General features: G+C 40.8%; 3 protein-coding genes across 4 annotated transcripts; 2 read left to right on the top strand and 1 right to left on the bottom strand.

Moving 5' to 3' along the window:
• Nucleotides 1–33,996: 33,996 nt before the first annotated feature.
• On the bottom strand, nucleotides 33,997–46,451 carry TACC3 (transforming acidic coiled-coil containing protein 3). The gene is made up of 16 exons (XM_053458181.1): nucleotides 46,340–46,451; nucleotides 44,098–44,260; nucleotides 43,754–43,896; nucleotides 41,907–43,010; nucleotides 40,876–40,957; nucleotides 40,204–40,420; nucleotides 38,723–38,793; nucleotides 38,440–38,561; nucleotides 38,250–38,358; nucleotides 37,804–37,944; nucleotides 37,373–37,449; nucleotides 37,058–37,101; nucleotides 35,691–35,851; nucleotides 35,505–35,611; nucleotides 35,156–35,276; nucleotides 33,997–34,167 (listed from the first exon to the last, which is right to left on the bottom strand). Exons 2-16 carry the CDS (start codon nucleotides 44,257–44,259, stop codon nucleotides 34,102–34,104), a joined length of 2,727 nt encoding a protein of 908 aa, XP_053314156.1. The 5' UTR covers nucleotide 44,260; nucleotides 46,340–46,451; the 3' UTR covers nucleotides 33,997–34,101.
• A 472-nt stretch (nucleotides 46,452–46,923) lies between these two features.
• Nucleotides 46,924–50,491, top strand: TMEM129 (transmembrane protein 129, E3 ubiquitin ligase). Its single transcript, XM_053461506.1, has 4 exons — nucleotides 46,924–47,168; nucleotides 48,437–48,911; nucleotides 49,196–49,355; nucleotides 50,108–50,491. Exons 1-4 carry the CDS (start codon nucleotides 46,964–46,966, stop codon nucleotides 50,354–50,356), a joined length of 1,089 nt encoding a protein of 362 aa, XP_053317481.1. The 5' UTR covers nucleotides 46,924–46,963; the 3' UTR covers nucleotides 50,357–50,491.
• Nucleotides 50,492–54,911: 4,420 nt separating this feature from the next.
• SLBP (stem-loop binding protein) lies at nucleotides 54,912–60,045 on the top strand. 2 transcript variants are annotated; one of them, XM_053460460.1, is made up of 8 exons: nucleotides 54,912–55,019; nucleotides 55,902–56,033; nucleotides 56,474–56,614; nucleotides 57,054–57,116; nucleotides 57,837–57,968; nucleotides 58,371–58,520; nucleotides 58,947–58,998; nucleotides 59,486–60,045. In XM_053460460.1, the coding sequence occupies exons 1-8, from the start codon at nucleotides 54,976–54,978 to the stop codon at nucleotides 59,588–59,590; spliced, it is 819 nt and encodes a 272-aa protein (XP_053316435.1). In that variant the 5' UTR covers nucleotides 54,912–54,975; the 3' UTR covers nucleotides 59,591–60,045. The 2 variants fall into 2 exon arrangements, with proteins under 2 accessions (XP_053316435.1, XP_053317198.1); XM_053461223.1 differs by having other exon boundaries at nucleotides 54,913–55,019; nucleotides 56,504–56,614.
• The last annotated feature ends 12,044 nt before the right edge of the window (nucleotides 60,046–72,089 follow it).

Below are 72,089 nucleotides of genomic sequence, written 5' to 3'. Positions count from 1 at the left end.
TCTATATATATATATATACTCACAGATCAGTGCTTTTTGCAAGATAATTACTAAACAAGTCATGAGACACCAGAATAGAATCTTGATGTACTTAATTTAGCTCCGCCGTGGATTTTCCATTAAAAAAAAAACCTTTCCGAAAGTTTTTACGAAAAAGAAGAGGTTTAGGATTAAAAATAATAGGTATTTAATTTCAGCAACTAGATAAACTGCTTCATAGTCTATGTATTTATGTGGGATCTGGAAGACTTTAAAAGCCGTGTATGTGGTGTGGGAATGCAGTCCACAGCCTATATTTAACAATACAGCTCATTATGTCCATAAGCCAATGTTCTTCGTATATTATAGTCTAGTGGGGAAGAAAGTTGTAATTATTGGTAATGTGGTAGAAAAATGAATGTACACATCTAAGATAAGCCAGAATGTCATCATTTGTGGATAAACCAACTTGTCTGTGCCAATATTCCACGAATGATATTATTGTTATATGATTCTACCCACTTGTAGCATCACCATCCACACAACAAGGTTCCATTGCATCTATACTGCCCTGCTGTTTCCCCTGGTTTTTACTCAGTGAGGATGTAAACTGTACCAGCACTGTTTCAATGCAATTTATGTTTAAATGACCAAGAATATATAGGCAATGATGATGTTAAAGATATTCACCAGAGGTATTTAGAGAAAGCGACCATCACAATCATGCTAATCCTACAATACCTGAGTGACAGGTCCTGTACCATCATTACAGCCAAAATCATCACCTAATTTTGTGAAAAATCACTCCTTTCTCCAATGCCTATCAAATTTGGCCATCAGATACATACAGAAGACCAATCCGTGTGGTTTTATGGTTAATGTACGCTATTTTAGCTTTGCAATTGTATAGAAGTACAAACAACAAATAATTTTCTTGCGTTGGAAGACCAAAACCACAGAAGGGTCCACAGTTGGGGATGTCACTGATTGGATCCATTTGAGGGAATGCTGAAGGTAATATTAGGGATTTAGAATAGTTTGGGTTGAGGATTATTGGGACACCATTTATTTATTTACCTATCAATAGTTATGTTATCGGAACATGGAGACTCAAGAGAGTGGTGTCCGGGTGGGACATTCAAGTCACTACAGATTTGTCAAGCAAAGTTAGTAGTGGAACACCTTGAGTACCTAAATTCATACTCTTGGAGATATTTTGCACGCAGGTATTTGAGTTAATCATATAACAAGGCCTTCAGACTATTGGATTTATGCGTTCTTTAGGAAAAACAATGGCTAAACTCTTCTCATAGCGCTAAAAGAGGTGAGATGATCCTGAACATTCTAGGTTCATTGAACAAACTGCGTGTAGAATTGTAGCAATTAATGTCCAGGTAAGTATCTTGACTTCTTTATACGCAAAGGGGAGTCAAAGAGCTATAAAAGGGATAAAAGATTTGTCTCTGTGAATGGCAAGGGGATATACAAACACGTGGTTTTCACCCTTTTGCTACTCAGGGGACATACCAAAAAAAAGTTAATTTGATCAAAGAGTAAGTTTGGATTATTAAATACGAGGATGAAACTGGAAGAGTGATTTTAATAAACACATAATCTTCTAGTGATGAAATTTAAGGTAGATTATTACCTTTCCTATTCACAAACCCCATGCCCTAGGTGTGGGAGAGAGGCAAATGTATAACATGATTTATTACAGACAGTGGTTTATGATGACTCCTTATTTTAGGTAACCTCAACCTTCAATTTCTGTGTGCGTTTCTTCACAGATTATCATAAAATAATAGTATTTCCAAGAAGATTTGGATGGTAACGTAATAATTTGACACAACCAAAGTTTCAGCACTCAACCTCTGTCACTGGATCAACTTCGTTTCCAATCGTCATAGAGTGTGGAATTTTGGCACCCACGTAAAGCCGCTAGCAGCTCTAGTAAAATATTGTAGGAACATATTTGTAGTAAACATCTTTCAGAAACCAGTGGGATGAGGTTGAGGTTTTTGGCAGGACTTCTTCGCTCCTCTCATTGGATTTTGTGGGCTTCGCTGTGGGATCTATGATAGGGAGGAGAAAGTAATGGATGGAAAACAAAAGAAAATTGGAAAGTACTACTGAAAATGAAAAAATATCACTTTCCACCAAATCCATATTGCAGTTATTATTTTTTTTCAGTAGGCTTTGAGATTCGCATTGTCCTAGCAGGAATTTGTGGAACCAGAACCTTAATATTTTCTCTATCTCTTAATGCATACTGGAGTCCCTTTTGGTTTGACTCTTATGAATTTTACTGAATGCAAATCAAGGAATTCTTAAGACATCTCTCTCATTTTTCTCCTATTTCAAGGGGTGTCCAACCTGCGGCCCTCCTGCTGCTGCAGGACTACATCTCCCATAATGCTCTTTCCGCTAAGGACCTGGCAGAGGAGTTTGGGAGATGTAGTCCTGCAGCAGCTGAAGGGCCGCAGGTTGGACACCCCTGTCCTATTTGCTCCTAATGACTTCATTATGACTGCCACACAGTATGTGTAGCAGCAGCCAGGGAAAGGAAGAAAACGAGACAGAAAACTCTTATTTATTGAATCTGGTAACTAAATGATGCAATGGTAATTGTCATGCACAGATAATTGTTCATAAAATATCATTAATTAGCAGGCTTTTAGAAGTAGCCAATCTCCTGCCCTTTTTTTTGCTGTTTTACAGCATAATTTTGTGGCAGAAATAGCTGCCTTTGCTTTAAATTATAAGGAACAATACCCTAAATTCAGTATTTCGTATTTAAAAATTAAATTGAGACGATTGTATTATTTGGGGTGTGTTATTTTAATTGTTTAGGATTTAAAAAAGCCTTAAATAACTAAAATGAAGCAGCACATTAATGAAAAAATATTTAGACTGTAAGCTCTGCGCTGCGTAAACTGTTGGCGCTATATAAATAAAGGATAATAATACCCTTACAAAAAATTACTGCAGTTTTTCTGCAGTTTTTTGGACATGAAAAAACTGCAATACTGTACTTTTACTGCAGTATTACTGCACGTTTACTGCAGTTTTACTGCATTTGTACTTCACTGTACTGCATTATTACTGCACATTTACTGCGCTTTTTTTTTTTACTGCAATTATACTGCATTGTACTTCAATGTACTGCAGCTTTATTGCATTTGTACTTCCGTACAAAAATAACTGCAGTACAACTGCAGTACAGTGAAGTACAAATGCAGTAAAACTGCAGTAAATGTGCAGTAATACTGCAGTAAAAGTGCAGTATTGCAGTTTTTTCATGTCCAAAAAACTGCAGTATTACTTCAGAAAAACTGCAGTAATTTTTTCGTAAGGGTAATAATACAGGGCAAGGATAAATAGAGAGTGCAATTAATGTTCACCATTTAACATAACACTTCAAAAATCAGATCTATTCCCAGATTCTAAACTACTTCAGATTGAAAAAACTTTTCTGTTTTTTACATCTTACCACGATTTAACTCTGGATGGATGGGAAAGTATATTACCTTCAGAAGAAATAATAATATTAACGAAACGGTTAAGTAAAGTCGTGTCAGAGGCCTGAGTCTTATTACATATTTATTTCCATTAAGTTCCGTCCCCCAGAACAGAAGTTTATATAGAGAAGTAATTAACTGTCGCAAAGCCCTCATGTTCTGTCTCCTCACTTATCTCCCCTGCTGAAAATCCCACATGTTTTCACTTTGTTACCAGTTTCCAAAACATGTTACTTGATATTTTACACGGGCTAAGATGTCACTGTTCATACAGAGCTTCATTGTATAGAATGGGTCTCTCTACGTGAGGCAGCTCGTATTAGCAGCGTTAGGTATTCACAAATAAATCCCCTATTGATCTCTATCTCTACAAATGCTATAAAGGAGAATGATGTGAGCTTTAATGGGGACAATGTTTCCTTACCACGTCCAGTGCAGATATGATTAGGCCAACTATATCATTCCTTCTTCTCTATAATGATCATTCATTCACTGCTGGTCCCAAGCCGTCCTGGCTACCATAGAAAAGGGCATTGGGTGAGGGACATTGGGTTCGTTTCTGGTCACGGGGAGAGTGAATGAGTTCAGAATGTGCATGAATTAGTAATAGCGTGTGAGGCGGTCAATATGTGACACAAGGACCACGCATGATCCAAGCTGGACCAGAATTTTCAGGAGCCAAAACGTAGTGGAGTGAGTATTTTTTGGTTCTTTGTTTAAATAAGGTTACATAAGTTAAATTTAAGGGGTAGTAGAAGTATTATTAAACACTCATCTACAGACACCAGACAAGCCAGAAGGCTTGTTTTTCCCTCAGAAATCTCATGATGCTGCCACAACCACAAGGGATTCTGGGTAGGCACATGGTAGGGATCCATGTATAAAGTGGATATAGAGGCAAAGGTGAATTGTTAACCATCCTTAAATAAGGTAAAATAATGCAATAATAGCTTCTACTGAAATCGTACAAAGCAGAAGGACAACACAAAATATGAATACGTTGCCTACCTCTTTTCTCACTATATCCATATTTATTCACTAAATTGAATTAAAAAAAAAAAAGGAAATCAATGTATTACTAGGAAAACAAAAATGCCTGTGTATCATCATGTTCCAAATCTCAAGCATTTGAATAACTCATTACCTGGCATATCTAGAAAATTCCTGTGCTTCTGACTGAGGACCCCAGCATTTATTTCCTAAAACATGCAAAATTTTCTTTTTTTTGTTTGTGTTACACAAAAAAGATTACTATTAACAGAATTATTTCATCCGCTACTTATCGCTGCGTTGGGTGACATTCCGATTTATACCCAAAACTTCCAAAATATTCTTGTATAGAGCCATACTTATTTTTAACCTTGTCTGATCCTCACATTCTGACCGGGATAAGGAATATGAAAACTTTGACCAAAGTTCAAGATGAGATCACTGATAAATATAATGATTTCCCCGTAACTCTCACAGTAGCGGCTCCGATTACATTGTAACTGTTGATTTAATATCATTCAGTAGCCACAAAGACTGAACAGAACGGCATTTATTACGTCAAAGGCATCCAGTAGCTCTGCAGACAATACATGTTTAGTATGTGTCTAACCAAACCTTGGCTGCTGTTCTAGCTGCATGTGGCCAACGGTTAATCCCGCGAATAATTTCTCACCGCTTCTCCCGTTCTTTGAATTAACGCCTTAGCATTATTTGATTATAGTCTGTGATCTCCAGACATTCAGTAAACGGCGGCACATAATCTCCCCGGAACAAAGACACTGTAGAAAAAAAAATGGAAGATAAATGAGATTTGACATAGCCTAGCTTGGATTCAAGCCCCTACACGTCAGATTCGGTTTGATAGCATCTTCGCTGGATTGAATCTGTTCGCGGGTGTAGCACTCCAATAATAAAATGCGAAATTCTGATGTGCGAGGTTGTCAGCTGTTGAGATAAAGTTAGATGTAAGAATCTGTGTTTCACCTCTAATAAATTGCTTTATAATTCTAATTCACTTGTAACCCGTGTATCAAGGAGGTCCCATCTTATCTAGTTCTTGCTGGAAATGTGGACAGAAGGGGAACCTGACATGAATATGGAGTGTGGGTATTAACTGAAATAAGCTCTACACAATTTGCAGTTTTTACAGCCTAGAAGTGATTGTGCCCCCTTACTATCTGAATTTCTAGCTTGGCGAGACTTAGCCTGTGTCCTCCTAATTGAGCTTCTGAGCCAAGATCCCATGGATGTCTATGGCTACACATTTTTTTTTTTTAAATAATCACGTCGTCTGCGTATAACAATATTTTAAATTCCTCGTTATCTATCTTAATGCCCGTTATATCGTGGTTGTTGCGTACATTCCTAGCGAAGGGTTCCAAAGTAAGGATATAAAGGATAGGTGATAAGGGGCAACCCTGTCTGGTGCCATTTTGCCCTCTGCAAAAGAGAACTCTGATGGAGAAAGTGCTTTTTATCCAAGTAGGATCCAGGTGAACATAAGACGCAATACATTGTTCCAAAGTTCTTGGGATCCAACTCAGCTTTACTGTTAAAAAAGTTGGTCCAAGTTTTTTTATGTTCTTGTTATACATATTTTATATGCTGGATCTTCTCATTAATGTAGGCATCATGCCTGGCCACAAGTCCTACAGGGCTTACTTTATTTATGGCTAGCATTTTTTAGTCCTTTCTTGGTTTGTCTGCACCTGACCTCCAGTCTTTACTGCCAACGAAGCAAGATAACATCTGGTTGTTTTATCGCCCAAATTCTGCTAGTTTCACAAATAAAGCAAATGTGGAAGAGCCAGAAACAGTCTATTTCATTAAAAACCTAGTGCTTTGAGATACTGTACGAGTATGTTTCTGAAAATTAAATATATATATATTCCCTTTTAATTAGAATTCCGGGATTGACGCTTAGCAGATATCCACGGCAAGGCCAGGGTTGTTTTTTTTAACACACGAATGCTTGTCGCATCTACTGTTTATAAATAACAAAAATCGAGCTTAGTTATACGAATGCTTACGTGCTTAACGACAATAACTGTATAACTTTTTCACAAAGTTCACACCAGCATGTAACAGTCGGGACAAAGTGTGTATTGGACTCGCAAAGTCAAATGTACTCTGTTTATTTAAATCTCAGATTCCCATGACTGCAGCGTTCAGTGCAAAAATACACACGGCGAGTCCGTTCTGTTATTCCAAGATTTCATTTACAAAGAATCATGCTTTTCACCATCCTCAGATCCTCGCTCGCTAACTTTTTAATCCAGGGACTCCGAGACTTTTTTTAAAATCTCAAGTTTCTAGAAGAAAAAAAAAAATAGCTGAGGAAATCATTTAGACTTCTTCTCAAAATGTTAAAAATAGTTTAATACAAAATTCTGAATACATTTTTATTTGATTAGGTTCAGGAGCAAGTTGAACAAGAACACAATGAAGGTGGCTGAGGGAGATAATTTGTAGCGGGAACCTAACCTATATTAGTTCAAAAGGTAATGCTTAATGAAAACCCAACCCTTGCTTGATGTTTGGAATGGGTTCCATATAGTCGCTATTTACCGTATTGGCTCGGATATAGGCCGCACCCGCATATAGGCAGCACCCTAAAAGTTAGGTGCTTTTTTAATGAAAAAGGTTTCTGCCCCCCCACGAGATATACTGCCACTCTGTCCCGAAGATGTACCCCCCCCCGAGGTATGCTGCCACTCTACCCCCCGAGATATGCTGCCACTCTGTCCCCAAGATGTCCCCCCCACACCAGACTTACCGGTGTAGACTCCACGGGGTCTTGCGGGGCCGGCGGGGGACATCTACACATAACACTTCAACTTCCGGTGCCGGTACTAAGGAAGATTGTTCACGCAGACGTTCACCGGCAGCGGCGATGCGAGCAGAAACAACCTCCGCTGCCGGCACGTCTGCAAGATGTGCTTTAAAAATCTCCCTTGCCGGGACTCCCCCCGTGGGAATTCCCGGCAAGGGAGATTGTTAAAGCACATCGAGCAGACGTGCCGGCAGCAGAGGTCGTTCACGCTCATCGCCGCTGCCAGTGAACGTCTGCGCGATGTGCTTGGACAATCTCCCGTGCCGGCACTCCTCCCGTGGGAAGTGCTGGCAGGGGAGGCTGTCTGAGCGTATCCGAGAGTAGGATACAGGTCCCCTGCACCGCTGCGGGGGATCTGTATCCTAACCCCGCTGCCTGCCCTGCGTCGGGCGCTAGACCCCGAATATAGGCGGCACCCCCACTTTAAAGACTTAAAGTGGGGGGAAAAAGTGCGGCCTATATTCAAGCCAATACTGTATGTCTGAGGAGCAAGAACCTAACTCTACCCCTAATACCATAAACCCTGGAGTTGTACCTGGACCAGCAACCTAACCCTGCGAACACTCAGAGAAGCATCCCCTTTCAATTTCCTTTCTCTTCCTAAATGAATGATCATGTCCGTTCACGGACACTTACTTGTCTTAGCCCCACCATTTAGCATATAGCAGAGCATAGAACCTGGGACAGCGGGACACTGCCTGAAAATCGGGATCGTCCCATGGAAACTGGAACTGGTCAGCGTAAAAAAGTACAACTTATGGACCAATAGTAGAGTATAGCATTTTGTGTTTATTATTATTATCTTTTACTTACATAGCGCCAACAATTTACGCAGCGCTTACTCGGGTTATCTTTGTTTTATATTATAATGAGTTTGGTGATCTGAAACATTTAAATGTTTGTCGTGAAATCGTAAGGAAAGCAGACACTTTTTCACAGCGCTGCAGGTGTGATGGTCAGGTGTCCAAATACTTTTGTTCATGTAGTGTAGGTAGTGTGACAGAACCCTCCATCACTGGGGTCCCAGGTAGCACTGGAAGAATATTTAGGTGTGGTGTCAGAAACTATGAGAACGTGGGAATTACGTCTTCCTTAGGAAATTGTTCTCTTCAAATACGTATCTTACCCTTCTCCCTCTGTTTCCCTAAATCTTGGTGGGTACGCATGTTGGTCTTTTTTTGTTTTTTTTAAGGCTTTCTTAAAGACACCATACAGTGTGCTGAAAACACATATATTTTAATAATGTTAATAATATTTTAATAATTATTTATTGATTCATTTAATGGCTATGGGGATTTAAAAAAAAAAAATACATATTTTGTCAACGTAGCCCAGAAAATGTAGTCTCATGTTCACAAAAAATTGCCTCAAAAACATAAATTACCTGACTTAAACCAATAGGGTATACTGTCAACTGTAAACGTTTATGATTCAAATTTGCAAGATCCTTAAATAAAATCCTGAAACCTTGGCTGTGTGAATTGAAGCTGTCATTAATCTGAAATAAATGCTACAATTATCTCAAGTGAAAAAAAACTCCAGTGAAAAGCTGTTAATTGAATCTTTTCCCCCCAGTTACACAATCACAAAGAGCGAGTCTGCAGGCGGCTAAATGCATTAACTTTACCCAGATCAAACTGTACAGAGATAATCAGGGACACATTTACTTTGGGTGTTAGATAGATAGATAGATAGATAGATAGATAGATAGATAGATAGATAGATAGATAATGGCTAGATATATATATAGATAGATAATAGATAGATAATGGATAGATAGATAATGGATAGATAATGGATAGATATATAGATAGATAGATAGATAGATAGATAGATAGATAGATAGATAGATAGATAGATAGATAGATAGATAGATAATAGATAGATAGATAATGGATAGATAGATAGATAGATAGATAGATAGATAGATAGATAGATAATAGATAGATAGATAATGGATAGATAGATAGATAGATAGATAGATAGATAGATAGATAGATAGATAGATAATGGATAGATAATGGATAGATAGATAGATAGATAGATAGATAGATAGATAGATAGATAGATAGATAGATAGATAATGGATAGATAGATAGATAGATAGATAGATAGATAGATAGATAATGGATAGATAGATAGATAGATAGATAGATAATGGATAGATAGATAGATAGATAGATAGATAATGGATAGATAGATAGATAGATAGATAGATAGATAATGGATAGATAGATAGATAGATAGATAATGGATAGATAGATAGATAGATAGATAGATAGATAGATAGATAGATAGATAATGGATAGATAGATAGATAGATAGATAGATAGATAGATAGATAATGGATAGATAGATAGATAGATAGATAGATAGATAGATAGATAGATAGATAATGGATAGATAGATAGATAGATAGATAGATAGATAGATAGATAGATAGATAGGTAATGGATAGATAGATAGATAGATAGATAGATAGATAGATAATGGATAGATAGATAGATAGATAGATAGATAGATAGATAGATAGATAGATAATGGATAGATAGATAGATAGATAATAGATAGATAGATAGATAGATAGATAGATAGGTAATGGGTAGATAGATAGATAGATAGATAGATAATAGATAAATAGATAGATAGATAGATAGATAGATAGATAAATAGATAGATAGATAGATAGATAGATAGATAGATGGATAGATAGATAGATAGATAGATAATGGATAGATATATAGATAGATAGATCGATAATAGATAGATAATGGATAGATATATAGATAGATGGATCGATAATAGATAGATAGATAGATAGATAGATAATAGATAGATAGATAGATAGATAGATAGATGGATCGATAATAGATAGATAGATAGATAGATAGATAGATAATAGATAGATAGATAGATAGATAGATAATAGATAGATAGATAGATAGATAGATAGATAGATAGATAGATAGATAGGTAATGGATAGATAGATAGGTAATGGATAGATAGATAGATAGATAGATAGATAGATAGATAGATAGATAATAGATAGATAGATAGATAATAGATAGATAGATAGATAGATAGATAGATAGGTAATGGATAGATAGATAGATAGATAACTAGATAGATAATGGATAGATATATAGATAGATAGATAGATAGATAGATAGATGATAGATAGATAGATAATGGATAGATAGATAATGGATAGATATATAGATAGATAGATAATGGATGGATGGATAGATAGATAATGGATGGATGGATAGATAGATAGATAGATAGATAGATAGATAGATAGATAGATAGATAGATAGATAGATAGATAATAGATCGATAGATAAATAATGGATAGATAGATAGATAGATAATTGATAGATATATAGAATGATAGATAATAGATAGACAGATAGATAGATAGATAGATAGATAGATAGATAGATAGATAGGTAGATAGATAGATAGATAGATAGATAGATAGATAGATAGATAGTGACATTCTTTTGAAAGATAATCCATAAATCCCAGGCTACCAAAACATGATAAATGGAGAGTGGGATGGAGGTTAAGTGGGAAATAGAAGGGAAGCGGGAGCGACAAAGCATCATCCCCTGTCTGGAGAAGGAGGAAACTGACCCGGAGACCTGGGGAAGCAGAGCTTCAACTGGAGACTCCGGGGCAAACTAGAGAAGTTCCCAGCTATGCACTTGAAGTGGTATTCTTATACATGTATTGCTAATTTTAATCTGAATAGCAAAATTGATATTACCCTATTAGCCCAAGAGAAGATTGAGTGTTTAGTTTAAGTTGATACCTTTTATTGGGCTACCATAGAAAACTATATAATGTTTCATAAGCTTTCAGTTTATTTATTACAATGAACTATAAATGATTGGATTTGGGAAGAGCGAAAGACCCACCTTGAGGCTGTCAGTGTTATTAGGTCTGTTAGGTTCCATCACAATTCTCTCTGGTCGCCCAACAGTAAATGCTGTCAGTAAGATAGACTCACAGGTATTAAAGAAACGTGTTACATTTCTGCTCGTTCAGCAGTCAATTCCACAACTTTACTTTATTTCAGATTATAAACTCACAAGCGTATGTTCCTCTCCTCTTTCTGTATGCATTTTAACGTGTGTTAATGGTATTGTCCATTTTCTACGTTTTATTGTTAAACTATAATAATATGACAGGAGCTCTTTAAAAAATAAAATGTAATGTAATGTTACAAAAATACAGTAAATGCTTCCATTCTGTTTTTTTTTTTTAATACAAATCTAAATTATATTTTGCTTACATTTAATAATACTAATAATAATAATAATTACAGGTATGTGTTAACTAAATGCTGTTGCGCTCTTATATAAAACAGAAGGTGGTTTAGCACTAATTGGTTTATATATATATATATATATATATATATATCAATCATGTGATATAATGCTGAGATTACCATAAAATTAGCATCTATGAATAGCTTTAATTTTCCTAAGAAATATAATATGTTTCCCTGTTTAAAGTAAGTTGTGTATAAAATTGCCACCTGAATGAAAATTGGCCCTATCCCCGGCACGCAAAGGGTTAAGCAGCGATTTCTGATTAATCCAACAATGCGAGTTATTGCGTTTACACCACGGCTAACGAAGAGTTGAGGGCCCTTGTTGACTGTCCATGTTAATGTCTGCACGTTATCAATAATAACATAAAATGATAAATAATATTCTGCCTGTGGATGAGCTTCCGAGGCTGAGCTGCATGTGGGTGCTGGGCATTATATGACGTTCATACCGCATTATATATATTTCTACCTAGTAAGAGCCAACAGAAAGCTCCTGTAGCCCGTATTATATGTTGAAGATTAGTGTGAAGACAGGAAACACACCATCTGGTTGAAAGGGTTTCACTAAAATCCACTCACAGTTCATGCCCAGTTCATCCCGGATTATTGTCTTAACCTCACAAGGAGACCTCTCTCCAGTCAGACTCCGTAATCAATCCATTAAGAGCCCATATCGTTGCTGGAGACTTCAACTCATATTGCGCAAAAGCACTTCCCCAACTGCTGTCTGTCGCACTGTTAAAAATATTAGCGTTTTAATACTAACCCATAAAACAGACAACGGTCCATTCTTTTGGAATTCCTAAGTAGTAATATGTTTCTAATTACAAAGTGATTATTTGTCCGAAGACGGCCACTCTCCAAGATTTTTGTTCAATGTGCACTTATGACATGAAAAATAGGATCAATTCCAAATATTCAATAACGTTGCTATTTGTTGATTTAGGCTTAACCCAACCAGTGGCCAATTTGTGTTAATCGATACTCATCCAAGTCTACGTATAAATGATGACATAATTTACATCTGGGTCTAGCTCAGTCCAAGGGGACTAAGTGGGTACCTTAACATCTCAGGTAAAATACAAATATGTAACATACATAAAAACACTTAGAGCCCCCAGTATGGTTTATTATTCCCCGCCAACATACTGTAAGAAGCAGAAAGGAAATGGCTCATTTGTTCAATACATTAAATGAGTGGGAAAGGAGTAAGGAGAATTTCCCATGGCAACCACTTGTTTTTAAGTATTTATTTTAACATGGGATATGTATTTTTTTTAATTTCACATGCATTTGGATCAAAGTCACCGTTCTGGTGCCAGGACAACCCTTGGCTGACTTATCAGCCTTGAAGACCTCAGTAATGTCCTTCAACTTTTCCCTGAAATCAAAAAAGGTTTGGCTCAGCTTAAACCCATGCATAGCCAATGGCCAGGGCCGTCCATGTATCCAAATCACATCTAAAGCCTCCTTTTATGCTTTCGTTTAATAAAACAACACATTACTGCCCATTGGCAGTGGCCTTTGTTGCCAATCCAGAGGGGCCTGTTTGTCATTTGGCCTGTGTGCACCAGTTATGACCAGTGTTCATTCGATAGAGATTATTTTTATATTTTCTCTCTGTTTGTATTGTGTGTTTATAATCTGTAATCCCATTACACAAATTCATCTACTGTATAGTAAAATGTGATATTTTTTGGGAAAACTAACCCATATAATGAAAAACATTCCATTTAGTCAACTATTTTTTACTCTTTGGGCCTCAGGGGTACCGTTGCACTTATGGTCATATTTAAAACATTCCATAATGTACTACAAATATATATTCACATGGAAAAAAATACATGCATTGATATCCCAGACTTCTTGGTATATAACGTATGAAGATTACAATATTTAAATGGGATAAGTCATGTTTGTAAGGATTGCTGTGAGATACTCGGGGGGAACAGCTGCTCCGTAGGATAAACCCCTAAATGTTCATAAAATCTTTCTTCCTGTTTGTAACAAGCCAAGTGACTTGATAAGACATGAACTGTGACCAATTACAGGATTTACCTTGTAAGGTATACTAGATGTTTCTACTCTCAAAGCCTGAGTGCCGCTCGAGGCTACGCTCTCATTCATTTTCCGCATATCAACATTGCCACCTATGGGTGGCGTTTAGAACTTACAATTTTTTGTATTTATTATTATTCTAGTTTATTTTATTTTGAAAGTTATTTTTGAGCATATTGGTTACTTTGACAGTTATCCAACTTCATTATAAAGGTACTTCATAAAGTAGTACAGTAGTATAACAAGAGCAAAAAGTACTAAAGCACTGGTGACTTGTAGATATAATTCAGTAATGTTAAAATTAAAGAATTAACCCATTGTGTTTCTGCCATGTGGCTTGTGATGGCATTCAATGACGTTAGTGTGGTTGCCTGATTTAATATTAATAAATCGTGGCACTTAAATTATGTTTTAAAATTCACTTCATTATTGCACCATCCCCTTGGTAGCCGCTGTGACAAATATACATGGGAAATTCAAAATAAGATGGTTAAATGTATTAACAAAGGCTGGACAATGATTCTTCTTACAGTAGATAATTGCGTTCAGGGACGGATTAAGCTGTTAGACGCTCAGTCAGGGACCGAGGGTCCAGCGGCGAGGGAGCCCAGGCTGTCCAAATGTGACCAGAGAGCTGCAATATTTTTAGTAGACGTGGCCAGCCGCGTAATAGCCTCCGAGATTCTACATGTACTGAACGCTGGCCTAAGCAGGCATACCCTGTACATGTCCAGGCCAGTGTTTTTTTACATATAATAATAAGTGGGGGTTTGCCTGGGGGTCCTAGATGTCAGCCTTTCCCTGTTGGAATATATATCACTACAAAAAAGTACCGTATTTGCTCGATTATAAGACGATCCTGATTATAAGACGACTTTAAAATGAGTTTTATGGAATGACAATTGCAAATAATGTTTGACTGTTTCCAGTTTAAACTTTTCCTTATCTAATTACAGCGTAAATCCCTGCTTTTCTAAATATTAAACATGCGGGGTACTTTAATATGGTGTAGCACGTCAACTTGTCTTATAAAGCTTGTGTTTGATCGATCCTATGAATGCCATTGAGGAGAAGGGCCTGATTCTTCAAGGACGTTCCTCTCATAAAGAACGTTATCAAAAACAGCAAAAGGTTCTTTTACAAACCGACATCCAAATGACGCCGTGTTTGTGTTATCTACAGTAATCCAAAGGTATGCCTTTCAGCGCTATACGTTCATGCGTTTAGCCAACCATTAAGTACTTAAATCTGTTGCCCCAGGACAAAAAACACTTTCCACGGAGATATCACCCTCATCATCTCAAATATGCACTTCTCTGAATGATAAGTAATTTTTATGTTCCTGTCCCTCATAGCCTATTCTAAGAAAATCCATGATAATAATTATATTTCTTTTCTGGTTTAAGTCATCATTTTTAATGAATGTGTTTTTTTTATGTGTCACGGCTCGGCTTTTTTTATTTTATTTATTTTTTTTCAGAAATCCGTGCTTGTTTACTATAAAATCACAATTTTTAGGGTTGTTAGAATAGAATTATGAGTAGGAATGTGTTTCAACACATCTCTGTTAGGTTTGCTAATAAATTATACCGATAGAAGGACTCAAAAATTCTCAAAATGTGTTTTATTCAGAGATATAGAGGCAATACCACATCTGAAGAAAATTAGTTCTGCCAGGGGCAAATTCACTGAGTATGGACTTTATCATAAGTGGGTTCAAGTTACACGGCTTCTAGATGAAGTGAATATAGGACTTAACTGAGTTTCCTGAATTTCAGCTCAGAACCAACTGGTTCCATTGAAACCTCAAATCAGGATCTCATTTGGTCGCGCTAGAGAATCTGTAAGAAAGCCACCCATGTCCATGGAGATAATCACTTTTACTGGGCAATCAGCATACCTGGGAACTTCTTAGCTCCGGCTACCAGGAGCCTTCACTTGCGGAACGCGGCCGGGTCAGCAGGAAAACCCCCCGTTTAAAGGGCATGTCAAGACCCCACTCCGGCGACCCGGAGGATTCCGGTGTTGACCCTGAGAACAGGAGAAGCGGTGCTTCACCCAGAGATCTCCAGGAGTCAAACCAGGAGAACTCCCAGGTATAGCAATCAGGCTCCCTGAGTCGGTTCAAAGGCTTTCTTTAAAAACCATCATCTTGTATGGATCTAGATTGGTTTCCACCAGGGAGGTGGGTTTTTTTTGTGTTTTTTTAAGTGTTTTTCTTTTTTTTTCTGTAGCAGATCTTGTGTTGGATTATTTCCACTGTCTACAAGAAAATTGTTTGATGTGTTAAAGAGTTTACAGAAAGTGTAGAAAGCGCCTTTTGCATTTGTTCTGCCTAATTATTCTCTGGAATTTACATATCCTTCCCATGTTTGCCATAAATAGCCCACTCGGAGCTGTGATATAAATTTACGGAGGTCGACCGTGCTTTTCATTTTGTAATTATTAAAATATTCTTTATTCTCCAAGGATATTTTTGTCATCAAATACGTTAAACTAACACGGATTTGATAGATGAGACTTACAATTAGGGTCACAGTATGTGTCTATTCTCCGCTGCCTCAAATTATTCTACTTTTTTAGACGTTTTTAGACGTTTCCCAATGTGTACAAGAATATCTTTGACACATTTAGCTTTCCTATACGTCATTTGTGGTTGTCTAGGAAGAAAATGACATAGATGTCTGCCTGATTTTGTAAATATATTGTGGATTTGTTTGTTTGAGGGGAGTTTGGGAGGTCTGAGCACAATGAGGTACATTTGGAAAGTTGGTATTTTCTGGACAATTTACTGGTGCTGATGGCATTATGTTACATGCTTAACAAAGTCAAATATGTTTTATTAACCTATAATTAAGTAGTCATGCAGTACAAGTCAGAATTTATAGATTTCATATTTAGTCTAGAGAAAATAGACAAATAGTGTATTCTAACTACATGTTCTTCTGCTTAATTTATTTATATATGTATACACACACCAGACCATCAAACCTATTCATTTTTGGACATCTCATTCCAAAACCATGGACAAGAAAAAGAAACCCTCATAGGCTATTACAGCCTCAACTCTTCAATATTTTGGAATTCGTCCCCATTCATCCAGTAGAGAGTTTGTGAGGTCAGGCACTGATGTTGGACAAGAAGGCCCGGCTCACAATCTCCATTCAGGTTCATCCCAAAAGTGTTCAATGGGGTTGAGGTCAGGGCTCTGCACGGCCGGTCAATTTCTTCTGCACCAAACTCATTCAGTCATGTATTTATGGAGCTTGCTCTGTGCGCTGGGACGCCGTCATGCTGGAATATAGAAGTGTCTTCCCCAAACTGTTGCCACAAAGTTGGAAGCAGAGCGTTGGCCAAAATGTCTTGGTATGCTGAAGCAGATTCGTCCATCAGACTTCCAGATTGTGCGGTGTGAGTTATCATTCCAGAGAACACGTTTCCACTGCTCCGAAAAACCACTCCAGCCAAGCCATGGCTTTGCCTATAGAGATTTCTGGCCATGGAAACCTATTTCATGACGCACAGTGCTTGAGCTGATTTTGCTGCTGAGTGATACTATTTCCATCCTGCGGCCCTCCAGCTGCTGCAGGACTACATCTCCCAAAATGCTCTTTCAGCTCAATGGCTGGCAGAGGAGTATGGGAGATGTAGTCCTGCACCAGCTGGAGGGCCGCCGGTTGGACACCCTTGCTATAGAGGATAGGTGGACATGAGTTCCAGCACTCAGCAACCTCGCTCTATTGCTTCATAGCTGAAATGTTGTTACTCCTAGATTGAAGACCACGGGGGTCAGAATGGGCCTGAGTGGGCAGTTGACTGGGTGCCGAGCAGGGATAGGCCTTGGCGGCATTTTTTGAATGTTGGGGGAGGGGTTAACGGTAGGGGTACTTAAGGGATTGGCGCCACTGGGGCAAGCACCATTTTCTGTCACCTACCATTCCTGTTTGTTCCACCCTCCCTCCCTTCTTTTGTTGTTTTGTTTGTCTTGGTATGTTTGTTCTGTATACAAGAAACAAAAACTGTCTGCGCTTCTTACCCTAATAAAGTTGGCAACAAATATATAAACATAATATAAATGAGAGGTTTTGGTTATATGAATTGGCCAAAGCATAATTAAGCTCACCCGCCACGTCAAGGCACACTCTCAATAGGGTGAGAACCGACTCTCACCTCCTACATAGTGGGCACACAAAGCAGTTTATACGGCTACCAAAACCTTATTAATGTGTTGGGGGAGGTGCAATTAAACCTCCTCCCTATTAACCCCTGGACAGCAAGCTGCAACCAGACTAATGAGGAGCCAACAACCTCAAATATGTGCAAACAGGGAAAAGAAGAAGTGTCGGTGCGCTAAGCTAGTCACAGGCTCAAATAATACAAATGTGTAATACGAGGCCTACCAAACAGGTGTAAGCATGCTGCAAGAAACAGTGTATTGGCTGTACAATGTATACAAAAAACAAAAACTGTCTGCGCTTCTTACCCTAATAAAATAAATATGTTTGTTCTGTCACAGTCATGTGTATGCTTACCAGGTATTCTAAGGGGTTTATGCTGATAGGAGAGCATTGGTGGTGGGAGGTTTTCCGGCCAGGTGGAGCTGGGAACCTCAGGTTTTGGGTTGGGCATCTCGGTATGTCCTTCCCTGTGTGTTACCTGGATAACCTGGTAAGCTGGGGGTGGTTTTGCATTAAATGGTTAATGTTTAACTATGTTAATTTATGTTATTTATTGTTCAGTGTGTTGGTCATTGTCCTGTTAACGCACCTATTTTGGTTTTAGGTCTGCGTGGCAATGTCCTGCATTTAAATAAAATCGGCTGTGGCCTTTTCTACCCAAATTCATGTTGTTGTGTTTTTATTGGGTGGTGGGGTTATGTGTGTTTTATGGATGCCTAGCACGAAAGTCGAGGCTACTACAGTCAATTTGCACTTCACAATAATATGGCAACGTTTGTCTATGGAGAAGGCTGAATATGTGCTGGATTTTATGGGCTGAAACACCTAAACTCATTAATTAGAAGGGATGTCCATATACTTTTAGTTTTATATATATAGTTTTAATGTTGTTATATGTAATTTAAAAAAAAAAGTCGCAGGTTCCAAGAACGTTTCTGCGACGTTAAGTAAAGACTGACCGTGTCATATACGGACTAAATTGTCACAGGTTTCTGTCTGGTGATCATTTATTATTTATTATAATACAATGTATTTATTCAAATGTGTAGAAAAATGTCATTGTAGTAAATAATAGTTTATTCAAAATTAGCTTTTTCCTATCGGGAATGCATCTGACGATCTCTGACTGTGGCTTTAAGTCTGTACTGCGTGTGAGATTTATCTTCTGTCCTGGCTTTCCTTCAATATGTTTGAAATTGTGTTGTGTTTTTAGCACTCTTGGGGGGGGGGGACGCTGTTCTGTTTACTTCCCGCTGTGTCCTCCAGCGTTCCCAGCCAGGAAAATGATCAAATATGGGGATATTTACATAACGATTTGTAAAGGTTTTAGGATGTTCCTTCATGTGTGAAAAATAAGTAACAAGTCGCTATGTAATACAACAAGAACTGAGCTAAAATTGCCTTTACAGACAATTCTTCTACCGATATTACAAAAAAATATGGCAATGGCAATGTTAGCTTCATAGTTTCATGACTGATGTGCCCTCAATATCTGGGCCAGGCCCACCCAACTAATTTAACTACCCGATAATTAACACGACACCAAAAGTAGGGTTGAAAAGGCCACGGGCGATTTATTTATTTAACCACCCAATTGCCACACAACCTGAACTAAAACTAGGTGCGTTAACAGTATTGACTACCAAACCGAACACAATAAATAATTACCAGGCTATCCAGGTACCGCCACCACAGGGAGACCCGGATGCCCAACCCCAGACCCGAGGTTCCAAGCACCACCAGCCAGAGACCTCCCACCGAAATACCACCAAGTGCCATCACACCCAGTATCACCCAGATAGGAAACTGGGTCTTCCATCCTACTGGACCATATGGACCACTCGTTGTGGAAGACGATGGAATACTCATGCTGAGTGCTCTACAGTTAGCATATTTGCGCAAGGCCTGCTCTTTAAAACATACCACTATATGACCAGTGACGCCGCGTGCCTTTACCATAAAGAGCCCCAGGATACACCATCATAAGCCGACGTCCATCAGTAACGACAGGCGCTGGTGGCACTACATTGGGATAAAACTTGGGAAACACCAAAGATAAAGACGGTAAGTCACTGAGTTTAGCGTAGATTATTTTGGTCTTTTCTCTGGTCATGATTTGTATCAACTTATAATAATAATAATTATATTATTGCCAAGGAAAAGGAAATTCTGAGAATCAGATCCGTTCAGTAGCGAAAGTTAAACCCATGTGCCAGTAGGGAGAGCCACAATCGATAAATCACATTTATCTTGCTCACTGAAATTAAGGGTTAAAAATTTGTTTATTAAACCGAACATATCCTTTGATTCCATAAGCAGCCTATGACGCCAATGACCACATGCGTACACAAACACGTCTTACACAGTTGATGTCCATTAAAACCATACATATGGTCTGAGAGCGAAGTGTGGGATAAGTTCTATGTAAACAGAGGATTTTTGTATACATTCACTCCAGGTTATTTTATTGAAATATTGAATACCAGATATTTTTTTTTTTGTTTAACTCTAATTAACTGTGACTGCCATATAAATATTCTTTAGAATATGCATAAATCAGTTTTTATACAGGAGAAACTGTTGTATGCAGTGACATTCAATACTATATTTAGGTTTTAATGAGCTGACTCGTGAGCAGTCTATAAAGCACAGCTGTCGTCATGAAATTTGGCTTCGGAACTTGACAGGGCGCCTTTATTCAAGACCCCATCGCCGCTGAACAAGATGCGGCTTAGAACTTCGGGAGCCCCAGATACAGGAGGTCCTACGGAGTTAGTGAAGGCCAAGGATGGGATTACTAGCAATCGGTTAGCAACCCAATGACCGGTATTTATATCCTGCAAATGCAATTCAACAAAGAAACACACAAAGTTCCAACGTTGTATATGTTGATAGGAATGCCCCAACCATACAGATTTATCACGTTAGGAGGAGACATGTGTAAATGGGTCAAAAACAATTCAGACACATATTTCTGTTTTTGGCTCATTCATTTTCAGGCAACAAATTTCATTCCCTGCTCATTCGGTTCGGGCATTTTTGATACGGGAATGAAATTCGTTACCCAACATTCACTCTCACTCTCCAAACGTTTCCCTACCTTCTCTTTTGCCTACTTCTGCTTCTGCCAAACACTTTTGCTTCTGCCAAACACTTCTGCATCCTCTTCTTCCTCATCATCTTCTGTCTTCTATCTTTTCCCTACTTTTCCCTCGTTATCTTATATCATATATGAAGCATTAATGATTCAACAACAAATGATACTGCTTCCCCACTCACACGCTCCATTGGCATCTCATGATTCTCTATAATTTACAGAGACCTACAAAGCCCTTAACTACTCCGCACCCTCTAAATATCGTTCTTATCTCCCCATCCTCTCCTCTCTGCCCTCCTCACTCTGCCAGCAACTCGCATCTCTCTTCTACTCTTATCACCTCTTCCTACTCATGTATCCAGGATTTTACCGATACTTATTTTCTGGAATTACTTATGCTGTATTCTCCTAAATTTTCTCCTACTTATTCTAATGTTAAGTGATCACAAAAACGCACCCATTCAGAGAGGCGTACAACCTTCCCTCATCATAGCCTTCACCCTTCATCCTAAAGAAACCATCCATCCAAATCATTCTCACCCAAATAGTCTTCTTCCCACCCAAACTCCTGACATACTGTATGTACGACGATGTGTTACTGTTATTACTAGTCCCATACATTGTCAACTTTAACGTTATTGTTAAATATTTTAATGTTCCTATTGTAATAGCGCTACCAAATATATAAATAAATGTATTGTGCTTGAATCTGTTCAGCTTATTTGGCAGCAGGTGAAAGCAGGATCGGCTGGGGACAAAAAATGGTATCGGGAGATTATGGTTTGAATGTAGACAAGAAATTTACTACAAAATCAGCAAAATAAATGATTTCACTTCACTTTCTCTCTGTAATTGAAAAAAAAAAAGACTGGGACCAGCAGCCCACTGGGTATTTGCCCCAAATGCCCTATGGTTGGTAAACAGATTGCCAAAGCTGAAAGACACCAGTTGCTGCCAGCTACAGACCGTCTATTAATAAGATTCACAAACAAACCAGTAAAGGAACAACAACAAAAAAAAACAGAAGCTGGTAATATGTTCTGGAACAGCCATGCGATTGAGAACAAAATTGGAAAGCACCGCATTCCGTGTCAAATTCCTGCTCACCGCAGAACTTACTATTTCGTTTTATTGAGACTATAATCTAGTTTCTGTCTCTCAGCCCAGCATTATGAAATAATCTAACTTTATTTTTCCTCTAGTACAGGACTAAGTGTATTCTACCTCAACACTGATTCAGTTATTTTGCTGTGGATATATTCTTGGACTCTTGGTATAAATAAAAAAAAACTACTTTTTTTATTTTACAGACTTCATGTTGGCAGACTGAATAATATTTAGCTTTCACAGCAAATCTATAATACTCACACCCGGGGAGGCTCCAGGTTCAGCACGGAGTCTCGGGGTGAAGCCCTGCTTCTTGGGGTCTCCGAGTCCGCTTCTTCTTTTAGCCCCTGATCTTTATGATCCATTGCTTAATGCCTAAAATTCATAATAAAAAAACAACTACAGGATAAAAAGTGTTTTTATGAAGCTTTAAATTATAGAGTTATGTTTTTTTAAGAAAATGTGTTAATTAATACAGATACCAATATTTAAAGCTATACTGGCGTTAATCTGAATTGAACATGGCTTGTTTTTAATAAGTGGAATATTTATGTTAATCCATTTTATATGTAGGATCACATAGGATTTTTTTCTTCTACTCAACAAAGGATTCCAAGTCTTGCGGGGGTCATTGGCACCCATGGTGGGCTTAATGAAATGTTTGCTGCTGCCTGTTCGCTATACTCTGTTCAACCTCCATCTGAGCTGAAAAAAGTAAAATTCTTAGTTTGTTTTATAGTTACATGGGTTCATTGAGTTAAACCTTTAAAAGTTCTATTAGTGAAAAGACGTGATCCTTTAAATTGTCCTTAACTCCTTCACGACTATATGGCGTATATGTACGTCCTGAAAAGCTGTGCTAAGAAGCCCTATAAGACGTACCGGTACAGGACGACTTTGTTGCAGCAGCAGGCACATCTCCCTGCCGCTACATGGGAGATCAGGCCGTCTAACGGAGCTTGGCACGAGCGCTGGTACGCCAATGGCGCCATTGGGCATTCCCTCCCAGTAGACCACAGTGATGATGCCCACTGAACGGTCACAGGATTGCTCCCACGCTGGCTGATCGAGATCAGCAATTCAAGTCTATGGAGCCTTGCGGGCTGATCACAGTGTGATCAGCGAGGGAAAGATTGGATGGAAGAGAGTGAGAAACAACGTATATCCCTTTTCCCATTAAGGGAAAAGTAAAAAGATAAACTGGATATAAATATAAAATGAGCAATAAAAAAGATAAACTGTAGTTCATGCAAAATAGACTTCTGTGTGCCCCATTAACTCAATAAGGTAATACAACATGACTAATGGGTTTTTTCACAAGATGTTCTTGTGTGTCACTTGTTGGACAGTAATGCCATGTTTGATACCTTTCAAGCTTATTACATACTGTGTGTTCTGCATTTATATAAATCTGATACAACGTATATTTTTAAACAGCCTTAAGCTCCTAAGCACATATGGTTCCAATGATCCATGGTGATTATGATGAAACCCTCTTCTTCAGGAAGAAATATAGCCCATAAACCAGAGCGTTTACGTGGGCTTATAAACAAAATAGAACGGCATCGAATAAAATGGGATATTGTATATGCAACGACCAAGGGAAACATAACATGTTTCTAAACACACTAGTAATTACTTCTAATTCATAATTTATTGGCAACTTATAAATGACATTTTTAAGTCCTATCTAAATCCAACCATAAGCAAAAATGTCTTGGAAAAAAAAAGCAACAGCTGTCCTAGAATTACTGCACCTGTTTTTAATTTCTCAGAACTCGAGTCAAACCGCAGGCTGACCATCACTGGTCTGCAAACCATTGCCTAGAATGTCATTGGATGTTGGTCCTTTAGATGTCTCCTTGCCCAAAAGAAGTTCTACAAGCTCCTTACCTGGGTTTGCCAAAAGAATCTCAATATTAGGTGCTTGATGCCAGATTTGAACCCCCCGTTCTAGGTATTTATAGGAGAAATTAAGCTTAATGCAGTGAATTCAGAAATGGCTGTAAGTTTCTCAGGGTCTTAAACAATAAGCTATAGAACAGCAGTAAACAGAAAAATAAAAAAAAATTAAAAATATATAAAAACATTACTTATGTGTAAAAATAAAGAATTTACAGCATTAAATCCATGTTTCCATATTATTTATAATATTATACTATACTGATCAAAAATGGTATGGTTTGCCAATAAGAGTATCTGTAGTTTAATGGATAAACAGGCAAAATGGGCAACATGGTCCTGGGTGCCCCTGAAGCAGTTTACTCTAAATTGGTGTTGGTTGGACACTGAAACTGGTCTGGTTTATGCTGTAATTTTAATAAAGAAAATGAGTATTGGTTTTTGGGCCAAGAGACTATGCTTTTGGGACCGTAGCTGTAATTTTCAAAAAAAAAAACCTCACAAATAACAAAACACTCTAATCCCATTGAAAATTGCCAGTTTTTAATTTTATCAAACAAGTATTTGAATAAAATTTTAATTTTAATTGAGATGTCTGAGCTCAAGCTGGGATATCCACCATCCACCATGTGGCCATTCAGTTAGACGTTCAGTTAGACCACCAGGGTCCCTAAGCAACTTGATACGCTGATGCGGATGCACTGCCTCCCAGTTAATAACATTGATTGGGAGCCCAATGATGTCACCATGGCATAAAAAAATGTATGAGCGATCCCCAAAGGAATCTTGAGCCATACTGCACTTGGAACAGTGCAATAACCAACAAAATGAAAATAATAAAATAAATATTTTTTTTCTATCCTTTCCACTAAAAGTAAAAAAAAAAAAAAATCCAAAAATGACTACACCCAAATAGTATTAAAAAATATGTGTAATATGTAAAGCATGGATGTGGCCCTCTGGAAGCAAGATTGCAAAAATTGGATTTCTTTTCAATTTTAGGATAGTTTTTTTTTTTTTAAATCTATTATCACTAGTTATTATTACGTTTTATTTATTTCTAGGATTTTTAAAGAAGACTCTACAAAATTATGTATAATTTGTGCAGGTTCATGGAATATGGAAAAGGAGGATCATGGTTTATCAAACATATGGTAAAAATGACAAAAAATATTTTGGCCCTTTGGTTATGAAAAGATACACCCCCCCCCCGACTGGAGGGGTTAAAAAGAACTGCAGCCATATCATGGGATTCTGTCTGCATATATCCTCCCCTTTAAGACTATATGTTTTGGGGGGATTAATACCGCAATATCAATTTTCATGATTAACAAATATTGCATTTATTATTTATCCTCTTGGAGCACTTAGCGGTTAACGTTTTGCTGTTGATCCTTTCCACCCAGGTATTTTTGTGATACTGCCCACGCCGTGCTGCATCGTGAAATTAAAGGTAACCGCAGTGAAAGATATCTTTATTTCTTTATAAAAAAATCAGACTTCCGGGAAGCTAACATGATGTATGATGCTTATGATGTAAGCACGAGGACAAACCTATACTCTGCATCATAATGTTTTAAGCAATTCCTTACAATGAAACATTATTTTTGTTGTCGGCTGCGCACATCCTTGGCAACGGAGATCGTGTATTTGTTGTTGATTACCATGCAGATGCAGATTGTAAAATGACTTATGACATGTTGATACATCTATAAATGACTTGTTTTCTTTACACGGAATGGTCCATGAGAACATTAACTGCCATGTTGCACAGTGTAACGGGGTGCTCCGAGGTCACAGAACGTTATTATGAGATATCCTGCTTAAAAGCATTAGCTTTTAAAAATTATAAATGAATAATAACTGGGGAAAAAAACTTTTTTTTAATACCGTATTTGCTCGATTATAAGACGACCCCGATTATAAGACGACCCCCCAAAATCTGAATATTAATTTAGGAAAAAAAGAAAAAGCCTGATTATAAGACGACCCCACAGGAAAAAAGTTTTACTAGTAAATAAATAATAATTCATGTAAACTATTTGTTTGTTTTTAATTTCCTTTTATTTACCAACCTGCCCTCCAGTTATGCACATCTGCCCCCAGGCATGCCTTATACCCTCCTATATGCCACTCTGTCCCATGATATGCCTTTTAACCCCCTATATGCCACTCTGGCATATAGGGGGTTAAAAGGCATATCATGGAACAGAGTGGCATATAGGGGGACACTTACATACTCAGACACTACCCACCCAGACACTTACCTACCCACCCAGACACTTACCTACCCACTGAGACACTTACACTTCCCTACCCACCCAGACACTTACCTACCCACTGAGACACTTACACTTCCCTACCCACCCAGACACTTACCTACCCACTGAGACACTTACACTTACCTACCCACCCAGACACTTACACTTACCTACCCACCCAGACACTTACACTTACCTACCCACCCAGACACTTACACTTACCTACCCACCCAGACACTTACCTACTCACTCAGGCACTTCACTCACTGCGATGCCTCAGCGCTTGCTGCAGCTCCCGCGGGATTACAGCATGACGCTGTGTGACCCCGCTAGGCCCCGCCTCCTCCAGAAAATTGAAGAGGTCTGTGCAGGGACAGCGCAGTACCGCCGGGTTCCGGTCTTCTGGAAGAATCTCCCCAACCGGCTCTGCTTCCCCACAGTGGGCGGGCTATCCCGGGAAGGTATGCGCTTATGCAACCTCGGCTGCTGCCGGCACTTTCGCCGGCGCTCGGTGATAGACGCCGGCAGCAGCTGAGGTTACCATACAGGAGGATCCAGGTCCCCTGCAGCGATGCGGGGGATCTGGATCTTAGTCTAATAGTCAGACCTCATTTGAGGTCTGATTAGAAGACGACCCCGATTACAAGACGAGGGTTATTTTTCAGAGCATTTGAAAAATAGAGTTTGTTTTGTATTGTTTCGATGTATTCTGAATTTTGGGTTAATTAATGAGATTTTAACCATACAGTAGGTTCAATCTAGTTTGGCGCCATTCAATTCCTTATGGAACGACTGTTTATTCGTTTTTCTTGTGTTTTTTTTTTTATTTTATTTTTTTTCCTTGTTTTCTATATTTATGTAGTATTTGTTATCTTTTTGTTTGTTTCAATTTATAAAAGAAGTAAAGATGTATTTAAAAAAAAATGTTAAAACTGCTTTTATCTTCAAGCATAAAATAGCCAGCGTCCTTAAGAGATTGAGTTGTCCTCTGTAGACAACAGCATCAATATCTAGCACAGGCGGTATAGTGGAAGTAACCAAAGTTCAAGGTATCAGAGGACAGTACAAAAGGGAAAAGCATGACCAACCGGTCAGAGCAGGCAGCATGCAATTCATCGTCGATCCATTAACATGGGTCTGAAAACCAAATTAGAAAGGATACACCAACAAGAGCAGAACATCTGCTTGGTAGAATGGGCAAAGTAAGACTGAATTAAAGGAAATACATGTACAGTGGCAAGAAAAAGTAAGTGAACCCTTTGGAATTTGCCAGCAGTTATGTAGATAATTATCACAAAATATGATGTGATCATAATCAATGTTACAATAATGAACAAGCACAAATTATTTTACTGTTTTTGCCCATTCTGAAGACATCATTCAAACATTCGCAGTGTGGGATGGAAAAAGTAGGCGAATCGCTAGGCTAATCACTTCAACAAAAGCTAATTGGAGTCAGGAGTTAGCAAACCTGAAGTCTATCAGTAAAACAGGATTTGAGGTGTGTTTTAAAGCTACTAAAAAACACTCAAACATTTTGAGTTTGCTATTCTCATGAAGCATTTACTGATGTGAACCATGTCTCACAAGAAAATAAATTTCAGAAGAGCACAATGCAGAATCTTCAATGAGGTAAAAGAAATAAACCCTAGACTAACCGCTAACGGCTTGAAGGAATCATTAGAAACAATTAACATCTCTGTTCATGAGTCTACCACACGCAAAACACTGAACAGGTATGGCAGGACACTGTGAAAGAACGCATCTGCTCCCCAAAAAAACACTGCTGCACGTCTGAAGTGTGCCAAAGAGCAAAGAGAGAGAGAGAGAGCGAGAGAGAATAGAATGAGAAGAAAGAGTTGCGAGAAAAAGCAGAGAAGATAAAAAGGGGGCAGAAAATGGGAGAGAAAAGAAAGATATGGGAAAATAGAGAAAATAGGTGGAGAAAAGAAAGACAGGAAGAGAACAGAAAGAAGAGAGGAGAAAGAGAATGAAAGAAGAAAGGGTGAGAAAGAGCAGATCAAGGAGGGAAATCAGAAAGTGGGGGAAAAGGAAGGGAGGTGGGGAGAAGAAAGAGGGCTAGAGAAAATGACAGCAAGGTGAGAGGGGGAAATAAGAAAGAGAAGCAGAAAGAGGTGGAGGGAAGATAGAGAAAAGGGTGAAAGAAGAAGGAGAGGCGAGGGAGAAGAAAGTGGGGACAGAGAAAAAAAAAGTGCAAGTGATTTTTGTGATGGTCACATAGGCTAGTGGAATAATAGTGAGGACCCCATCAACACAGCTTGCAAGAGTGTCCCCTCATCTTTTTATCTTACACCACAGGACACAGTGTTGAATCGCAAACCACGCACACTCATTAAGACAAATGAAGACTTAATTGAATCAAGCCCATGATATCTGTCCTCATGTGTTATCTCTAAATACCAAATTATGAGATATCTAACCACAGAGTTCCTAAAGCAACCACAGAGTCCCTAAAGAGTCCAAGAGGAAAGAAGAATTTGCTATCCGGTGCTACAGCTTCAAGATCTGGAAGGTAGAGTATTATCTTTGGACGTGATTTTCCATTGAATGGTATATTTGGGTCGTAAAACCTTCCTCCTTCCCTGCGGAGTGTTTCTAATGTCTAACATCCCTTAGCAGGTGAAATCAGAGTCCTTCTAAATGCAGAAACCCTGGAAAAAGCAAATCCAAACCATGCCAAACCATGAGTGTGCTTTCAGCTTCATGAGAACATGGGCAGAAGATCCAGCAGGACAGAAGACGGGAAGCAGCCATCATGACAACCAAGTGGTGTATCTACGTGAAAAGCCATATGTTTAGTGGGGAGATATGGATCATTGTTGATTTGACAGCTAGTTTTAAAGCTCACATGATCTGTTCAATCACACATCACTCTATATCTAAACATGCTTCATTTCATACACGTAATTTATTCTACAGACAGGCAGGACCTTAAATCATCTGAAATGTTTTGGAACAGAAACTCCTTCCCCAAAATTAACATATGCATTTTGAAATAAACAATATGTATGTATATTAATTTATAAATATAACAATGTCTGTCAAATGACCTTCTATACAGACGCATCCCATCCGGCTCTTGGATGTTGCCATAACAAACAATGTTGGTGTGCAACCAGAGGCTACGAAAGAACATGTTACAGGAAAAGAGAATTAATGGCAAAGAAAACATAATAAATAATAGTACATTTATACATTTCCTAAAGCCCCTCGAAAAGTTTATTCCGACGCTACTAACTAATATTACCAAAATATAACTAATTCAGGGTTATCTGATACACGATGACGATCTATTTTCGCCATTGAGCAAAGATGAAATGTATGTCAATGAAGCAATAAAATGTGATTAAAAATATGATAATAAAATAATAATAAAATAATAATAATCATATAAAATCTTCTCTAGAAAAAAAAACTTTCAGGAAACCTGAACTTTGTTTTGGACCTCTCGCTGAACAATACTGGACCATCACAACTGAGGGAAGGTAGGCACGCGTCCATACACTCACTACATTTAGCGACTGCACACACATCCCGGCCACACGAAGTCCACGGATAGATTATATCCTCCTTGCTGACCAGCTTCTTCTTCACAATGTGATATAATGAAACTGCACCCACTGAGAATATCCCTTTAAGATAAATAATTGGCCCAAAATGGGACACCTTTAGCTAAGTTAACAGAAGAACCACTGTGGCACTCAGTGAGTGGCCACCTGGGAGTTGCCATAGAACACAGACCTCTTTTGAATTTATAGCTCCTTGGGCTGGTCAGTGGAGATCAGATGATGGGGCAGTTTCCCCGGGACAGTGCATTAAACCTTGTCCCACAATAAATGGAACAGTTGGAAGGTGTGTGATACTCATAAGGAGTTTCATGTAGACTTGAGACAAATATTGGCTTCCTTAAAGCTGGAGACTTGGCTGCCCCTGTCTAAGCTCCTTCTATATTGCGACTCCCAGCGTGTAACTTGTAAAGTTATAACATTATAACCATAAAAGCACACATTATACAATTATAACGTCACATTGGGACAGACCGTCTACCCACGTGCATTTCTATACACTTAGCACTTGTAGTTCGAGCCCAGCTCTTCATTCAGACATGTTTGTGATCTAATTACTTTTGAGCAAATACGTCCGGAGTTGCCAAATCTGTTTGTTGAAATGAGCTGTTTGCCGAAGCTTGTTTTGTGTACGTTTTCTCAGGATGCAGGAAATATCAACCATCCTGGAACCACTCATGTTTCTCAATGGACGGCCAGCAATTATGTCCTGTTGATGGAATCAGATAGAGCTCTCTATATTTCAGGGAACCTGGAATATTACATTACCTGTCACTTGTGGAAAGTTTTGTGACGTTACTTTTTAGGCATTTTATGTGTATTTTTTTTTTATGTGAGTCAGTGGACGAGAGAGGCTCATAATTCCATGCCTTCCAAGTGTTCAAGACCATGGCCACTCTTCACTTACGGTACTTTTCTCCCAACCCATTAAAGGGCACAAGAAAGGAGAGCTCCAGGAGGGCGATAACGCGTCCATTTAGTTCTAGGAATCTCCTGTATGTTTAGGGGACAGGGAAGCATTTCAGCCGGCAGGAACCCCCCAGACACCAACTGTTGTTAGAACCTACAGGACCATTGAAGCAGGGGAAACACATAGAAGGTGGTTTTGTTGCCGTAGGGATGATCCCAACTTTTTATCAATAAGCAATCTTGTCTTTCAATTCTTGTCTTGTCATACCTCTTGAATATATGTATTGTAAGAAGCGCTGCGCAAGTTGTTGGCAATATATAAATAAAAGACAATAAGAAGCAGCAGCAAGAATAGTCATTTGCAACATAGTGACATCATATCAATATCTGTGTATGAATTCTCAGGGTCGATTTAGAAAAAAAATCAAAGACCAAATAATGTGGAAAAATAACATAATAAGAACTATGTTAATATAGAATATCGACCAGATGAAGAACAAATGTAGCTGTCTACAGATCAGATCAATATCAATGTCTGGACCTTGAGGGGACATCTGTTTTCATTTATATATATATACAATAAATATGTCTCCTTCCTTATTCAATAAACACTTTACCGTCACACTTTATGTCTTACCTTCTGATAGCAAACCCAAATAGCCTTTTATTACCTGCTATAAAGCACCTAGATCTTATGATATTATGTCTTAGGAAGCAAAATAACATATACTTATGCCAATAAGGACATGTCTAAGACCAAGACATGGACACAAAGTCACTTGCATTTGCCTAATTATGTCGATTCACGTGTCTGGGCTTCTTGCAGCCGGAATTCTTCATTGGTGAAATAATTTATTTAAACAAAATCCCTTTATGTAAATTTAATCTATATTACCTCACCTCTGCCTTACCTTTCCTATGCTCACTCCTGTGTGCAACCGGCCGACTCTACTTCCATTTATTATTATGATTACTTTTGATTTATTAAGCGCTAACCAATTACGCAGCGCTGTACAATTTAAATAGGGAGGTTACTATATAAATAAGAAATATACATTAATGCAGACAGACACATCAGGATTTGAGAGCCCTGCCCGTTAGCTGCCATCCAGCCTTACGGTACTTTTACACAAAGTTCCGATATGCATAATATTTTTTTTAAATTAAATAATAAAATAATTTATGGGATACGAGACTGTCATCTTGTTTACAGATCCTTTTCTACAAAATAAAAGCATTAGTAACTCAAAACCAGACATCGGGTGTAGATAGAACTCCGAGAAGAGTAAAGATTAGACAATGGGTTTTACACATGGTGCAGAAGTGCCATCTAATGGAAAATGGGGGTACAACAAGTACAATTTTCCTAAAACACTTAAGTATTAAAGCCTTTGACATGCTTGTATGTATGAATATATGTTCATTTGTAGATTTTTCATATTTTATAAAATACTACATTTTATTTTTAGAGCACTAATATTGGTTCAGAAATCATTAACAAAATAAACAAAAGTAGGAACAAAGGAAAGACCATTGACCTTGAAGCTCATTCTATTAAGAGTTTGAGGGGGTTTTATAACAAGTTATGGAACTACCTTGGTGAGGAGAATAGAAGAGCAGATGGTTTCTTTCTGAAATGGTTATGGGGTATTAGGAGATATAGTAAATTCCTGTGAACAAGTTTTAGTGTTAAGTGTAGAATAGTGTAGAATAAACAAGGGGAGAATCTGACAGAACGTGATATGGAATGCCACCCAATAAGGGGCAAGAAGTGTTGCACCATGGATGAAGCTAGCTGCAGAAACAGGGCTGACGAGTCTCGACTGCAGCTGCTGCATTCAGATGGCAGGCCCAGACTTTGGCACAAACATGACTATTTACCGTTTAGGAAATGTGAGGCTAGGAGCGAGTTCCAATGGCTGCCCGAAGGCACAGGGAGTGGTGCCCCTGCTTGGTTCAAGTTCTTCACACAACTGAAAACGCTGGGCAAGCCAGTTCTGGAAAGCAGGTGATCAGCATGGTCACATAAAGAGACGTTACGGGGCACTGTAGTGGTGGTGCGATACCCTCCAAAAGGAAGAATGGGTCTTGAAGAATTTTAATAAAGGATGCCCCGCAGCCTCAAAAAGGTGTAGATTGTTTTATCACATGAGGTCCTCAAAGCCAGAGAGCAGGTGAGAGCAAACAGAGCCCTGAAACATGAGGGGGGGTGGGTTGGAAGAGTATGGAACAAGCATTGCTCCAATACTAACCTCCTCCCCCCTCTCCCCACAAATGACCCCGCTCACTGCCCTAGGGCGTGATAGCACAGTCAGCTCAGGGGTTTTCTTTAATCTTAGATTTTTTATCCATTGCAGAACCTCCAAAAAAGCCTGGTCGCAGCCTCCTCCTGGGAATTTGGTCTATTTGACAAAGAGCAGCAGCGAATGGAAGAAGAACATATAAAACATCCCTCACTCAAGTCATCCAGACCTTTATCGAGGTTTCAATCAATGGATACTGCAATGTCATCCAGCAACGTGGTGAGCCGGGCCAATAAGAGTCATAATCCAACCTGGAGAGACCTCAAGTGAGCCAGACACCCAAGAGCTTTATACTGCTAGCAAACCAACCGTACAGCAAAACTCCTTGTATCGGGTCCATCTCTGACCTCAGAAGTAAGATATTAAGTATATTTCCACTTGTCCAGATTAATTTGGAGTTTCAGAGAGACCCACAGTTGCTCAACACTTAGCAAAGGGGATACTGCAGGTCATCAGCACACAGAGATACTAGACTTAAATAAACCAAAAAAAAAAAAGTTTGCTAAATTTCTAATTCTTGGTGCACTTGTTAAACAACAAAATTTAATTAAGGGCAAAACACAGAAGTTTTTTCCATTCAGAATCTAAATTCATTGTCACTTGCCCTCTCTCGATGTCTCTACCGTCTGCAAACAAAAATGTGGAGCTCTCTGCTTTGGTACAAATAAAAAGCAAAGATGGCACAAAAGAAGGGGGACAGCAGGAACCCCCAGCAAGGCGAGAGAAGTTTACATACTAATGCTTCTTGGATTCAGTAGAGGGTGTAGGAGAAATATGACATCATCATACAGTTACATTATTGTGCTCTGGTTATTAGTCTACTAAACTATTACACCGATTGTGATGATCCGATATGAATCCGTCACCACTCAAGAACGCGTCTAGTGCCTCAGCAGCTAATATTTTAACATTGTGGTAAAGAAAGAATTCACAATAAATTATAGTACTATTTATTAGTTTTAACACATATAATAAGACAAACAAAGAAGGAAAAAAGACAATAAAAACTAATATACAAAGTGAAACTTGTGCTGGCAGGCTAGATCTTCTCCATCTTCAAAATCAGGTCATCGCATATTTTTGTCAATTCATCATTTTCTTTACACTGGGGTGGAAGAAAGAGTCTAATGTTATACAGCTCTAGGAGACATTATTTAGGGGGAAGAAAACACATGTCTTATTTTGTCATTTTGCTACAACATGTAAGCACTGTGGAAATAAAGTGTGCAACATTTCAAGTCTTACAGTGCCAGTGTTTTTGTCTTAGGTGAATTATACATAAGGCACTGTAAATTTTGGAGGTAATCTGTCTGATTTAACATCTGACCTGAGTATTAACAGGTCAGATGTCCCTGTGGGGAAGAGGACTAGGCTTGGACCTCTAGCACATACAAAGAGTGAGATTGCAACACGTGATGCGTTCCTGTGAACATTAATCTATCTCTGCATGACGTAGGACTCTGGATACAGTTTGAGATAGGTAGTCATGGCAATATGAAAGTTTTTATTGAAGTGAATTGGTTAGCAAAAAAAAAAAAAATAATAAATAGGAATCATAGGAATTGGCACACTCAACTTTAAAGCTTTGTTCTGTAACTCAATTTTTGGCCAATCCACTGAAAACAGTAGGTGTATTAAAGAGGCGGAGTGCTAGCTAAAAAGGTACACTAATGAGCTTCTCCAACAAGGAGCCGAGCCTGCTTTTAGGAGAAGCTCTTCAGTTTAATGGAGTATAGCGCCATCTGGTGGTGATTCTAACTTTACTAGGCTTGGCAATTACAAACAGTTAATGGTCAGCTCTGCTGCTCACCTCATGTTAAGTTAATACACATCACATGACCTGGGAGTAACCATGGGATAAAATAAAATGCTCTGGGTTCTGCGCCTCTCCAGTTATTTAGGTTATTAAGGGTCCCAGATTAGTTTAAGGGGCAGTTTTTCTTGGCTCTTAAAGTGTCTGGATTGCACAGTGTAAGGTCTTGCATCGAGGTTGATATGTAGAATTAAAGAAAAAAATTACAAGTTGCCCAAGAACTAAGCAAACAGTGTTTAGTGCCGACGCATGGAAGAGTTATGCTTTACATGAATTGTACCTTCTGTTCAAGGGCACGCTCCAGCGATTGAATTTTCATCTGTTCTTTGCGCAGGGTGGCGTGTAGAACGGCAGTTTCATTCTTTACTTTATTTCGCACTGAAGCAATTTCTTCATTGGCTCTGTATATACACAAAAAGGAGAAACCAAGAAGGAAAAAAAAAAGGAAAAAATGCACATTTATAGTCTATTGGGGACTGAAATGACAAGAAAATAGTGGCACAAAAATATATTTATATATATATATATATATATATATATATATATATATATATATATATATATATATATATATATATATACACACACACACACATATATACATACATACACACACACACACACTTTACCTATTTAGTTTTTCCTCTGCATGTGCTTTCAGAGCTTGATAACGCTGTTCTTCCTTCTTAATCCTTGCAAGATAATCCTCAACACATTTCTTCAGCGCCTCTTCATTCTATATGAGAGATTATATATTACATATACATGACAGATTTACTAAAGTGTAAAAAAAAAAAAAAGAAAAAAAGCCTCACCTTTCTGTACCCTTCCAGCACATCTTTCTGCTTCTCAAATCTTTTGAATAGTTCAGAAAAAGACTTTTCCATAGAATTTAGGTCTATCTGGACTTGCTGTTTTTCTTCCAGGACTTTATGTAGTTCTAGTTTTGACAATTCTTTTTGCCTCTGGGAATCCTCTACGGGATAACAAAAGAAAAACCCAACATCAATAAATTGCGTTCAATGATATCAGGTAGGGGCAGATTTACATTCACACGGGGTGGTCAGGCATACAGGAAAGGGAGTTGGCAGGAGAGTTGCAGTTTCCACTCCCTGAATTCAATCTGCATTATAAGAGGACAAAGCTATCCATTAGAAGAAGATCCCTGTTCCTGCCGCTTCAGAAGGTAAAGATACCAGGAAGGTTAAACTGCAGCTTTCGTGTCCTACCTACATGATAAAGGACAGGGTGTATGGTTGGCGACAGGCAGTTGGTTCATGTCGTTGAGTAGATGAAGTGATTAAGCGAACGCTGCCCACACGGGAAAAGTATTGCTGGAAAATTCCCCATTTGATTGTAGCATTGCATTGGGCTGCCACAGGCCCTAGGGGGTTAATCAAGCTGCCTGTGTACATCTCTGCAGAGTAACTAATTACACAGAGGGCTAGTGGTCATGCTGCGTATATACCGTATTTGCTCGATTATAAGATGACCCCCAAAATCTGATTAATTTAGGAAAAAAAGAAAAAGCCTGAATATAAGACGACCCTATAGGAAAAAAGTTTTACCAGTAAATGTTGATTCATGTAAAAAAATTTTTTAATAAAAGCTATGATTGAGAAAGATATTTTGTTTTTATTTCCTTTTATTTTCCAACCTGCCCCCCCCAGTTATGCGCATCTGCCCCCAGGCTTACCACTGTGGCTCAGAAATGCCTTTTAACCCTCTAAATGCCACTGTGCCCCATGATATGCCTTTTGACCCCCTATGTCCCACACTGCCTTCCGAAATGCCTTATACCCTTATATGCCACTATGGCATTTAGGGGGTTAAAAGGCATATTATGGGGCAGTGTGGCATATAGAGGGTTAAAAGGCATTCCTGGAGGCAGAGCAACATTAAGGTAAGCACACCGCCTCCAGAAATGCCTTATGCCCCCCACACACTTTGTCAGTTCTTAAAGCCCTGGGCTACCTGATTAAAGGCGACGGCGGCCAGGAACAGAGAGGTCACCCTGGTCCCCGTTACAAGTCATTAACAGCATAGGTTTGGGATGGTCAGATGCCACGGGACAGGCGCACACACACACCATATCACCGGACGATCGTTTATTTCATGCGCTCGTTAACAGGTGGGAAGGAGAATATATTGGAAACCGGGAGAGGGCACACAAAAAGCTTACCCAGCAGCTGTGTGATTGTGCTTTCAAATTCTGAAACTATTTTCCTATTGAGGAGAAAAGAAAGAAAAAGCAAAACACACTTGTTAGTGCAAATTTATATACTTATTCTCTTGAGATGGAATATCATATATATATATTTTTTAATATATAGCAGCGCAGCAGGTTTCTCTGCTCAGCGACATTTCAGAATCGGGTTGAGAGATTTCATAAAAAGGGAACCATCAGTTTCTATGACGGGGCCCAAAATCCTTCGCAGCAGGGAGATATCCCAAACTGTACTATTTCTGCTTGACATGACTATAGTGCAAACCTCACCCCATCTCCACATACTCCAGGTAGAGTTTCTCATGTTTATGTTTCCATTCATTAACCTCCAGCTCCTTATCTTGAACCTAAACATGGGAAAAGAAAACAGTTGGGTTGTTCTACTGAAATGCCACACACTTCATGCATACGATACTTCTGCTGCACTGTTACACTCACACCGTGTCACGGCAAATAAACGAGGGGATTCTGCAGAATGACGGCCAAGTCCCTTCCACCAAATGCCCTGCAGGAGAAGTGTTTGGCCAGACATCTCCAGTGAGAGCCGGCGATGGCTCGGGGTAGGCAGGTTTTTGGAGCTTGCGCCCAAGAACCAGTGTTTCTGGAGGAGGTTTTGGGGTACGCATGCCAACCACTGGGTATGGTTAAAAGTTTGCCCGCCGAATCAAACATAAAATTATAAAAGGAATCGTTCCACTTACCTCTAAGTGTACCTTTTCTATAGCTGCATCCATATCCTTTTGGCTGTATTTCAGAACTTCAACAATGGAACCCACATCAGAGATTAAGTTATAAGGATCTGAAGGGGATAGACCCGTCGGAGGATCTGATCTCAAAGGGTCCTATAGTAGAGAGAGAGTAAACAATCCATTTACAACCGGCAAACACGCAGCACACCAAGGAGGAAAATGCATTTCTAAACATTGCTTGGCTGCCTTGGTAACCAAACTAGAATAGACAGCTTGCTACCGTCTTGAAAGCAGAAAGGGCATCAGTAGACACAACAGGTCCAAACGGAGGACTAAGGGCTATACGGTACATACGCAGCTTTCTTACAGATAACCAGCAGGCGAAGATAGTAGCCAAGCAATCTCCGGGGGGTGGATCACGGCTCATTTACGCAAACAGAAGAACGCCTGATACTCACGGACACGGTAAACGTTCCTAGGAGATCCAGCCCTTTGGGTTTCTCTTCAGTTTCAAGACACGGAATAATAGGGTATGCTGCATCGGACACCACGCCAAAAAGCTCTGAACTGGAGGGGACACAAATTATTAATATATATTATATATAGCTAGAATTACAGTCCATTTGCTAGCGGCCGCACGGCACCTACCTGCTTTTCATGGGTACGTTTTGAGGCTCGGCATCTGCCGGAAGGGTCTTCTTTGGAGATTCCCTTAACAGAGGGTCAAATTTCAGGTACAGGGACTGTTTTCTGAGAGCCGACTCCTTGAACTGAAACAAAAGCGAACTGAAAGCAGGGTCCATACGGCAGAGGAAGATCTTAACGGACCGGGGATATTTAAATAATTCAAGCGGACACAACAGGGCTTTCACAAGCGGCCAACAATGGAGGAGACGCTTTACATAATGATGGTAAACAAAGGAAAATCTACCTGAGAAGAGCCAAAGTTTTCAAGATAATCAACTTCTATTGTCGGATTAAGTCCTTCGGCAGTAGGAAAAACTAAAATAGAAAAGAAATGGGGGGGGGGGAATACATAAATGATCAGCACCAATAATTTAATATGTACAAAAAGTGAGATTTAAGGGGAGGGCAAGAAAGGTCTGATGAGTCTAGGGCTGCAACTAACAATTATTTTCATAATTGATTAATTGGCCGTTTAAATCTGATTAAAAAAAAACATATGCAAATTGTTTATTCAAAATAACGTAATGAACAAACTAGGTGTGAAAAACAAAACAAAAACATTTACATTAACCCATCACAATGGCATTTCCCTAATTGCCTTAATTTACCGACATATTAAAAGCGATATTTTAGAAGAACCCAAACACTTTCTCAAACTAGGTTTTACTACCTAAAAACTTATTAGTAAATATTAATTCATATGTAAACTATTTTCATATTAAAAACTATGCGTTTTTATTTGCCACTCTGCCCCCCAGATACACTCCACCCACAGATATACCTTATACCCCCCCCCCTAATAAGCCATATATCCCCCTATATGCAACTCTGCATATACTCCGCTACTGGCGGCACTTTCGCTAGAGCTTCTATGACTGAGCACTGTAAGGTCATGCGACGCCGGTACGCCTTCATAGAAGCCCCAGCAGAAGTGAAGGGCAGTAGCGGAGGTTGTCTGAGCATATCGCACAGACGATAGGAGTATGCTCTGCAGCGCTGAAGGGGACCTGGATCCTCCTCCGCTACTGCCCTTCTGGAACTTGGCGTTATAGCCGAACCTCTATGGTACTCCGCATATGCATTTTTGTTTTTGTATGTGCTAATGCTCACTGGACTAAGGGGGGGGGGGGTCTGTTTCTGGATTCTCGCACCCATATTTTGTCGATAGCCTATTTAACTTCTGTTGTGTAAATATGGTAATGGAGGGCACACAAAACATCCCAACCGTAAGACACAGATACAGACTAAGCAAAGCCTTAGAGCTTATTTGTAGGGAGAAAGAAACTTCATTTGTAGGTTTTACGTCCGGTGCAGAAACAAAAACGCTCTTCTGCTGGACGGCTTGTCTGTTTTACCGCCATCCAAAATTTGTGAAAAAATATTTAAGAATTCAAAGACCCCTGAGCAGGCAATAGTCTGACGAACCGAGAGAAGTTCTGCAATAAAATCTAGACTTCCACACAATAAAAAGACTTTTACAGCATGGCTGTTTAAGGGAAAGAATAAAGCCTTTAGCATTGAGATTTTTTATGACAGCATAGAAATGTAATTGCTTTTTAAAAAGGGGTGAAAGCTACAAGATGTATCCACTCAAAGAACACAAAGATGTATCCAGTCATGGTGGAGACAGCTTGGGTGGATGAATGGTTAGAGGAGCCTTTTAAATAAAAAAAAGATCCTACCGTATACTTTGCCAATGACATCACACACACAGTCAAGTCTTACACTCTGTGGCAGGTTTAAAGTCCATCTCTCCCGCCATCATAAAATCCGCTTGCGAGCTAGGCTGGAATTCTGCGTCCAGTAATCCGGTGTCTCTGCTGAACTCCGAAGCCCCGTCGCCGGAGGTCGCCGCTAAAGCCAATTCACTCTGAGCCAATTTTTCATCGCAGATTAGATCAGCCTTGTCATCGCTTATTGGATTTGTTACAGTATCGTCCACCTGAAGATGCAGAGAAGTTTGTATGGGGGGGGGCACAAAACAAAAAGTGAGCAGATATGCAATAACCAGTTTATATAGTTACATTGAATTCCCAACTGTTTAGGCAGCGATACTCCAAGAAGCACATTCTAAAAGCGAAATCAGAGCTCCTGGTAAAGATGGATGATTTCCAGTGCCAAAGTAGGGCCATGCCACAGAGCCGTGGTTCTACTTACTCAACCACATTTGGTTTATAAAAGTTTTTCATCATGTCTGTTTCACTGTACATTAAAACCAGACATTGTTGTGTTTTGGCACCAGGTTTAGTCATCCAACACTGCAAAGTGTCACACGTGGCAATTTTCATACAGGTTTAGGCAGCAGAAGAACAGTCGCTGGACTTGCTCCAGCAGCGTTCAGCACCGTATGTGGACTGCACAAGGAGCAACGTACACCACGTAACCAAGCTTTCTTACTTTCATTTCACTTGTGATCTCTGTAAGCTCATTAGTAGAAACCATGGAGTCAACGCCAACGGCTGGATGATCCAGAACGGTCCTGTAATTTTAAATACAAGATGGACAGACAACACAAGACTTAAAGCATTTCATCAACTTTAGTAAAACAAAGCATGATGTAATTTACAATGCATCAAACATATAGCTATAAGTCAGCAGGGATCACATATTACAGAAGGGACGTGCACCCCTCTGCAGATCATAGAAACATGCAACTGAATGGGTAACATCACACAAAACACCTATATTCAGGGTATAGGTAGGGTTAACAAGGCATCTTGCATCTATACCAGAAAACGCTCTTCTGCCAGATCCAGCCATAAATGTTATCTGGAATTCTGGCAAAGAGGAGTGGAAGATGAAGAGCATTCAAGCAAAGTTCTTCAAACAGCTGCCAGATATCCCAGCCAGGGTACCATAAAATCTTACTGGGATCAGGCCCTGGGTTGCACAGAGGGGACGCAGCAGCTGGCATCTTCACAGTTATGATATCAGAAACATGGTTAGGTTTTCACAGTAGAAAACTAACACGAAGATGTTTGGTGTGCCCACCAGAATGATAGGGGTTAAAGAGGCCTGAGCAAAGAGTTATTTAGGCGACATGTAAATAGGGGATGTTTATGGTTGTCACCTGTATGTTTGACACGTACACCTCATCACATGCTGTTGGCTGCTGTTACTTCCATTGGCTCTTAACGGGAGGGCCAACGAGTGCAGGAAGCTGACCTACTAACTAAGCCCTACTGACGCGGCCTGCTTTCTGTAGGCTAGACCGTTCCTTAAATCACGTTGAACCGTCATCATAATGTAGCCAAGTAGCACCAAAAATCAGACTTCAATAAGCTTGAAGCAAGATGTCATAGAATCCAATTCCCAGCAACACCAGAAAGTGCCGAGTTTAAGGGATAATAAGGCATTTTAAACAGGCTCCCCGATTTTGAGAGAGTATTAATGAAAATAGGAGACTAGAACGTGACACTTGTACTTACGCCTTTTCATTGACTGCATTTACAGTGATTTCATCAGTTACTTGGTTGCTGCTTTCCACCTCAATGGCAGCGGTGGATTCTACGGTGAGAGGACTCTGCTTCTTGGCAGGTTTCTCATCTTCAGCCTTCTGGATCTTAGGGGAGCTAGATATTTTGGCACCTCCACATCCAAAAGGGTTAAAACTGGGATCATCAAACTTATCCCAGTCAAAGTTATAAGATGCTTTTGGAACAATGACCTCCTCTTCAGGTGGTTGCTCAGCCACTTTCTCTTTTGGTTTTTCATCAGCAGTTTCTTGCTTTGCAGCGGGTTTCTTGGCAGCAGATTTCAGAAGAGGTCGCTTGCCAAGCTTCTTAGGAGGTGGTTTTCTAGGAGGCTCGCAGTCACCAAAATTAAACTCCAGCTTCACAGGTCCAGCTTTATCCCCATCGGTGTCATTGGGGGGAGGTTTTACTGGTGAGTTTTGCAGTTTAGAACCCCCAGTATTAAATGGATCAACTTGGTCTGGGTCAAACTTGTAGGAGGCTTTGGGAACAGTTGGAGGATTTTGAGATTCGTTGGTTGTAGAATCGGTATTCATCTCATCGGTGGACTTTAGAGCCATGTCGTCTTGGACCAGACATACATCCTTGTCCAAGGTCTCAATGATCTCCTTAGTAGCTTCATCATTTGATATAGAGGTGGGAGTTTCATCAGATGCCTCGGTGAATGGAATGGTGTCTTCTAGAGAGGTAGCTTTCACGGATGTATTCAAGCTGTCGTTCCCTGAACGGACTATAACTATAGGAGAGTCCAGGTGCTCCGGGGGAATACTCACAAGTGCATCAGAGGTACATGCGTGGCTGGCAGCCGCATCAGGCACAGTATCTTCCAACAGAGCAGAGGATTCAGTAATACACGGCACGTCTGTCACAGCACCGCATTCGGATTTTATAGGCGAGTTCTGCATCTTGTTAGTGCTCTGAAACGGGTTCATGTCCTCCAGCTTGTCAAAATCTATGTTATAAGCGCCAGCACCTTTAATAGGTATGTCATCCGTTATTGAGGATGGCTGACCATTAGTGCAATCCATACTTGGGTTTCCCAGTTCTTCAGGCTGTAGGCTGTTTAAAAACAAGATATAATTTTTAAGTATATGACAGATACACACACTCGTAATCGGCATTAGAAAGCAAAAGGAATAGTTTGAACACAAGCATGACACCACCAGATGAGAAGCTCACATATGACTTATAGAACAGGGCTAGTGTCACATAAGCTGAAATCTACAGTAACAGAAAGTCATGCTCCGAATAATAACCGGAATACATTTCAAGACCAGCTGGGACCCCTTAAAATACCTCCGAGGAGCGAGTACTTTAAGTGAGGATGTGTAAGGAAAGTGTTCAGGATTCATACCACCCCCTCGTGCGCTCAAACCCACTGGATGTGCTAATTTGGGAGCCATCCTGCCACATACAGCTTCCTTCCCAGCGCTAGCAACACAGATGTCCCGGAAAATACCTTTTAAATCTTTGTGCGTATTTCTTAACACTATTACCGAGCACTGACATTGCAGCATTTCCCTGGAAAGCTCAGTTTTTCCAGCCAGCCCTAAACACCACGGCGAGGCCAAGTTACCCACAGACCACACAGGCGGCACAGGGCGTTCACGCTGCCTCGAATAAGTAAATCATCCCCTGGTAAGGGCTCAATGAGCCAAAAACATGAACAATTCAATCGAGCGACGAGAGACTCACAACATAAGAAATAACATGAAATGATAAAATAATAATAAAAAATGACATTATAGTGTCCAGACAGACAAACGGCAGCACTTTTATGTTATGGTCATGTGGATACTTGCCAGCTGGTGTCGCACATGGAGAGATGGAGCTGCTCCAGCGCTTGGGTACATTCCTCCAGTGTAAGGTTCCCCGGTTTCATCGCAACGCAGGGAGTCACGATCTTGCGCGTCTGCGGATCCCTCATTGGGGTCTGAAAAGTGACCTAACAGAGTAGAGGGAGTGAGGTCAGCACATACGTGTACAAACCCCCACGCTTGCGAAGTCACACGAGCAAACAAAGCAACACCAGGTAAAAAGCACTTCAAAATTTAGGAGCCAGCTCTGTGCATTTAAGAGCCACGCCGACTACAGTAGCGCAAACGTTTAAGTGAATTTTTAGTCCCGATTAAAGGAAAGGCATTACCTTGTTGCTTTTAATGGCATCTTTCACGAGTAAGTTCTCTTTCTGCGAAGGACGGAGGATAGAAGGTCTCCCGGTGGGCTGGGTGGGAGAGAACAGGAAGTCACGAGACTCGGCAGCCAGATCGTAGATTACGTTTTCGTCATTTAAAGCCTCCAGACTCATTCTAAAGGAAACGGATTAAAACACAAACAAAAGTTGTGCGAGACCCAAAAGCTCTCACGCGTTGCGTATCCGCACTTTCGTATTATAGTCAAACAGCATTTCCACATACAGAGGTGGCTCAATTTCACGATGTAAACAGGGGCAACAACCCATTCTTACACAGTTATACACGTTAGTGAATAGCAAGGCAACCACACCGCAGAATGTCAAGTTTTAGTCTGAGCACAACACGACAGCCTCAGAGAGGACTGTGTCCCATGTGCCAGCACTGAAAGGGTTAAGGAGACTTTTTTTTGTTAATAGGACACTCCAGCCATCACACACACACTTTAATGCATTCATGCATTTCTATGGTGCCCCCTCGAACCTCCCCTCCATGGGTGGAAAGCCAATCAGTGTCGAGGAATCGTCAGAACACAGCGGAGGGGAGTCGCAGCTTCTCCCTAAAGGTAAGTACAGGGACCTACGCCTGCCACAGACACCGATCAGCACACATCAGTAACAGTCTGCGTATAACATATTCCGCACAGCCGCATACACATAACATAAACCCCTGATGGAAGCAGACTGGCTCAGCAGCTCCGCTACATAAACTTCAGGATCAGAAACGAATCGCAACACGGAGATCCACTTCAGACAGTTACAGACTGACAAAAAGCACAGACTTCATCAACAACAGGGATGCAACCTCTGCTGAGCCTGCCGGGTGACACGGAAAGGGGCAAAAGCGCATAAGGGGAACACCACGTCAATTTAATGGGTCTTCCCATCATATACATTATCATTGAGAAGATGACTGGAGCGTCCCTTTAAATGAAACGTCAACTGCGTTGTCAGGGCAACAAATCTCACTTAAACAGCAGAAGAAGAGATGAGAGAGGCTGGTATTTCCCGTATCCATGGGGGAAGCTCAAGTCACAGAGAACAACTTTAAAGTCCTTACGATGGAAATGTATTTGGGAGATCGGGATTCAGCACTAAAGGAAGTGCAGACATTAATTTATATTCTAACAGAGACGTAATTCCCATTCAAAACATCACTTGCAAAACAAACCAGCGCATGTCAAGTCAACAGCTGCCTGACGTGCTGGAAAGGCAGGAAGATGATGGGCATGGAGTATACATTTACTGTATAATATATATAATATATAATGTCTAGCCAGCAGATCCATAATATTTCCACCACCTGGCATCAAATCACACACTGGAATGGTCACCAAACGGTTAAAAAGCTGGAGGGGGGGTGTCAGTCACCACCTTAGCAACACTTGGAGGTGAAGAAACGCCCCGGTGATGAGTGACACAGAGGGACTTTATAACTATCCATGTATTCAGACAAGTCACCATTCATACTGCTAGGGCCGGCGTATTCTCCCAGGATAAGCTCGGTATACAATCACAGGAGATGAGACATTCACCTCATCCTAGTCTCCATGACGAGACCATGGTGCTTGGCCTCATCAGGATAACAATATCCCTGACCCATGCATGTTTAAATCCTCTAACTATATTAACCTCTACCACTTCTTCTGGGATGCCGTTCCACTTATCTGCCACCCTCTCAGTACAGCTTCTCTACATTACATCTAAACGTAGAGCGTTACATTGTGGCATCTTGCAGCCGATGCACACCCGCAGAGCTTTTATCATTGCGCGCGCTGTACATGCCAACCGCATTATTAAGCGAAAGAATCAATGCAACTGGAAAGAGAGGGACAATTACCCCGCTCTGCCACAGAACGGCAAGTCTGGAAATACCGGAAAGCAGTAGCCCGACTGCAACTCTCATCATGCACAGGCTTCAATACGACACCGCATATTATCGCTTCTCACACTGCTAGAGGTTTGCGGAGCGGAATTAAAGTGCCCAAACTGTGTTAAAAGCAGAAGAGCCCAGCCGGCTATCTCCTATAAACAAATCCTGAGGCGGGGCGCCACACTCCGCTCGCAACGCAGGCCACACGCGTTAATAAAGTGCACAGCAAACGCTAGTAAAAGCCAGCCGCCAAACTCGCTCTTTGCACAGTACAACGAGGCGGTAAATACCAACAACCATTCCACCGACGGGCTGTCCGGTTACCTGTATGATAGGCGATCCAACACACCGCCTACAACACTGGAATTCTCCGCTGTTGTCTTCCACAAGGACTGCTCTCAGCTCCTACTATTTGAAGTTAGACTGTTGGCAAAATCCCTCCAATCGCAGGAGCCGAAACTCCTTTACGTCAAAAAGCGGATACGAACGGGCCAATCAGACAGCGCGACTGACAGGCAAGCGCGCGCTCGGCGGCATGACGTTTGACGGCGCTGCCAGCTCGGGAGCGAGTGCGGCGCGTGCCTTTTGAATGATACAAGTAAATAAAGTTTAAATCGATTATATAGACGTAGGTGCGGGCTAAATCAACAGGGATGCCTTTGTATTAACGTAAATTGCATTATTTTAACTTAAAACCATAAAGAGTACTAAAAGCGATTTTGGAGCGAAGTTTAAGAGTGGCCTCGTTACCACAGCAAAGAATGGATGGTCCAAGAAGAGGAAACATTCCGGTTTATATTTATTAATACCGGTGGGGTTTTTGCTTGCCGGGTCGCGTCAGGATTGACATTTGTGAGAAAACTACAACTCCCGGCATCCGTTGCGCTGGATGTCCAGGTGGGCGGAAGTCCGTGTAGATCCTGGAGAGTCTCCGCTTACACGACTGCTATGGAGAGTCCCGAGGTTACGTTCACGTTGGCTTACCTGGTGTTCTCCGTGTGCTTCGTGTTCACCCCCTCTGAGTTTCAGTCGGCGGGGATCACGATCCAGAACTTGCTCTCTGGCTGGCTGGGCAGTGAGGACATGTTCTTCATTCACTACCACATTAAGAGGACCACGGCCACCTTACTGGCTCACTCCCTGTTACCTCTAGGTGGGTGTCGAGATCCTGTCTAACTCACACGAGTAGGTTCCTTAGTCTGTACCCAGGTGGGGTGGGCTGCACCGTGGGGTTTCTGTCTCTGTGTGTGTGATTGTGTTGGGTACCCAGGTGGGTTTTGCTAAACTGACAGTTACACAAATGATGTGTGACACACCGATAGACACTTAGACTTTATGTGTGTAACCGGGTTGTACAAATATCTGCCCCACTAGAAGGCTGTCCATGAATTGTGTGCCCAGGCAACGTCAGATTAACAGGGGTTAATGAATGTGCGCACGGTGAGTGTATTTGCAGTTTTGCACCCCTATATCTGTCACCCGGCGATGGATCCGCTATAATTCATCAGTTATCAGGCCCTGACCGTTTCTAATAACGCTGAATTCGGGGTACGCCGTCAGCAGCTGTATACCGCTAGGATGAGCGCTCCTCTCTATCTCCCCGTTTTTGTTAGGTTACTGTCTCTCTGACAGAATCCAAGTTTATTCCGAAGACTTTGGGGTTTATTCACTAAAAGGAGTCATTCCAAAGAGAGTTTGCAGGAGACATTTGGTCTCAGCGCCTCCGCTTCATTATTCATTCTGCAGGGCTGAGCTGGCCCCATACAATGCATAATCAGACTGAAGTCTGAAATCTTGCCGATTTAACTGTACATAATACAGGGCCAGCCAGTCTCTTCCTACAGAAGAAGCTCTCTGGGGTTGGCTCTTCATAATGTATAGTGAAGTCAAGTATCTGAAACACAACTCTCCCGCCTGTAGGGGTTGACAGGGAAATGCCACCAGCACGTAACATTTAGATCCGATTGGCTCCCTTTGCCACAAGTTTCAGTTCATAAAGTAATTCTTTAGACCCAATTCCTCCAAAACGTTTACAGTGATTGGCAAAAACCGAAAGATGGTATCTTTTTTCTGTATGTGTCATTGTTAGGGTAGGTATGGAACTACTGGATTTCAGTAATTGTGTTAAAATGAAGAAGCGGGGTAAGCAGTCTGTCAGTATATAACTACTGGATTTCAGTAATTGTGTCCAAATGAAGAAGCGGGTAAGCAGTCTGTCAGTATATAACTACTGGATTTCAGTAATTGTGTCCAAATGAAGAAGCGGGTAAGCAGTCTGTCGGTACCCAGACACCTGCCATTGCCAGAGCTTCTCAAAGAAACAGATTCACGGTCAGGCGCAAACCTCTTGTTTTCTGCCCCTGGTCTCAATTGTGCCAAAAAGAGATAAATAAATGTTTTTATTTTATTTTGTTTTAACAGGGTACTACATAGGGATGTGCTTCGCGGCTCCAGAAAGAGAGCTGTACAATCTTTACAAGGCAAGCGAAGGATTGAGAGTATTGGTCTCTATTGCCTTTATCCTGCCGTCTATCACAAGCATCCTTGCTTTATACTGGTCCTTAAAGCGCTGGAGTTGCCACCCGGTTGCCAGGCGCCTGGCCCATCACGCTCTTCCTCAGTCGAGCTGGAGATCTGTAGCATCTTCCATCAATACCGAGTTCAGAAGAATTGACAAGTTTGCCACGGGGGTGGCTGCGGCCAGGGTAATCGTCACAGACACGTGGGTCATAAAAGTGACCACCTACAATGTGTACGTGGCCCAGCAGCAGGACATTCATCTAACGGTGATTGACTCCAAGCAGCATGACCTGTCTCCGGAGTCCAGCACCCCTGTGCAGTTCATCACTATACAAGTAGCCAGCATTAATCCAGGCGTTCGCCCTTTCGATATCAGGTAACCTTGCCTGCCTTTTATAATCTTAATGCAAGAGCGTGAGACTAGCTCGGGTGAGAATGGACAATATGCCGCAACCCCTAAAATATAAACTCTTATTTATAAGGTTCAGGACTCGTTAAACGGCTTGCGCATGCTCTGTGGCACTCCTATTGAAGTACATTTCTGACATCACTATGTATTTAACATGAAAACACGGCTAGAGTCCCCCATAAAGCAGGTCTTGCTCGTTATGTAGTCATCCAATAAGAGTGTTTGCAGCGTTTTGTGTTGTATATGTGCAGGCTGAATGCCACTGAATACGGTGAGCTGAGGGAGAAGCTTCACGCCCCCATCAGGAATGCCGCCAACGTCGTCATCCATCAGACCCTCGGCGATCGCTTTCTGGAGACGTTCAGGTCCCTGGTGGAAAACAATCAGCTCTACGATCTGCCCAGCAATCAGGTAAGAGTTAGAGCAGGGGTCCGTTCACTGAGCTCGTTGTTGGCTCTGAGGACATGCATTTTATCTGGTAGTAATTTATTATTCCATTAACTATTTAACCATTTAACCCTTAAAGTGCCAGCTGTCTAGGAGATATGTAGCTGGCTAAGTGGGTCTCTCACTCTTGTTCTCGCTCTTGTATTCTCTCTCGCTCTCATTCTCTCTCGCTCTCCTATTCTCTCTCCTAATAACACAACTTTTATATTCTTCTTGTCCATATTGAATACATCATTTAAACATTCACAGTGTGGGTTGAAAAAAGTATGTAATTCGCCAGGCTAAACACTTCAACAAAAGCTGATTGGAGTCAGGAGTTGACAAACCTGGAGTCCAGTCAATGAAGCGGGATTCAGATGAATGCTGCTGGGCAGTGGGATTTGGGGGGGATTCTACAGAATCCCACAATGCATTTGCAAAACGAACCACATAAAAATTTGAAGGGACCACGGACATATTGTATGCATTAAATTGCGTATGATGGCTGGAGGGTCCCTTTAATGCTTCTGGCAGGAGAAACATACTGAGTTTTGTATAGAGGAAACAAAAAAGATGGGCCTGAACATCATACACCAGGTTGTGCTACAGTGTATCAGCCTGCTGGGTTTATGGTCCTTTTCTAGATGGCCCCGGATATGTATTTAAGAAATACATTTTTCAGAGACAGCCTTCTATGATTTTTCTTTCTGAACTCTGATCCGCGTTTCTTTTCCCAGGAGCTGGAGCCCTGCATAGGCTGCATGCAGACAAGGGCCAATATCAAGCTGGTGAAGCGTTGCCGTGCCCCCGATGAAGGCGAGTGCCAGCAGTGCTACTGCCGGCCCATGTGGTGCCTGACATGCATGGGGAAGTGGTTCGCGAGCCGCCAGGATCAGCAGCATCCGGAGACGTGGTTATCCAGCCAGGTGCCCTGTCCCACGTGCCGTGCAAACTTCTGCATAGTTGATGTGTGCATCGCGCAATGAACAAACATCGACTTTCCGTGTTAAAGTGTTTTTGGTTCTAGCAAAAACTCCTTTTTGGCTTCTGTATTATTGGATTTATTTTCCTTAAAGGAAAACTGTAGCTAAAATAAAAGCTATTTTGGAAGGGGGAGGAAAGTATTTTATAAGGATTTAGTATCCTGACCAAGGACTTCTGATCAAGTGCCCCCCTTGACTTATGTCATTGAAATGAATTATCGTGAATGGGGTTGGGTGCAGTTACGCATCATGATGCCCCAAGCGAAGGGTTAGCTTGGTTCTGCGTGCACCGATATGAAGGAAAGCAGACATTTCCAATGGCGCATGTAGTTTTTATGACAGATTGGGGATGTGCTCTTCGTCTTCTACAACCGTCCTAGTGAAAACATGGTGACCGGTGTTCCAAAAGCGTGTACGGACGCAGTGGAGCCGAGTCCCAACCTTCGTCTTCTGGGGCTGCACCCCGAGGTGATATGTAGCCGCTTCCTTCCCGTCCCGGCAGAAGCCTTGGGTGGGCTGGATCTTCTAGGGTCTCCCTGAGGGGATATGCAGCCGCTTCCTGTCCCGGCAGAAGCCATGGGTGGGCCGGATGCTGTAGGGTCTCCCCGAGAGGAAGCCCACTGAAGTCTTCAGTCCGCAACAACCGAAAGTCTTCAAGAGGGGGTCGGGGCCAGAAGGCACAATCCACTCCCTCCAACAGTACTTGGACAGAGACTCAGTTCCACCGTGACTGCAGGCGACCCAATGGTGCGTAACTCGCTACCGAAACCCATAATCACATGCGCTCCGAACTGAACACGCCGCAGCCAGTGGGGGTGTTTATGGCACGGAGAGCGCCCCCGGCCTTCTCATCGTTCTCTGCTACACTTGCCAAGGATTTATTTTGGCTATTGTAACAAAATGATATATATATATATTTTCTTTTACCTTTTTCATCTAAATCTGTGCCACGTGTCCATCATTTTTTGTTAAAAATTACGATACGAAATGTCACAGTATTAGGCTTGTTTTATCACGCTTTCTCTGTAGATGGCCAAGGGGTCTAGAGAGAGTATTTAAGTACACATTAATGGTCAGATGTTTAGAGAAATTAAGTAAACGTTATAGATAAATGACATGTTAAATTATCCGTGAGGTTTGACACTATATGGTATTTTTTTGATGACATGATGGTATGAAATTAATAGATTCTGTAAAAGCCTATGTTTTAACTTGTGTGATATTCAGATTTTGGGGCTGATGGCCTGTAAGGTGTCGGTATGTATGATCAGGTATCGGTAGTGTGTGCTATAAACTATTTTTTCATTATTGCTTTCTGTTTTGATGCCGGAATTAACCCCTTTCATGACATAAACAGTCGGCAATACTGGCGTCTGGTACTTTTATGTCCACGCGAGCGTTTAAGATGTAATAGTAGCGGTTAAATACGCCAATCAAAAACAGGAGCAGCTAACAAGTGGCTGCAGCTGGGTCTTGCTCTGGAGATAACACTAAGATAGACTTTGCAGGACTCGTTGGGCCACCTCTGGTTTTGCCCGACGACAGTATGCTAGGAAATCACGCTTCCCCCGTTTAAGTTGTTTGGGTGATACTTTTCCAGCGCTTTTTGCTCACAAGTTTACAGGGGGGTCAGATAACTATTGGGGTGAGCAGCAGTTCGGAAAAAACTTTGTTTGTTACGATTACCTAGGAGACAGAGCGAGAATAGATGCGGCTGGGGGGTCCCATAGCCCCTGGAGTGCCAGACAATAGCCGCTGTAGCCAGAGCCGTCCTTGTTAATTAGCTCCGGACACCATTGGCGTTCCTGTTCGTCGCGATGCCCTGTGAGGTCCGAAGACAGACACGTCAAGTTATAAGCTGTGTGATTGTTTTCAGGTTTATGGCTGCCTTCCGCCTCATTAAAGGTCCTTTCAACCCCCGATCGCCTTTAAATGTTACACAGAAAGGCGGATTTGCAACTGTATGGAAGCACTTTTTGTTTTTCTAGCACGTTACATTTCTTACAGAGGTGTGATTATTATTTACAACCAAACGCTTCAAACGCGGGACCGGTCTTCCAGCATTCTGCGAAGATCACGTGCTGTGACCGCATACACGGTTTGGCGTAACGAGATGGAAGGGTCGTGAATATTCTACAGTTACTAGTTAAAGCAGATCTTTCACTTAGAGGGACGCTCCGGCCATCGTATGTACACAAAATGAAAGCTGTTAATGCAGTGATCAGGAAACCGGGATCATCACAGATCCCAGCGGTGGCTAGAGGGGGAGGGGGACCGGAGGTGGCCATGCTGGAGCTACAATGCAGGCAGACCTACCTCGATTTTACAGCGAGACAAGTGGGACTGGACAACAAAATCCAGGCCTGTTGGGGGGCATGAGCACGGGAAGAACTTGCCTTGCACCAAAAGCACGGTGGTCAGGTTTCCATTGATTTTACAGAACCCTGGGCCAGTAACGGGGAGTTTAGAGAATGACCCCAGCTGACCCATGAACCCCACTGCCTGCAAAAACTGTAATAGTACATTCTAAGGTTATTATGATCTAATGCCCACAACATTTAACCAACAGTATTAATGGCGTAACATGTATACGGCACACGATGGGGCACCGTTACCTGAGCATTATGTTTAACCCCTTAATGACAAAGTCCGTACATGTACGGGCTCAAAATGCATTGTTTTCAATGGGTTTAGGGACCGCCCATTGTCCTTAAGGGGTTAATATACGGCAATTGGGAATGTCGCGGTCAAAACCGTGAAAACAATGAGCATTTTTGTTTTTACGGAGAAGATGGCTCTCTGAATATACGTTGTCTGCCTGCTGATGGATGCACTGCGCTGAACCCTTCTTTCATCGTTTGCTATAGAAAAAGCACGTATATAACACCTGCCTCTCACGTACGCCTGCCCTTCCCCCGCCGTAGGTATATTACACTACCAGCCCAAGCCGCCCGGGGGATCTACACGTTTATGTAGATCCAATAGATCCTGCGGCAACGCGAGATCAATTTATAAAACAAAAAGACCCGAGTACGTATCTATAGTACGGATATACAGCGATCCAGCGTTAAATGCATATCGCTCCGGTACGGGTTTTGTTTCAGGAGGTTGTAACGCTGGCCGTTAAAGTGTTAATAAAGAAAGCTATTTAAGGAGGACGAGCACAAACAAGTTAGGTGAACAGCGAAGAGTTAATTCTACCTATATTGTGAAATCTTTACATCGCGCCACAAAACTTTGGATTTCAATGTTTCAACTAAGGTGCCCCACAGTCCAATTTATAAATAAGTATAATATCTGCCACTTCAGCAGGGAGGCTGTTCCACTTATCTACCACACTCTCAGTAAAGCAGAATTTCCTTACATCTAAACCTCCGACTCTCCAGTTTTTGCCCTCTTTTCTTCTCCTTTGAAATTATTTTCCCTCCTGTACTTTGTTAGATTGCTTTCAGTTTTTTTTTAAATATTTCTACCCCATCTCCTCTTCCAGTTTTATCCTGCAAACCATTCCCCATTTTAGTTGCCCCGGCTCTGAACTCTCCCCGACGTGTCCGTATCCTACTGGAGACGGGGTCTCTAGAACCGTGCGCAATACTCGAGGCGTATAAAATATACGCATTCTTCTGATTCTCTAAAACATATAGATTCTCACGCGTTGATCCCGTCCATTGCGTGTTTATGTTGTCCGTAACGCGGTGTATTTAAGTAAAAGCGCGGGGCCATGTGCTCAGTGACAAAATGGAGTCCTCCCAAAATTCCTTTGTGAGGAAAGATCAAAACCACGTCCCTGTTTATCTGCTCTGTAAACTGGGGTTTAGACAACGTCTCCCAAAGGGGGCTAAAGGCTCTATATCCACCATGCCATTTAAATAACTTAAAAATAATAATATTTATAACATGCATTATACTAATAGGTAATAGTCATAATAAACCCAAATGTGCAGCTGTAGCATAGCATGTTATTTATTTATATATATATACATATATATATATATATATATATATATATATATATATAGATAGATCTATATATATATAGATCTATATATATATATATATATAAATTTACATTTCCCAATGTTGACCAAAAAGTTATCATTGTCCAGTAAATATAAACAGTCATTTCCGGGTGTTTGTTGTTTTTTTTTTTTTTGCGCCAAAATTCTGTGAAGGGTTAGGTCTGGCGGGAAAAGTGTATGCAAATAGAGACCATATGAACAGCTGCCCCGACCCTCCCAGTGAACCCCACTGACTGACAGCTTATTTCGGCCAATCACCACAGACATCCTTTGGCCCGTGCACCAATGACACAACCGCGCTGCCGACTTTTCCACCTGAATGATGTTGTGGGGGTGTTCTACTCTCACTGAGCGTTATACAATTTCCTTAGACTGTTTTACATATATAGTAATTTTGGACGGGGATGGTAAATCGTATATTATAAAACAATGAGGCGGGGTTTATGATACGTTTAATGCGGGTAGCGAGCTAGGGAAACTTGAATATGGACTAATCCCTCCCTCCTGTTTTTAGTGTTGGTTTAATCTGGCGCCAATACTCTGTTTAATACCGTGGGCTGGTGGCGCGCTTCGCGCACTCGGAGAACAGTACAAGATCCAGTCATGGCTCAGCAATGGACCGGCGCCTCTAAGGCCCACTCATCCAGGTAACGTGAACAGCCTTCAAGTGGCGTTTTGCATGTCGTCACTGACCGCAAGCTCTACGTTTATGCATTTCGCGGTGCTACTGCAGAACAGAGTGTGTGGGTTATACGCAGGTTCAGGGCCTCTGTACTAGCCCTTCCGCCGTACGAGCAATTGTACATTAAATAAATAAAGTAGCGCGGCCTGCGCTTTTAGTCTGGGGGATTCTCTGCAGGCTTGCAGTGAGCTCTGCCTGCCTTTGAGGTAATGTTATCCGACATTGCCCATACCCTGCTACCCCGCGCTAGGGGTGACGATGTGAGGTCGTCTCCAAAACACCTAACCCCCCACTTAAGGCGGCGTTCTGTCTCGTGCACCCCCCCTAATTTGTAAACTACCCCAGGGATTTGGCGCCATTGTGGACCTTTCCGGCCCTGGTACTTCCGCATTTGCATTCGGTTTCGTTTACCTCGGCGTGTTTACAGGGTTGGCTATTGGCTGATTTAGCGCTCGCACACGAGTGCAGTAAGGGTTCAATGACTAGGGTTGCTTGGCATTAAGCGTTTGTCTAGTCCTGGTTTAGTGTTAAATCAGAGCCCTGGGGCATCATGGGAAACGTTAACTCTTTCCTCCTATGACTGCCATGCTGGACAATAAGTATGTACACAAATAGTTCGACGAGCGATTGCTGATGGTAAATATCATTCTCATGAGCACATCTACATGTGAAATACCCAGGGGGCAGTTAGCTTCGTAAGGGGTTGTGCTGTCTTGTGGGGCACTGCTTGGTATTACTGAGTGATAACTCGGTTAGATATTTTGCTTGCTGCTTTGATAAGTTCTGCAATATTTACAAACTTGCGCCTCTGTTATCGTTTGTTTAATGTGATAAGTTTTCTTGTTAGGTCCCATCCCCCACCCCGTTGGTCACATGGAAGAAAACGATACTCTGATGGGAAACCCAGACACAACAACGATCCGGACTCCACAGTGTTTGATGAACCACGTGAAAGAGAATCCAACGACCGTCCTCAGAGGTAATGTATCTGGGGCGTCTCCGCTCACTATTTCTGTGTATGTTTATTTTCTAGTCTTTTGTTCTCTGTTAACTTCTACTAACTTCCCTTGTAACAAGATTTAACAGGAGCTGTATAATACTTTGATTGTTGCAAGACCACAGCCCATGGGAGCTGTTTACATTCTAGGGGTTTGTTTTCTTCCATTTGGGCACTCCTGCACTCATGTTGGGGCACAAATATTTAGCTACTCTGCTACTAAATCCTTGTTTTTTGGCCTTTGAGCAGTTCACACACCTAAAATGTTCCAGCGGTCATTGCGTAATGTCTTCTGTTGGCTTTAGTAGTAATATAAGATTATTAATACAGAAATGCACTTCTGTGAACTCGATGCATTGCTCAATGGATCCTTATACATCTGTATTGTCAACCATTCCTCCATTTTGTGAATTGATTTTTAGACTGACCAATGAATCCTCCCTTTCTACCAGCTTTACAACTCCAGAAAGCCATAAACCAGTGCCAAGATGCAGTAAAGATTGGGGAACAGTGGTGGAAGAAGAAGAATTGCTGAAAGAAACTGTTGAGAGGGATTTGGCCAGGTAGGTCTCATCCCCTGCATGTCATTTATTTGTATAGCATCAACAATTTGCACAATACGTCTTACAGTACATACATGACAACACCAGAATTAACGGGCTAAGCCAAACTCATTCAATGTAAATGTTATTGCTGACTAATTTCCTAGGCCAATATGCAAATGACTGATGCCTTTAGCCCTTGCACTACGCAGTAGTAATCTCTATTTTGTCAGTATAAAGCACCCTTCAAATGTGAACAAATACATTTAAAGTCTGCATAGGTTTTTGAGTGCTGCTGTCTTTACTACTCACTAGAGATGCTTAATACATGAGCCAAGGCATAGCCGTCTAAACAGCTACGCTTCAGTATCTTTGTTTTTCTATATGTTCCCAGATATTAACTACTTAATATTTTTTATATTCATTAACGGTGCAATTTCTTGCTTCCCATTGATTTCAGGTTCAAGAGGAAGCTCCTCCTTAATGAACATGGATCAAGAGAAAGAAGATCCTCATCTGGAAGGTGAGGAATAACTGTCTCCACTATCATGTACTACGATGAACATGTGTCTGCAATGATAAATGTGTACTCATTACTGTATAGTGTTTAGGTGATGTTCCCCCTTTTTTGTTATTCATTGCTGTATGAATGTACTTGGTGCTCACTGAATCTTATAGCAGTGCGATCTATCTCTTATTCAATCTTCAGCTCTTGTCACTTTGCACAGTGATCATATATCTGGTTGTCTATCTGTTGTATGTGAAGTAGGAGCATTGTTTTAGATGAGCTCCTTGCTTTGGAGACCAAACTTGACGAATGTGAGGTTTGGCGCCTCCATCTGTTACTTCGCAGAAATACAAGTGAACACCATGGGTTTTCTTGAGGCTGTGAGCTGTATTTATTTCATTAATACAGCTTCCAGACATGGGTTACATCTCGTCTGTTTTTGAGACACTGGTCTTTTAACCCAACACAAACTAAAAGCCACATCAAACACAAACCTGACGTAAATCTCCTATTTGGAGGACTAACTACAAAGGCTAAGGCTTTAGTACTATGCCTTTTAATTATGACGGCTTTCATGTGAAGTATAAAAAGGGCCCTTAAAGCAACAGTCACCAAAATAGTGGATGCCAATGGACCCCAAGTGTTTACAACACAGGAGCTACAATTTGTAAAACTCTTTTCTTTGGCTTCCAAGTATCTTTTGATTTGTCAAACAATCCTGTGTTTTTTTTTCAGTTCTGACTCCAAGGACTCTTCCACACATGGAGAATATGAAACGGACACCGCTATTCTCGCTAGAAGACAGAAGCAGATAAACTACGGAAAAAACACAATCGCTTACGACAGATACATCAAGGAAGTTCCAAGGTATGTAAATATTTGGGTAACTGCTTTGGTTCTGTAGCTTTAGAGCGATAGTTTAGGCCGTTGTGTATCTTCACATGGATTTACTTACAAAATCTTTCTCTTTAAGAGGAACTCAAGCCATACTTGTAGGTCCTCTCTAATTGTCCTGTGGTTAGGATTTTATTGCCATTGTTTAGAATAGTCACAATTTTTCATCCAAGTGCTTGCCTGGACATGATGCTGTATTTGATAACCTAGTCCTCGAAACTTAGATGTGTTTTAACATTGAAGTTTCTAATTGGGTCCCTCATTATGCAGGGTACAGCACTTCTGTATGCGCATTACTAGTCATAAAAAGGGTGATGTTCATTAAGGATCAAATATCCCACAGGAATTAAATTCAAATCATGTTTTCCTTTTAAGGTCTTCTCGGGAGAATGGGGTCCATCCAAGAACTCCCAATAAGTTTAAAAAGTACAGCCGCAGATCCTGGGACCAGCAGATACGACTCTGGAGGATTGCTTTGCATTTGTGGGATCCCCCAACTGAAGAAGCCGATGACCTGCAGCCATTGTAAGTTTTGAAAGACTTTTCTTGGCTAGACAGACTGTATAGGAGATATTTAAAGTCATCATATTTAAAGTCTGCCCCCTCCTTAAAACTATGAGTGTGGCCCCAATCCTGTCTGCAATTGCATGAACAGCATTCTGGGATTGAACAGAAGCCACAGAACTGTAAAAAAATAAACCACAGGAATCTGCGTTGTTGATGTAAGAATACGTTTTTAAATAATTGCTAGTGCAATGTTTCACCTGCAGTCTTCTTCACTTTGTGGCCGTTGCACTTCAGCTGTTACTTCAGCACCACTTTAACTTTTAATGTCTTATTCAAGGCTTAAATGTATACTTGTGTTACATTTAGATTAAATTAGACGTTCTTTATAATGCTCTCAGACTTTGATCACCTGTTCTGAAGTCTGTTAACTTTTTTCCTGTTTAGCACTGAAGATATGACAACCTGTACATCAGAAGCTGAATCCCAAGAAAGCCTGGTAAGTGTTTGTCATGATCATATATTGTAAAACGACAGTAAACAGTTTGATTGTTCTGTAGTCTCTTTGAATGTAACAAATCAGACAGGTTACAGTTTTAAGGATTCTAACTCTTAACTGTGACCTTTGAGACAATAACTTGCCTCATCTATTTAGCACAGATTGTCTTTAGATAGCGCCATCATATTCCATAGCGCTGTACTAGTTTGACCTACAGAAACTAGTAAGGAGCCCTGTTCTAACAATCTTACAATCTAAACAGGAATGCTTTATGCTTCTGTGCAAATTTACTGAAACCGTTTCTTGCTCTGTGGGGTTATGTATGATCTTACGAGCCAGTGAAATGTTTCTGTAATAAGACTTGTTCCCTCCTCAATCACTTTATTGATAACTCCCTTTTCTTATGCAGAGCGTGTAAGCCAATATCTAACCTCGATGCCAGCAAAACTGTTTAACATCCCTGTTCTGACATTCTGCCTTTCTTTAGTTTACAGCAACGCCGACCAAAGTAAGAAGAGTCGACACAGAGGCCGATGGCTTTGATCTGGATGCATGTATGAGTGAAATGAGCGATGCTAAGCTTTTTAGCTAACTATCTTCAAATATCTAATATCCATGATTGTTCCGTGTAAATTGAATCTGCTTCAGTTACTAAAGAGCCTGGCATTCCTAGACTCTCAATAGGGTTTTACAATTCATGGCAGTTTTTGCAGCACCCGGTCCGTCGCAACATTTAACTTTTACTGATGACCAGTAGGCAGCTGTTTTAAGTGAGCACTTCATATTGGAGCAATGGAGATCCGGAGGGTAGATAGGATGCTTGTGCTGGAGCTGATCGTCATTAACGGCACAGAGGCTTCAAGACAGATGTTAAAGACTCGGCACAATTACTTCTACTATCAGGACTTCAAGACTTGCTGCAGGAGATCACAATTGCCAAGAGGAATGTCTAACTCCAATGCGGGAAGAAACGCATCTCTAAGGTTTCATGGGATGAAACGTCTCACTGGAAGTTAATAGGCCATTTGAAACCTCCGTGAATGGATCTGTCTGTCTATAAGCTAAATGCTCTGTTTGCACACTTTCAATTGAATTGGAGTCGGTGTCTTTGCTCTGCATTTAGCTTTTCCTGCTGCTGTTTTGAAGGAATTTTAGTAGGATGTAAAACTCCTTAAGATGTTTGAGAAAATGCTCAACCTGCTAGACTTAACCTTGTGTGTTCGCCACTGGGTCTGGTGGGGAGATGTGCTCTCTAGGGGTGGGCTGGGCACGTTTTGGGTCCAAAAATATATAAATCCGGCCACTGCTGCCTCTTCGGCTTAAGGTTTTTATCTGGCGTTTGGATGTTGGCTTCGCTCATTGAAACATTGAGGCAACTGATGCCTGCGTTCTAGGGGAAGGGTTTGGAGGGTGGTCGGAGGCGTTGGGAATTTCACGGCGGGCAGCATTCTCACCAGCCTGGCTTCAACTGCTGCTAAATGAACAGTGTCTGTACTTCGTGTCCTTTCGTTTGTTTCAGGCTGTGTGCAGTTGCATGCAGAATGTTCTCAATGAGAGAGCCAATGTCCTAAAAAAAAAAAAAAAGCTGTCAGTCTCCATAGCGATTACTCAAGATGTATCTTAGCTGCAGCTCTGCTTTTGCCCTGTTGGATTGTAAACGCCTTTGTTCCTAAAGCTCTGTACTGGCATCTTCCAGATCTTAGACTAATCGCCGGTCTTTTTTTGTCTGACGTCCTGCAGCATCATTTTGTGAACAGCCAATTCCTTTTGAGTTGAGATTTTCTTTTTTAAAACAAGCAATCTGCTATTAAAGCATGAAAGCTGCCTGAACCTCGGACGCTGTAATGTATGTTGTTCTGATACGCCGATCTGCAACCAGGGTCTGATGGCAAGTTAAGTTGGGCAAACATGCCGTCCGACGAAAACGTACATTACTTAAATTTTGTGTTTTTATTTTAGGTGTTGACTTAAGTGTTTCTTTGCAGATAAGACTCCCTTAAGATGCTTGAACTTAAATAAAAAGAATAATTTATTATTTCGTTTTTCCTTCAGCTCTTGCAGGAAGTAGACCTGTAAATAGGTTAAAAAAAAAAAAACTGAAATCTGAAACTAACAAATGCACAGCTTTACCAGTTGTATGAATCTAGGTTTTTGTGTGGTGTGCCAGGCGTATGTTGGTTTTGAAGTGGTATATGGGCTAGAAAAGACTTAAAATATAAGCGGCTTGCAGCCAGAGGTGTTTCTGTGCTGTAACGCTACATGTTTAAGATGTTGATAGCCATGCTGTATAGCTATATTGTGTAAGTGTTGCAAATTGTATACTTTGTTCGTGTTTCATTCCCTATTCATCTGTAATTTAGTTTTTTGCTGAATAAAACACTTGTGGTCTTTTCTTACTCCATCTTTTCTTCCATTAATGCGAGTGAGAACAGATTTGGCGCACGGACGCTGTGAATTCGGGGTCCCTGCAGTTTGGGTGAATACTGTTCCTACCCCTTATCAGAGTGCCCTAAGCGGGGGTAGCTTGGCAGCTAGCTGGCCTTTCATCCTGATCCCAGGTGCACCTCATTGTGTATCCAACGTCTACAGATAGGATTGAAGATACCTAAAACGAAAAAAACCCCAATCTGCTACCATGTTGCGCTGGAAAACAATGCCAAGAGAGTTCCCATGTACCATAGAATCACTAGAATTAGTGGGTACAAACATCAGGAAGGGAAATTACGTTTATACAAGTGTGGAAAAATTAAAAAAAAACTGGTGGTTATGAAGGGGAAAAACCATTTGGTGTGTTTCTTAACCTAAGGAGTTCTCTATAAATAATGTAGAGGTAAGCAATGCATGCGCGGTACACAGATTTACATAAGGACAGCAACGCCCCTCAACAGCCTAACGTGCCAACAAATAAAGAGGGGATTACGTTTTGCTTTACTGAATGGAGGGAGCAGCCTCTCCGCAAGAAACCTAACCTGAATCTTCAATGGTCCTCCCGGCAGAGAGGATCCACCAGACTGTTCAAGGTATAAAGGAGTGTTTTAGTCTGTTAACTATTTAGACAAAGGTCTACTAGCAACATTCATGAGGAGAAAGTCCAACAGCAGACTGCGAATGGACAAAAGAATATATATTGTTACTGTGGTCGTATTCCTAAACTTTTGCCGTGTCCCCAAGGTGTTTCCTCAAATCTTTCTTTCCGTGAGAGATTTGGGACTTGCCTTACAACGTATGCAGATGAAACGCCCAGGCTCCGTGTCCTAACGTTCCGCGTCCTTTGTATCCGAGCCACCTGTCTGTTAGCCTTGAGCTGAACGTGGCTGTTATACCGAAGGGCGTTCCTCAGCCAATTACACGAGGGAGAGAGTGCATTTTGGTTTTAAGATTGAAAGAACAAAATAAATGTGCAGGAACCTCCTTAAATTAATCCAAATTGTACCGTAATTTAGAAAACAAGTCCTTCCCGACTCCAAAGAGCAATCTGGTTTCCCCCTGAAGCTACCCCTATAGATGCCAATGAATACCCTTCATTGTCAAATATGAGTCCAGATCCAGGGAGAGTTGTGATTTTAACTCATTCTCTTCATGTCCGCAGGTTTCTCCATGGTGAAGCGCTAAGCTGGCCCTGTTCAATGTATAATTTAATAGGTAAGAAGATAAATTTCACTTTTATATGTACGTTATACCAAACTAGCTACGTTCTTCCTGCAGCAGGTGTTGGAACTTCATATCTAGAGAAGACAAGAAGCTGAACCACAGCTCTCCTGCAAGCTCTCCGTTTAGTGAATAAATAGCTTAAAAACATCCACATTTTCTGCACTCGCCACTCCTCTGGTTAGTGTATTCCAAAGCTTTACTGCCCTCGCTGAAACGTCTACCACCTTCTACATGTAGTTACAACGGCTGCACCGACGAATGAATGAAGATTTTCGCATTGCGCACATTCGGTTTTCTTGTCCAGTGCTGCATTCATTTGTTCGTTATTTGCATTAAAAGGACGACATGGTAAAATTTGGCACGGAATTCTATAAAATAATTCCTTTACGTTATCCTAGGCGCTTTTCCAGGTCTACGGGTCACTGCTAGGAAACTCTTGTGTCGCGGGACCACCGTCAAAAAATTGCGGGACCGCCCACTGATATCAGCAGGACCGCCCACTGATGTCCTACCTGTATCCTGCATAGTACATACTATGCTACACATACGGATCCAGGAGCCACACACTGCAGGACCCCATCTACCCAGTGTGCCAGATGGCCATTTCGGCCCTGTGATCCAGGATACAGATTGAAACAGGATAAATACATGGGGAAGGGCCCCTTGGGATCGCTCGCAAGGGGCATAATCCAAAGAGTAGCCGAAGGGGGCAGTATCAGATCACATAACCTTCTTTACACCACTTGTAGTTCCTCTACATGTGTCATGAGCTCTACACCTAACAGCGAGCTTTCCAATGTTTATGGAGAGGGTTACAAAACAAATTCTAAGGCTGTGGGACTCCAGTGATCCGCGGTCAAAGCCATTATCTGTAAATGGAGAAAATTTTAAACGGGAGAGAACCTTCCCAGAAATGGCCGGCCTTCCAAAATTCCTCCAAGAGCGCATCGACGACTCATCTAAGAGGTCACAAAAGAACCCAGACTAACATGCAAAGAACTGCAGGCCTCAATTGCCTCTGTTAAGGTCAGTGTCCATGATTCCACAATAAGAGACAAAAAATGGCATCCATAGGAGAGTTGGAAGGCAAAACCCACTGCTGACCAAAAAAAGAACGCAAAGGCTCGTCTCACATTTGCCAAAAAAAACATATTGATGAACCCTTAAGACACTGAAGTCCTGAAGGAGAATGTCCGGCCATCGGTTTGGGACCTAAAGCTCAAGCTCGGTTGGGTTACGCAGCAGGACAATGATCCGAAGCACACAAGCAAGTCCGCCTCTGAATGTCTCAAAAGAAACAAAAAGAATGACCTTAAAAAGGCAGTTCATGCACAAAAAGCCCTGCAATGTGGCTTAATTAATTCTGCCAAGAACAATGGGCCAACATTGTTCCACATCAAAGTAACAGACCCATTGCCTACTATCACAAAAGTTTAATTGCAGTTGTTGTCGCAGAGGAGGGCTGTTTTGTTTAAGGGGGGGGTCAATTACTTTTTCACATGACTGATATAGGTTTTTATGAACTGTTTACATTCAATAAAAGAAATGATCCTTTAAAGGCTGCATTTTGTGTTTATTCATGTTTAGTAGAGATCAAGTATAGAGCAAATACTTTTCCACAGCACTGCATGTGTTGCTATGAAGGAGTTCAGCTTATTTGTGGAGAACATTCACAGTCAGATCATTTAGCCTTAATCTGCCTGTACTTTCTTAGAAAGGCTGCCCGACCCCACCAACTACAACCGGCAACTTAAAATGGAGAAAGATAACTTAAGGGGGAGGAATAATCACCCATCACGAGTCAAACGGGGCATTTAGATGGCTGCTTCCATGGTATAATGTAGGCTTCTGATACAGATGTGATGTCTAATGTGATCTGTAAACACCATTGCAAGAATTTTTACCTAGTATATAAAACTGTGGAATACTTGTGGAAGAAGAACAGATCCAGGCTCTATAATACTTGTGAAATAGCATCACCAAGCTTCAAACAAAGCTGCGTCTGGTTCCTGGTAATCTTCGAAGTTCTGTAGGTTTATGCAAATTTTGTCTTAACCGCCAACTCTTTTCGGCGTAGCTCAATTTGACCTTTTCTCGCTCAACATCTAGCTTGAACAAAAGGTGCTATTTTACAAAGCCTCGGGAAGTGGCGAGCGACTCAGGATATGAACATTGTGAATATTTTCTGCAGATGCAGCAAACCCCTTCGATGCAAAGTGTCCTAGCTTCCCATCGGTAGAACCCCCTTTGTCAGCAGGTGGCACTACTGTTCCACCAAGAGGTTCCTCACCATTGTCCTTCACACAGTTCTTAGCAAGTGTGTGGGAGAACGCTGGCTGAGAAGTCACATTTCAGAAGAACACAGCAGCCCAAGGCAAAAATGAATGTCTCTGAACACTTCTTTAATCAAATTACTATTTTTGTAGTGGCAAAATGTTCTAAGTCTTACTTTATGGCCTCAGGTTACCATACAGACACAAATCAACGGCCGACTCGGTAGGTCTTACGTTGTCTTTTAAAGCTTCAGCCAAATAACCTCCTTCCCTTAGTTGTGTTGTCTGTCTACATGGAGGGACTACTCATGTAGCAACCCAAGGTTGCGTAACTAAATCCAAATTAACCGGTAGCCCCTTGTTTGTTACAGAAGCCACTTCAAATTTGGTTGGTCAATACCCTAGTAGAATCGAAGTTCCACCAGTTGATACCAACCTGCTCCAATATAAAAATACAGATCATATCAGGGGCAGCCTGAGGTGGGATTTTTGTTCTTTGTGTTCCACCGTTGTAAAGAAACCACTTTTCTGGCATCATAAGGCTTTACTGATTACATCATTCCTTGGAACTCTGTGGGTTTAGTAATCGAAAGGCGGATGATACGATTAGAGTTATTTATAAAAAGTGTATCTTGTGATCATAATCACCCAAGGGGATTTCCCACTGATCGGATTATTCCCCAATAGATGAGTGGCTTCAGTCATTGGACCTTTTTAGATCAGTTCAGTCAAGTTTTACATCATGATCATCTTTAATGATGTCATCATCTAATTAAGTTACTTTCCAATGCAGATCTGGACCATGCTGATAATTATTCTCTATGGAATGTTATTTGTCATTTATCTCCCCAAAAGGACATAAATGTCTAGCGAGACAAAAAACGCCAGGCTCACTGGAGCTCTTCGTATACCAACCCGTTCCCGGAGGGCATTAATGCTGGTTATATGGCGCATGTGCACGCTCCCAGGTGTGTGTCCCGTAGTGATACGCTTTAAGACTGAGCATTGCCGGCATCCGTCAATGCCAATGGAACATTAACATGCCCAGCAGGCTACCATGCCACCAAGTCCAAGGGGCCAGTGCTGAGTCACTCTGCAGAGTGTTTCACCTGGAAAAATTCTGTGGGTCACAAAAAAAAACTATAGAGGGGGAACAGTTAGAATTCAGATAAGGCAACAGTCATAACGAAGTAATAGAATAACAGTTCCATTAACCATTGGCTCATCAATGTCCCCAAAGTCTTAAAGTTGTTGCTACAGATGAGCCATAGCACATACTGTGATATATATCTTAGGCTGGGCTGGGCTTATTTACAGTTTGAAGAAAATGAAAGAAATGAACCAAAAACTTATAAACAGGCACAACTTGATGTGCCGTAGTGTAAGTCCCCACTAGGGGGTGACATAGAATATTTTTTCCCCATTTTTGCTATTATAGCCAACAGAACCTCATTAACTCGCCTGAAATGTAAGCATGGGGTTGTTGTATTTCATGCATGGTGGATATTTGCCTCGCATTTCCGGGGGGGGTCATTCTACGCTAATGGATCTTCTTCTGTGATGGAATATCCAAGACACTTACCAGAGTGAAAAACATTCCTTTTCTGGTGGGAACACATTTTCCTTGCTTGACTATATTACACTCCCTTAAACCTAGGACACGGAAAATTCCAACAAAAGGCAGCAATAACTTTAATGTTGCCAAGTATACATTTTCTATAGGTTAGTTACAGTTACATTGTATTACACTGTGCTACGTTTTATTATCTTGTGTTTTTCATAGGCATGGAATACATTCTCCTTTTCTTTAGAAGCCAAAGGCCGTGCCATCATAGTCATCTATCTATAGCAAGAAAGTGACATAAGATTTCCTGGGGAAGGAAGGGCGAGGGTTCTGGATGTTTTGCCTTAATAAACCATTTATAAGCCGGAGTGTTTTGCTCTGCATTCCTTTGTGAGGAGCAACCCAGCCATCTGCTACTCAAAGGGTTGAAGAAAATGTCTACTTTAAGGTCACTATAATGGTGGACCTAGTGGTTTAGTTCTTCTTCCATGAGGAAATGTCCATCCATGATTTTGGGTCCTTGTTGGTGTTTTAGGAGTTGCACGGTGATAGCACACAGTGGGAAGGGGCGAGAAAAGTTAAAACCCTTTTACACCATTTGGTTTAATGATATATGTTCACACCACTCATCCCATGTATACTCCGATTCTATCTACATGCTGTATGATTCCATATTCAGAATCTAGGAGGCTGCGGGCATCACCCCTTGATGAAGACCCTGGCAGCACTTCTGCATTTCGGGAAAGTGCTATTCATTCCTAACCAAAATGTATTGGACATGTGGCTGGCAGTCATGGGGTTAACTACACAGGTAAGCGTGAATTCTGGTTATTAGTACACCGTTTCGTAGACTATTAGTGCAAAGTTTGAGCATACTGACCCTCTGGCCGACTTAGATCATTCGGTTCATAGATGATGCAACGAGACACAACAAATGACTACGGATGACATCAGAGCGGCTCCTGGGCTGTGATAATAACCTAATCGGAAGACGTGTCTGTAGCATGTGCTTATCATCACCCCGCAGCGCCCTGATCAGCGAGACGACAACAGAATTGGTCTAAAATACGAGGGAACCTGTACATTTAAAGCATAATTGCACCCAGGCTAGAGAACAGAACGTATTGAAATGCCTTCAAGCTATGTGCAGCGTATGGAGTTAATATGTTACTTTGGTGGCCGATCTCTTTGTGACCGGTAGGATTATATTAGAGCTCGGAACAGGACTGGATCTATAGGCCTCTCCGCGTTACCCGTCACCGGCCTCAAGCTGTAATAAAACGCCCCGTTCATCAATACCGCGGAGTAACAGGATTGATTTAATTGATGATTATGTAACCGAGCACCTGGGCCGGCCCGCATTGTTCAAACAGATACAATATTACGGATTGTGAACGCTCCACAAAAGAATTACATGTTTCAACATAAACGGGAGCATTACATCCAGACATGAAATGGTGAAGGAGATTTGTTTGGTATGTTAAATATGGCCAGACTATGAAACTATGCAAAAAAAACAATGTTTTACTATTGTCGTTTACACACTAGTTAAAACTTGTGACAGACTGGCGGAAGGAGAGGGATGGCACGTTCCAACTACTAACATACACACTTTCGCACTAATGTATACCTACACAAACTTACACACACATGTATGTTATACATACATACACTAACATACACTCATGCTAACACACACATACATATATACACGCATGCTAACACACATATACACATACACACTCATGCTAACACACACCTTAATGCAGGGTTACTTGGAATCGCATTCCAGGTTCCTGGCTCCAGAGCCCTTTTTAAAGAATTTTGGACAGTCCCGGCGTGAAATGACCCCTCTACACCCCTGATCAGCCCGCCGCTGCATTGCTGTTAGAATATGTTGGCATATTTTCCAACATTCAAAATGGCCAAACAGGTACACTTTTGGTTTAGAGGCGTGGTTAGAGGTGTGTCTAGGGGTGGTACCTAAGCAAGAGTTTTAATGTAGCTATGTGACCCAAATAATGACTAAACATACTTTCTGAATTTTCTATGTAATATGAAGGGTCAACACTAGCAAATTTCTCCAGTAAGTAGGTGTGAGCTGGCCCTGGATAATGTATAATTCAATATGTGAGGAGACTGAAAAAATCTCACTGAGTTAACCATACATCATCCATGGCCAGCCCAGCTCTCCCTGCAGCAGAAGCTCACCCATGGAACCTTAACTCAATATAAAAACATTGGTAAAATTATAGTGAAGACAACGCGCTACAACACAACTCAAGCTTGAAGCAGCCAATCAGAGCCAGGAACGCACCCCCAATGAAATAAATGGAGCCTTTTCTGCACATGTGCACTGGAGGTCTCGTTAGACCCCCATAACACACACTGAGCCAGCTGATGTAACAGACCCCGCAGGGCGGATAAAGGTCCACGCTGTGTTTACGTCTGGAAAGCAAACTCAGATCTGAGTGCAGCTTAGAGGTTCTGCCAGACACCAACTTAAATTTATAAACAAACGTTTTTCTTTTCTCACTGGACGTCACCAATTACCCCCCCCCCCGTGGCTTCATGAAGATACCCTGCTTTCTATAAGCCAGGGACTGTACACACCACATTTGGTTCCAATCTTAGTCTGACTCTTCAGCAAAGTGGCTTTCATGAGTTTGCCCGAACTTTGACATTCGGAGTCTTTGTTGGGGGGTAAATTGAATAGAAAGAAAAAGGCCCAGAAAATGAAAAGCCAAGAGCAATATTTTTACCCATGGAACCTTAACTCAATATAAAAACATTGGTAAAATTATACAGACACAACAAGAACATAGAAACGTACAAGTTGATGACGGATGAGAACCATTCAGCCCAGTTCTCCATATGTCTTTTCCATGATTGTTTAAACTCCCTTACTGTGTTCTCCTCTGCCACTTTTACTGGGAGGCTGTTCCACTTATCCACCACCCTCAATAAGATCAGGGTTGTAAATTCAACCTTTTTTCTTTATTATAAGCCAGGTTATAAATGTGGGTTTAAAGGGGCCATTTGATGGTCAAATTCCCTAAATTAGTAGTGATTTTCCCCCATCAATTCTGTGTTCAAAACATAGTAGAGAAAAAAGAGGGGGAGGAAAAACTCGGTATGCAACATAGTTACAGACTATTCTTCTCCCTCCCCATTACTCCCAGTAAACCCTGGAAGCTGATATCCATTCACCTTCAGCATCATGACAGCTTGATGGTTCCATAAATCCCCTTCAAATAATCAAACAAGAGATTAAAGCAAATCTATCAACACAATATAATCAAACCTTATTCGAAAGAAGATACAAAACTATAATGTGCGGTGATGGAGAAATGCAGTCAAAGCAGATCGGCCCCTTTTTCCAAGTCATACATTTCATAACGTACATTAAATACCATTGTACCACACCATGGAACATGTTGGTGCTATATTACATTACATTACATGGTTTATAAAGCGCCGGCCGATTCCGCAGCGCTGTTACAATCATTAGAACAATTTATAAACACATACAATAACACTTACAATAACACATACAATAACAAACTGGTGCAATATATATATATATATATATATATATACATGTATATATAAAATATATTTATATATATTTAAATAATAAACCTACGTAATTGTGTTTCTAGATTAAAACAAGCAATATATAAAGGCATTAGAAACAATAAGATTTGGGATCTTAACACTTCTGGACTTTGGGCATCTAAGACGGGCCCTCTCTATATTATCGTGCCCCTTATGTTATGACCCATCAACTTGGTAGATTGTTGGCAGCTATATAAGTCCATTGTAATGCAAACAACCCTCAAAAATGATTATTTATTTATATTTATTATTATTTATTGTTTTATATAGCGCCGTCATATTCCGTAGCGCCGTACGATGTGTAGACAGGACATGACAAGTAGTATGTAACATAACAATTTGACTTACAGAGACAACAGGTGAGGAGGGCCCTGCTCAAAGGAGTTTACAATCTAGAGGAGATTAGGTAAAGAGTAACAGAGTAACAGAAATAAAACATAAAAATAAATGTAAAATATAAATAGCTCCCCCAAAAAAATATATACAATCTCTCATCTATAAAAGGTTTTTTTGGGCCTTTTAATATATATATTGGTATCTCCCAGCACTTCTTCGTAATAATAAACCGATCACAAGGCCAACCATCTCCCTCAAGTAGTTAAATCCACGAAACGTTTTACACCAGGAAACAAACGCAAGAATCTCCGTCCTATTTCCAGATCTTTACCGAAAACCTTTACCCCTTTTTTTCTAATTTCCTTCCTTTTGAAGAGCGTTCCAAGTCTCCCGGCTCTAAAAGGGCACTTTGTTCCGACTGAACTTTTACCGCCTCTACTTTTCTCATCTTGTTGGTGAATTTTGTTAATAATAATGATAGATTTGTTTTCCCGGTAAAATTTAACCCGCATTATCATTGGCCGTCGGTACTTCTCCAATAACTGAGGCGCGTTTTCTCTTTAGGAGAACAAATTTCCGTAAGGATTCCATTTTTTGGCGCATTTGTGTTTTGTGGAAATCTGCAATAATGAGTTGCTTGTCTTTAACACAGATTCTTTTTTTTTTTTTTTTTTTTTTTTAAATGTTGACCCCCCCCAGGGGTTTCAGATTAGAGATATAACAGCGTTCAGTGTATGTTTGTAGCCCTGAGCCCCCGGTCTGTGTCTAGTAACATCTATTCAGAGCAATGTCTGGTGTCCCAGTTTCACAAGGTCTTTTTACAACCCAATGACACACACATGACTTCCAGCTATATATCTGGTGATTTAAACCTCCCCATCCCCCCTTACACATGCCAGCAGATAGCGTGATGTCATCCTTTCAACCTGAAACACTGCCATTCATGCACTTATTACATCAGAGGTTTTTTTTGGACATTGAAGTTGACATGGAAACATTTCTCATTCTTGTATGATCTTCACATCACGAGCTACGGCAGGGCTTGGCTACTGACTGTAAACTACAACTTCCAGAATTCTCTGCCAGACTTTTTTTTAATGGATTTACATTACAGTGTAATAAAAAGAAACAAAAAAAGAAGAAAATAGAAAGAAAAAGACTGCTGCAATATTACCAGTTGGTGATGTTCCCGACGCACCCAAAGAAGAAAAATTACAAAATCTATGTGAATACTGGTATATGCACTAAGAACACGAAACAAAAAACACAATTTCTTTAATAAATATTCATATCATCAATATTTATAACATATGATTGAACACACGAAAGACAAGTAAAATGACATCCAACAAAATTGTAATGAAATGACGGAGATGCCGGTGACCTAACGCGTTTCGCCCTATTGCGGGCTTCTTCAGAGGGTTTTAAACCGGCCCAACTACGATAAAAAATTGTAACCTTCAAACAAAGAAAAAAAAACAGACAAGAATATAAGAAAACAAAAGAGAATGAAATAAAGATAAAGATTTCAATAGAAACGGCAATCTGTTGTTTTTTTTTAAATAAATTTAAAGCGAGGACTAGATTTTGCCTCAAACCGATTGTTTTATAGACTTTTATGTACATCTCATTGCAATATCCTTGTTCAT

Source organism: Spea bombifrons, chromosome 1 (assembly GCF_027358695.1).
Source record: "Spea bombifrons isolate aSpeBom1 chromosome 1, aSpeBom1.2.pri, whole genome shotgun sequence".
NCBI lineage: Eukaryota > Metazoa > Chordata > Amphibia > Anura > Pelobatidae > Spea > Spea bombifrons.
The sequence above is the reverse complement of the archived record's forward strand: the minus strand, read 5'-3'. Positions and strand labels throughout refer to the sequence as shown.

Coding starts and splice junctions, on each gene's coding strand:
- TMEM129 (XM_053461506.1), top strand. CDS start 46,964: ATGGAGAGTCCCGAGGTTACGTTCACGTTGGCTTACCTGGTGTTCTCC. Junction 47,169..48,436: donor TCACTCCCTGTTACCTCTAG/GTGGGTGTCGAG, acceptor TTGTTTTAACAG/GGTACTACATAGGGATGTGC. Junction 48,912..49,195: donor GTTCGCCCTTTCGATATCAG/GTAACCTTGCCT, acceptor GTATATGTGCAG/GCTGAATGCCACTGAATACG.
- SLBP (XM_053460460.1), top strand. CDS start 54,976: ATGGCTCAGCAATGGACCGGCGCCTCTAAGGCCCACTCATCCAG. Junction 55,020..55,901: donor TCTAAGGCCCACTCATCCAG/GTAACGTGAACA, acceptor TTTTCTTGTTAG/GTCCCATCCCCCACCCCGTT. Junction 58,521..58,946: donor GCCGATGACCTGCAGCCATT/GTAAGTTTTGAA, acceptor TTTCCTGTTTAG/CACTGAAGATATGACAACCT.
- TACC3 (XM_053458181.1), bottom strand. CDS start 44,259: ATGAGTCTGGAGGCTTTAAATGACGAAAACGTAATCTACGATCTGGCT. Junction 40,421..40,875: donor AGATCACAAGTGAAATGAAA/GTAAGAAAGCTT, acceptor CTGCATCTTCAG/GTGGACGATACTGTAACAAA. Junction 37,450..37,803: donor TAGAAAAGGTACACTTAGAG/GTAAGTGGAACG, acceptor TCCCATGTTTAG/GTTCAAGATAAGGAGCTGGA.